We start from the raw sequence: 72,089 nt of genomic DNA on the forward strand, positions 1-72,089 counted from the left end.
TTGAGATCCGCAGTTTCCTTACTAGTTGATTCACCCTTGTTTTTAGGAACATACAGAAGCTTGGCAATTTTAGTTGGAGGACTTGGAGTATTCTTTACGGAAGAAAAAGCGGTTCCCAAGTTGGTAATGATACCCTCAAGTTTATCGATTCTAGTGGAATCTTAATTTATTCTTTCATCAACTATGGGTTCCTTCTCCTTAATATTTTTCAAAGTGACTCCTACTTTAGATCCATATTGGGTAATTTGGTTGTGGATCTTTTTATCCAGATTTTCAATTAACTCTACGGTAGCAACTTTATTTTCAATAATTTCAAGTCTTTGCATTACATGCTCCAAAGTTAACATAGTTCCATTAACCAAAAGAGGTGGTGAGCCAAACAAATCTATCATAGCATTATAAGAATCAAAAGTATGGCTACCCAAGAAATTCCCTCCGGTAATGGTATCAAGGATATACCTGTACCAAGGAGTAGCGCCTACATAAAAATTGCAAAGAAGAACGGAAGTAGATTGCTTCCTGGTAGATCTATTTTGAACATTGCAAATTCTATACCAAGCGTCTTTTAGATTTTCTCCCTCCCTTTGCTTAAAATTTAGAACTTCATTCTTGGGAGCCAACGGAGAAGATAGAGGACTAGCCATAACGACAAGCAAACGGAAAAGAGGCAAACGAAAAAGAGAGGGCGAATAAAACGGCAAGGGTGAAGTGGGGGAGAGGAAAACGAGAGGCAAGTGGCAAATAATGTAATGCGGGAGATAAGGGTTTGTGATGGGTACTTGGTATGTTGACTTTTGCGTAGACTCCCCGGCAACGGCGCCAGAAATCTTTCTTGCTACCTCTTGAGCACTGCGTTGGTTTTCCCTTGAAGAGGAAAGGGTGATGCAGCAAAGTAGCGTAAGTATTTCCCTCAGTTTTTGAGAACCAAGGTATCAATCCAGTAGGAGGCCACGCATGAGTCCCTCGCACCTACACAAACAAATAAATCCTCGCAACCAACGTGATAAGGGGTTGTCAATCCCTACACGGTCACTTACGAGAGTGAGATCTGATAGATATGATAAGATAATATTTTTGGTATTTTTATGATAAAGATGCAAAGTAAAGAAAGTAAAATAAAAACGGCGCCAGAAATAGCTTGTTGTCGGGAGATTAATATAATGGAAAATAGACCCCGGGGCCATAGGTTTCACCAGTGGCTTCTCCCAAGAGCATAAGTATTACGATGGGTGAACAAATTACTGTTGAGCAATTGCAGAATTGAGCATAGTTATGAGAATATCTAGGTATGATCATGTATATAGGCATCACGTCCGAGACAAGTAGACCGACTCCTGCCTGCATCTACTACTATTACTCCACACATCGACCGCTATCCAGCATGCATCTAGAGTATTAAGTTCATAAGAACAGAGTAACGCTTTAAGCAAGATGACATGACGTAGAGGGATAAGCTCATGCAATATGATATAAACCCCATCTTGTTATCCTCGATGCCAACAATACAATACGTGCCTTGCTGCCCCTACTGTCACTGGGAAAGGACACCGCAAGATTGAACCCAAAGCTAAGCACTTCTCCCATTGCAAGAAAGATCACTTTAGTAGGCCAAACCAAACTGATAATTCGAAGAGACTTGCAAAGATAACCAATCATGCATAAAAGAATTCAGAGAAGATTCAAATATTGTTCATAGATAAACTTGATCATAAACCCACAATTCATCGGTCTCAACAAACACACCGCAAAAGAAGATTACATCGAATAGATCTCCACAAGAGAGGGGGAGAACATTGTATTGAGATCCAAAAAGAGAGAAGAAGCCATCTAGCTAATAACTATGGACCCAAAGGTCTGAGGTAAACTACTCACACATCATCGGAGAGGCTATGGTGTTGATGTAGAAGCCCTCCGTGATCGATGCCCCCTCCGGCGGAGCTCCGGAACAGGCCCCAAGATGGGATCTCACGGGTATAGAAGGTTGCGGCAGTGGAATTAGGTTTTTGGCTCCGTATCTGGTAGTTTGGGGGTACGTAGGTATATATAGGAGGAAGGAGTATGTCGGTGGAGCAACAGGGGGCCAACGATGGTGGAGGGCGCGCCCAGGGGGGTAGGCGCGCCCCCCCTACCTCGTGCCCTCCTGGTTGATGTCTTGACGTAGGGTCCAAGTCCTCTGGATCACGTTCGTTCCGAAAATCACGTTCCCGAAGGTTTCATTCCGTTTGGACTCCATTTGATATTCTTTTTCTGCGAAACTCTGAAATAGGCAAAAAAACAGCAATTTTGCAGGACGAGGGTGGGGGGTGCGCCCTACCCCCTAGGCGCGCCCCCTGCCTCGTGGGCCCCCTGGCAGGCCTCCGGTGCCCATCTTTGGCTATATGGTGTCTTCTACCCTGGAAAAATTCATAAGCATCCTTGCAGGACGAAACACCGCCGCCACGAAGTGGAACCTTGGCGGAACCAATCTAGGGCTCCGGCAGAGCTGTTCTGCCGGGGAAACTTCCCTCCGGGAGGGGGAAATCATCGCCATCATCATCACCAATGATCCTCTCATCGGGAGGGGGTCAATATCCATCAACATCTTCACCAGCACCATCTCCTCTAAAACCCTAGTTCATCTCTTGTATCCAATCTTTGTATCCAACCCTCAGATTGGTACATGTGGGTTACTAGTAGTGTTGATTACTCCTTGTAGTTGATGCTAGTTGGTTTATTTGGTGGAAGATCATATGTTCAGATCCATTATGCATATTAAGACCCCTCTGATTATGAACATGAATATGATTTGTGAGTAGTTACGTTTGTTCCTGAGGACATGGCAGAAGTCTTGCTATAAGTAGTCATGTGAATTTGGTATTCGTTCGATATTTTGATGAGATGTATGTTGTCTTTCCTCTAGTGGTGTTATGGGAACGTCGACTACATGACACTTCACCATTGTTTGGGCCTAGAGGAAGGCATTGGGAAGTAATAAGTAGATGATGGGTTGCTAGAGTGACAGAAGCTTAAACCCTAGTTTATGTGTTGCTTCGTAAGGGGCTGATTTGGATCCATATGTTTCATGCTATGGTTAGGTTTACCTTAGTACTTCTTTTGTAGTTGCAGATGCTTACAATAAGGGTTAATCATAAGTGGGATGCTTGTCCAAGTAAGGGCAGCGCCCAAGCACCGGTCCACCCACATATCAAATTATCAAAGTAACGAACGCGAATCATATGGGCGTGATGAAAACTAGCTTGACGATAATTCTCATGTGTCCTTGGGAGCATTTTCCTTCATATAAGAGTTTGTCCAGGCTTGTCCTTTGCTACAAAAAGGATTGGGCCATCTTGCTGCACCTTATTTACTTTCATTATTTGTTACCCGTTACAAATTACCTTATCACAAAACTATCTGTTACCGATAATTTCAGTGCTTGTAGAGAATACCTTACTGAAAACCGCTTGTCATTTCCTTCTGCTCCTCGTTGGGTTCGACACTCTTACTTATTGAAAGTACTACGGTAGATCCCCTATACTTGTGGGTCATCACCCAGCAAAAGCTACTTTAAGAGTCTTGCTCCACAAGAGGGCCACGGTATCAATATCAAAGAAAGTGGCAAAGCCCATGAGGGCAAGTTGACGAACGGAAAGTAAGTTGTATGTAAGGGACTCAACAAGCATGACTTTCTCGATCGTGAGATCATGAGAAATGACAACCTTGCCAAGACTCAATACCTTAGAAGATGAGGCATCACCCCACTCGACATTGGTGGGCATAGATGAAACCTTGTGCACGTCCACCACCAAGTCCTTGCTTCCGGTCCTATGATTTGTGGCTCCACTATCGAGCAACCATGATCCCCCACCGAAAGCAAACACCTACAAGAGATCAATGCTTGGTTTTAGGTACCCATTTTGTAATGGGTCCTTTGATGTTAGAAACAAGGGTCTTAGGAACCCAAATAGACCATTCAATATACTCATAAGAAGAACCAACAAATTTGGCATAAACATGCCCATCACTAGCACGACATAACACATAAGAAGGGTTAAAGTCACCGTCTTTGTTGGAAGGAGTGGCATTGCCCTTCTTGACACCGCCACCCTTCGCATTATTCTTCTTCTCCTTAGGAGTACCCTCTCCCTCCTTCACAAACGTTTGCTTGAGAGGAGGAGGTTGTTTGGTCTTGTCATTCTTCTTATTATTCTTGGACTTGGGTGCAAACCCAATCCCCTCCTTGGCCACAACTTTCTTTTGATTGCTCAAAAGGTCATTGAGGTTCTTCTCTCCTTGTATGCAAGATACAAGGCCTTTCTCAAGGTGCTGCTTCAACTTGGCATTCTTCTCCACAAGATGCACATGCTCACAACACGGGTTAGTAGCATTTGCATTATCAATTAAAACCATATGAGGAAAGGTGGCTTTTTCCTTGGTTAGCTTCACTTGCAGTTGATCATGAGACTCTTTAAGGCTATCATGAGCACTCTTCAAAGCCTTGTGAGCCTTGTCAAGTAGATCAAACTCCTCCTTGAGTCTAACATGGTCAACCCCAAGTTTGGCCTTCTCGGATTTGAGCACACGAGAGCCAACAAGAGCATGATCAAGATCTTTCTTTAATTTAGCATGATCATCATTGTGTGACTCCTCAAGAGCCAAACGATGACCACGCTCTTCCTCAAGCGCGTTAGAGAGATCTGATTTCTCATCGGCATAGTCACGACTATGCCCTTCCATCTTAGAGATGGTCTCTTCGTGAGGCTCGATCATGTCATTGGCTTCACCAAGTTGTTCCTAGAGAGCAGTGAAGTGCTTCTTGGTTTTACCTTTGAGCTTACTCATGAAAGACTCAAATTCATTTTCCTCCTCCTTCGCTCCCTCACTTTCATCAATGCAATCCATCAAGGAAGGATTAGTAGTGATGGTAGTCTTGATGTTGGGGGTTACCTTGTTGGTGGCTTTAGCCATGAGGCACTTGGCGGTGATGTTCTCGTTGGGTGAATCGAAAGGGATACCCGTGGAGTTGTTGCAATGGCGATGGAGGCCATGGCACCCGTCTTACTGTCTTCATCATCATCATCATCCTCATTGTACTCTTCTTGTGCCACCAATCCCTTGGGAGGAGTCTTCTTGGTGAAGTTGTTCTTATTCGGGAAAGACTTGGCCTTGTCTTTTCGGATGAGCTTACCACCATTGTATTCCCTATTCTCGTAAGGGCAATCCACAACAAAGTGACTCACATTGCCACAATTATAGCATGTCCTCACATGTTGCTTGCCCTTGGTGCCACTTGAGTTGTTCTTGTTGAAGTTGGGCCTTGCGTTCTTCTTGTTGCCCCAAAATTGTTGTTAAGCAAGAGCCATATGCTCATGATAGGCATATTTGGTTTCTTCGGGGCAACACTCCTCCTCTTCCTCTTCATCCTCTTCTTACGCACTAGCCTTGGCCTTCAAAGCAAGGTTGGGCTTGTTTGATCGCTGAGAACGCAACACCGCATTATCGGCGGTCTTGTCCAAGATCCTTATTCCAACAAACTCATCCAACACCGCATTGAGGACAAGGCGTGGAAGTCCGGCCTTTGACGGATGACGGAGGACATGGCCTTATGGTAAGGCATCACGGCCTTGAGAAACTTGCGCTTAATCCAATTGTCATCTGTATCCTTGCTCCCATGATCTCGGAGTGAGACCGCGAGAGTAGTTAATCTTTGATAAAGCTCTCGAGGTTCTTCATCTTCAATCATGGCAAACTCATCAGCTTCATCTTGCACCACTTCAAAGTTGGAGCGTTGAATGCTTGCGCTTCCTTTGTACAAGGAAACAACATGCTCCCATGCTTCCTTGGCCACGGTGGAAGGTCGGAGGTGCGCAATATCTTCGGGAGGAATGGCTTCTTGGAGAATGAAGAAAGCGGAATCGTTGAATTGATGATCCGCGGCTTCTCTAGGAGTGAAGTTGCTTGGGTCGTGCGGGTAGAAACCTTGCTCAATAATTCTCCAAAGATTAGTAGAACTATGATTTAAATGACGTTTAAAGCGATACACCCGAGAGGAAAAATCCTCATTTTTCACAAGCTTAGGAGGAGGACCAACATGATTCATATGTGTGGAGGGAACCGGTCCTCCATAGGTAAGGGGTGGTTCAACATGGGCAAAGATGTCGCTCCCACTTCTACCACTAGGCAAAGGAACTTTATCACTACTAGCTTCCCCCTTCTTGGAGTTAGCATCCGCCACCTTGTTAGCGGGATCAACCACTTCCAACGGTGCGGTGGATAATTTGAGGCCTTCAAGAAACTCCTTAAACATGCCTTTATCCTCGGTCATCATGGAGGTTTTCAATGTGTCCAAAGCCGCATTGAACTCCTCATGAGAGACCGAGGATCCCCATCGGCCGTAGATAAGGATGGACTCACACCGGGGTGCTCCTCCCCCTCGTCTATGGTGTCACCCATACTCTTCGGACGGTAAAGTCCTTAATAAAGAGACGAGGCTCTGATACCAATTGAAAGTATTGATATGGTTGACTAGAGGGGGTGAATAGGCAACTAACAATTTTTAGCTTTACCAAATTAAACTTAGCATCAAAATAGGTTGTCTAGATGTGCAACTAGGTGAGCAACCTAAATGATGCAACAACAACAACAAGCACACAAGCAAGCAAGGGATACATCACAATATAAGCTTGCACAAGTAAAGGTAAGAGATAACCAAGAGTGGAGCCGGTGGAGACGAGGATGTGTTACCGAAGTTCCTTCCCTTTGAGAGGAAGTACGTCTCTGTTGGAGCGGTGTGGAGGCACAATGCTCCCCAAGAAGCCACTAGGGCCACCGTATTCTCCTCACGCCCTCACACAATGGGAGATGCCGTGATTCCACTATTGATGCCCTTGAAGGCGGCGACCGAACCTTTACAAACAAGGTTGGGGCTATCTCCACAACTTAATTGGAGGCTCCCAACGACACCACGAAGCTTCACCACAATGGAATATGGCTCCGCGGTAACCTCAACCGTCTAGGGTGCTCAAACACCCAAGAGTAACAAGATCCGCAAGGGATTAGTGGGGGGGGGATCAAATTTCTCTTGGTGGAAGTGTAGATCGGGGCCTTCTCAACCAATCCCTATAAAATCAACAAGTTTGATTGGCTAGGGACAGAGATCGGGCGATAATGGAGCTTTGAGAAACAATGGAGCTTAGGGAGGGAAGAGGTGGTCTTCTTGGGAAGAAGACCCCCTTTATATAGTGGGGGAAAAGATCCAACCGTTATCCCCTAACTCAGCCTGCATGGTGCGGTACTACTGCACAAAGCTGCGGTACTACCGCAAAGGGTTGTGGTACTACCACTGCAGGGTGCGGTACTACCGCTTGCGCGGTAGTGACCAGACGAGGGCATGTTGCACAGGGCAACGAGCGGTAGAAATGCCGGAGTGGTACTACCGCGCGCCCCTACGGTACTACCGTAAGGCAGGGCTCAACTGGCGCCGGAAATGCACGGAATAAATAAATTACTTCCGTAACTACTTCCGCTGAGTTTGGAGCTGTGCAAAAATCTGGCATGGTACTACCGCTCACAGGGAGCGCTACTACCGCGTAGGAGCGGAAGTAAAAAATTTCATCCGCGCCTACTTCCGCATGCGTCAGCGTCAGGGCTGGAGGCAGCCGTACTACCGCTCACCAGGAGCGATACTACCGCTGGGCCCTGCGGTACTACCGCTCCCTTGAGCGGTACTACCGCAAGCCCCTGCGGTACTACTGCTCCCTTGAGCAGTACTACCGCATGCCACAGACACTTTAGCATTTGGCAGTCTTCATTTCGCAGAGACAAGGATAAACGGACGATGCTCCATCGAAGCGAAGGAAAGGTGGTGCAATGGAATAGATGTGTACGTGTTGATTCCACCCTAACCTTTCCGAAGCAGACCCCCTCTTAATAGTACGGCTTTCCTATGACTCAAATCCACCGAAAAGAAACATAGAGAACCGCCATCTTCGATAGGCTCCGAGGGGCACCGAATCGTCTTGTGCCTAGACATGAGATATCTGAAATGCTCGATGCACACGATTAGTCCGCAAAAGCACTGTCATCAATCACCAAAACCACTTAGGGAGAAATATGCCCTTACAATCTCTCCTTTTTTGGTGGATTAATGACAATACGGGTTTTGCACATAGAGATATAAAATGATCATAAGCAAACCCAAAATCTATAAAATATAGACAGGCTCCCCCTAGATGTGTGCATTCTATAGATATGCTTTGGACTGCACAACACACACACTAGGATCAACACTCCCCCTATATTTTATAGACAAGGCAATCCTTGCAACAATATAAGTGACAATAAGCATGGAAGCAAGGTATAGCAAGTGAGCATGATGATAAGGGCACAAGACAGAATAAACTCACAAGCTACTAATCATACTAGACAATAAAAGGATAAGAGTGAAGGCATATATCTTACACCACATGATAGAGTAAGTCCTGGTCTCACACGCAAATAACACAAACCAAAGCAACGAAGGTTCAACGAAACGAAAGCACGGAGCACGGAGACAAATTCGCAAATCCTACACTCTCTCCCCCTTTGGCATCAAGACACCAAAAAGGCAGAGAGGACACCTAAGACACAGGTGGTAGCTCCCAGTGAAGTGATCACCCATCAACCTCCTCATCCGAAGCAGCAGGAATGGACTCCTCATCTGACTCGGCCCACTGATAGCCTTGCTTCATCATCCAAGCAGCCTCAGGTGTGATGTTCTTCTCAGACCCGCTCGAGACGTGCTCGTCAAGCTTCCTCAAAATCCGCTTGTCGCGCTGGCGACTCTCCTTCTGAGCAACGTGAGTCTGGTATTGCCCCTTGGCCTGCATGCAGAACAGAGCCTTCACCTTGGCCTTGAGCTTCTTAGCCCAAGAGGGCTCAGCAGAGGGAGGTGCATACCCCTCAGAACTGTCCTCCGCCTCCTCCTCCTCAATCTCATCATCATCAACATCCATGCAGGCGGCTTCTGCCTCAGCCTGGGTAGTGGTGTTAGCCCACTTGTTCTTCTGGCGCAGCTTAATGGGCTCATGGTGAATCCAGTTGGGAGCATGAAACTCTTCACCCGGAAAGAGCTTCTCCCAAGTCTTCGAAATCAAGAGGTGCAAATAAGGTCCATAGATGGGAACCTTGCGATGGAACACCGCAAACTGAAGCTCACACCACATGATATGAGAGACATCAAGTGGTCCAGGTTGTTGAAGACGCGCTTCCTCACAAATAAGCATCATGTCCACAAGATAGGAATGCACCTTGTCCTTGTCACCTATGCGAGGAAAAAGAGAGTTGCGGACGATCCGGTGCATGATGTCAAGAAACGGGTTCACCACATAAGACTTCTTGCCATTGGGTAAAGACTTCTCAACAAGGTCGGGTTGAAACTTGTTCTTGGAAGCAGGACTCTGGGTTGGATGCGGGCGGACACCAACGGGCACATCTAGCCCCTCATCACGAACGTGCAACAGATCCACGAACTCCTTCCACTCAGCAGACATCCTCTTTCCATTTGTCATCCAAGTCATGGTCCGCTTCTCATCCATGTGGAAGTGGACAGAAGCAAAAAACTGAGCCACAATCTCTGGGTCATGGTCAAGGTGGAATGTGAGGATCTTCTCAATACCAAATTGCATGGAATAAATAAATTACTTCCGATACACGGTGTGACAAATCCTAATCTCGATCCATGCCAACTCAACAGACACCTTCGGAGATACCTGTAGAGCATCTTTATGATTACCCAGTTACGTTGTGATGTTTGATAGCACACAAGGTATTTCTCCGGTATTCGGGAGTTGCATGATCTCATAGTCGAAGGAATATGTATTTGACATTAAGAAAGCAATAGCAATAAACTGAACGATCATATGCTAAGCTAACGGATGGGTCTTGTCCATCACATCATTCTCCTAATGATGTGATCCCGTCATCAAGTGACAACTCAGGTCTATGGTTAGGAAATCTTAACCATCTTTGATCAATGAGCTAGTCTAGTAGAGGCTCGCTAGGGACACGGTATTTGTTTATGTATCGACACATGTATTTAAGTGTCTGGTCAATACAATTCTAGCATGAAAAATAAACCTTTATCATGATTAAGGAAATATATTAATAATTATTTTATTATTGCCTCTAGGGCTCTAGGGCATATTTCCATCACGTAACATGGTCATCTCCGACAACGCCCGACTCAGCTTAGACCGACTCGTCGAGAAGATTAAATGGAAGGCTAGACAATCGGCCTTAGCAGGCACAAGTAGGTTTATAAATTTTCTTTTGGAAGCGAGCACATCCTCGATCGACGTAGGCGCTCGTGGTGCCTTAAGAGCAACCCTAGTAGATCCACTAAAATCTCGCCGCCCCTTATAATTCCGGGCGTTTTACAGGTTTTGCACATTTTCAGGCCCGAACAGATCTGCTAAAAATGGCCGGCCCATAAAAAATATACATGAGTCTCGTTAAAATCCTCCTCCGCCGCTATATTTCCCGCGCAGCGGCCAAAGTGCATCTGGAGTTCCCATCCTCCATATTCGGCGATGCTCTTTGGCCACACACCAAGAGGTGCCGCAAGGCGGAGGAGGGGCTCCTCGCTGACGAGCGAGCGGTGGCGGCCGGAGAAGAAGGCGCCGACGAGGGTCTCGCCGCCGCCAAGGAAGAGCACGCATACGCCAATGCTCTTTGGAGGTCGGCGGAGGAGTTCTACCTCGGCGGCAAGCCATGAGCCGGCCATCCCTAGGTCTAGATTAGTTTGATCTATGTTTTTATGTATGAATGCACGATGAACTCCGGTGGTGAACTTTGTTTTAAATTTGCAGTATCGTTTTTGAGCGGAACTATTCTGCCGTGCCGTGCGCGACAGTGCAAATTCGTTTTAGAGGATCCCTCAAACGAACTTTACGGTACAGAGTTTTAGCTAGAGTGGCTCTAAGCTGGAACCCTGGCGTGTCGGCCTCACCCCCACACGGCGCTGCCGCTGCTGCGCCTATCACCACCTCGCCAGGGCTCCTCCTATATATCCATCCCACTGCCCCCATCGTCGTCTCACTCTCACCAGGCAGCAGATCGAGCCCTGCCCTGCGCAGCGAGGGAAAGAGACACACACAGCACAGCGTCACCAGGCAACTAATAAAAGGCAAAAGCACGGCACATTAAAAGAGAGGCCGGACCGGACCGGAGCCAAGCAGCAGCAGCAGCCGCAGCCGCAGCCGCAGCCGCAGCAGAGGAGAGAGAGAGAGCGGCATATATGGCGATGCCCTTTGCCTCCCTGTCGCCGGCAGCCGACCACCACCGCTCCTCCCCCATCTTCCCCTTCTGCCGCTCCTCCCCTCTCTACTCGTAAGCCCGCCGGCCAACTCCCCTCTTCTTTCTTTATATATCAACTTCTCTCTTAGCTAGAGGTGCTAACTAATGCGGTGACCGGCTCCGGCGTGTTTTTGTGTGTGTGTGTGTGCAGGGCAGGGGAGGAGGCGGCGCAGCAGCAGCAGCAGCACGCGATGAGCGGCGCGAGGTGGGCGGCGATGAGGCCGGCGACCTTCACGGCGGCGCAGTACCAGGAGCTGGAGCAGCAGGCGCTCATCTACAAGTACCTCGTCGCCGGCGTGCCCGTCCCGCCGGATCTCCTCCTCCCCATCCGCCGCGACTTCGACTCCCTCGCCTCGCGCTTCTACCACCACCACGCCCGTACGTTCCCCTACCTCGGCAGAGTATTTCTTCTACAATCCACACGCACGCTTTTGCATTCCCCTGTGCGATTTGCTCGGGTTGTTTATTGGGATCGAGAGATTCAGGTGTACTCGACCTCCTAGCTCGTCTCTTTGTTAATTGCTCCGGTCATTTGTTAATCCTCTCCCGGATTTGGCCGCGCAAAGGTCTCATTATTCTAATCCAAGAAGCCCCGTGCCCTGTTCAAGATTTGCTCCTACCACCTACTACATCTACTAGTAGCATCTCCTGTCTTCTTGGTGGGTCTTTTTATTCATTTGTTTGGATTCAAGAAGCCTCATGTGGTAGGATTTGATTAGGCGAGTCTTTGCTTGGCCCGGCCTAAAAACGAAGCGAAAAGTAGAGTAGAGAGGTGGGTCGGGTTAGTAGTTTATTGGTCCTTCCTTGTCATGGGGGTTATTCCTGTCTGGTTGTTGGGAGCCTTACCCACGCATTCACTCGCTCGCTGCCGTCCTGCGTCGCATCACATGGGCCAACGAGAAAAAAGATCAATAATCAACCTCTGCTCTGTAGTAGTAGATGCGCACAGTTCCTCCTTTCCCCCGGAAATAATCTCGCATTCCTCGTTCCTTCCTGCGGGGTAAATGAATGATTGGTTGGTTGGGCGGACAGACAGATAGATCCAGGACGACCGACCGACCGGCTCTCGTCTCCGGCCGGCCGGCGGCATGACTGACTGCCACGGCCTGAGACTTGACGCGTTATTCTTCCATCTTGCGTCTCCTCCTGATTTGATTTGTACCCGTCGCATCATTGTTGACCTGGGTTTTCTTAAATTTGGTTGCAGTTGGGTACGGGTCCTACTTCGGGAAGAAGCTGGATCCGGAGCCGGGGCGGTGCCGGCGGACGGACGGCAAGAAGTGGCGGTGCTCCAAGGAGGCCGCCCAGGACTCCAAGTACTGCGAGCGCCACATGCACCGCGGCCGCAACCGTTCAAGAAAGCCTGTGGAAACGCAGCTCGTCGCCACGCCCCACTCCCACTCCCACTCCCAGCAGCTGCAGCAGCACGCCCCCGCCGCCACCGCCGCCGCGTTCCACAGCCACTCGCCGTACCCGGCGATCGCCACTGGCGGCGGCGGCGGCGCGGCCGGCTCCTTCGGCCTGGGGTCTGCTCAGCTGCACATGGACAATGCTGCTGCGCCTTACGCGACCGCTGGTGCGGCCGGAAACAAGGATTTCAGGTGATCTCCATTAACCTTCTCTGCATACTCTGCTGCCGTGCTAATTAGTTTTTCTTTACCTAGTCGTTGGTGTCAGGGGCGATGAAGTGGCCCATAACATGTGATGTTCCCATTTTTGTGCTTGATTGCATCAGTAGACAAGCAGGGCCTGCGTTGATCAGACTAGCACCAGTGCTCTTCTGACACCGTTAGTAGTAGAGTATGATCTGTGCTTGCTTAGGTAATTGCTTTGCAGTATCTGGCCATGCTTTCTGGGGCCAGATTTTAACCTGAGAAGATTGCAAAACAGAGTGGTGCTCTGCTCTGCTCTGATGCAAGTTCAGAGCAGAGCGTTCTTCTAAACTAGATTCACACGCATACTCTGCCTGCAAGAGATGAAACTGTATCTTGGTTTTATGTTCAGAGCAGAGTGCTCCCTGCTCCTGCTCCATCTTAGACCTGGCATTTATTTTGCTGCCTTTCTTCCTCTGCTGACCCATGTTTGTTTTTCATGTTTGGGTCTGGGCTACTCCCTCCGTTCCTAAATATAAGTCTTTTTAAACATCTCAAATGGACTACAACATACGGATGTATGTAGACATATTTTAGAATATATATTCACTTATTTTGCTCCGTACGAGTCACTTGTTGAAATCTCTAAAAAGACTTATATTTTGGAACGGAGGGAATAGAAAATAATGTCAGTTCTGCTGCAGCAAAACTTACCAGTTTCTGCCTTCCCTGCACCTGAAACCATCTGAAAAGGCTAGCATGATTATGGAAGCCCATGACCTTTCGCCCATCCATCCATCCTCGAGCTTTTATTTCTGGGGTTTGCTTCATCAGAACTTTGTGATGAGTTACCAGCAGTGTCCCTTTACCGAAGCCCTGTCATTGTAGTAGGGTTGCTTGCGGGGCAGTCAGCACATGCTGCATTGCTGCGTTGCTGCCAATCATGCTTGCTTAGATGTCTGGCTTCCTACTTTTGTATTGTATTGTTTTGTTTTGTTTTACTCCTGTCACGAGCTGCTGCTTTAAAGTGTGCAGCAACAATGGCTATGTCCCTTTTGTTTTGTCTAGTAGCCAAGAAACGTGAAGCCTACTGTATACATATCCTAGATCATTGCTGTCCAATAAGTTTCAGCTATAGAACTTCAGTACAGTGAGGAGAACACCATTATGGTCCATGCAAATGTTTGCATTTGTCAAATCTGACTTGTGCAATTCAGGTATTCTGCCTATGGGTTTAGGACTTCGGCGCTGGAGGAGCACAACCAGTTCATCAGCGCGGCCATGGACACCGCCATGGACAACTACTCATGGCGCCTGATGCCGGCCCAGAACTCGGCGTTCTCACTCTCGAGCTACCCCATGCTGGGCACCCTGGGCGACCTGGACCAGAGCGCGATCTGCTCGCTGGCCAAGACGGAGAGGGAGCCGCTGTCCTTCGGCGGCGGCGGCGGCTTCGAGGACGACGAGTCGGCGGTGAAGCAGGAGAACCAGACGCTGCGGCCCTTCTTCGACGAGTGGCCCAAGGACAGGGACTCGTGGCCGGAGCTGCAGGACCATGACTCCAACCACAACAGCAACGCCTTCTCGGCCACCAAGCTGTCCATCTCCATCCCGGTGACCAGCTCCGACTTCTCCACCACCGCCGGCTCCCGCTCGCCCCACGGTATATACTCCCGGTGAAGGTGAAGGGGGTCGGCCGGTCTGATCTCTGCTGATTTGCCGAAGTCACGACGGGCGTCCTCAAATCATCACAGATGAGTGAACCGACCGAATGCGTGCTTGCTCATTTTGTATGGAATGCTGCCTTAACTATCACCGCCGTGCAGCACGAACAAGGCCCTACTTGTTTATTTTTCTTCCCGTGATTTCACAGCGCTTTGCTTAATTTTCTTTCTTGGTTTTGCCGTGTGTCGGCCGGAACTGTACGAAGTTTTCTGTAGCCTCGATGGTCTAACTGTTTCCCGCGCAATTACTGTCGAAATAATCTTCCCTTTTTTGGCCATCATATATTTCAATCTTCCCTTTTTTGGCCATCATATAAGTAAATGTATGCGATGCTCTTTTACTTGATGTGTTAATCCGTCACATGGCCGGGTAGAGTTGAGAGCAGCGTCCCGCGTGTTTTTGCTTTGAGGTGGGGCGGCGGCGAGCCCCGATCCGGGCATAGCTTCCGGCGCAATCCTCCTCCGGCGAGCAGCATCCTCCTTTTGATGATGGGCAGGTTATGGGAGCATTCGGGGCGGGGGTAGCCATTCCAGTTTCCTCTTTTCGACTTGCTTTGGCGTGTTGAGACGAGACGCAAGGGGGCACGGTTCGCCTCCCCTGGTCAAGAATCAAGATGCATGGGCGCCGATGATTTGCTTAAGGAGGAGGAGAAAGTGCGATGATGCGAGACGCTGTATCTGCCCGCGCAAAGGCAAAGCTTCCCGAGTTGGTGGAGGAACAGGCTGTAAACCCCTTGAGCGTGGGGCCGTGGCTGCACTTCCGTCCGTGTTGCCGGTCTGGGAAGCACGCGACGCGGCGGTACCCGGTGCCCCGGTACTGCTTTAAGTCTGTCATGGTGCAGGGTACCTGAAGAGTACGTCGGTAGTGTACCGGTAACTCTGGCGTGTGGTTTGGCACGCAGATGGACCGGGATTCAGGATGTGTGTGCTCTCTTTTCTTTGCTTCTGGTGTAGGACGAGTGGAGGAGACGACGGGACGAGGGCGCATCATGCGACGGAAAGCGAAGGCTTGCATTGCATGGTACTACACCTCGTCACCTCGCGATCGGATAGCTATAGCTTGGGCCATTGGGTTTGGGTGGATGGATCATGGACGACGACGGGGGACGTAGGCGTGGTACCGACCGGCGGCATGTGTACGTCCTGACAGGTCGGTGGGCACGGCCGTGCGTTGTGCGTGGTGCAAGCGGTTTCGCAACGCCCGGCAGGGCCGACGACGGGCATGTGCGCCCAGGCGAGTGCGTGCCGCGATCACGCAAACGCTTCCTCATGCGATCGAGTTAGGTCGTCGTAGGAGTAGGACGGACGTGGTAATCCTTGCGAGTTGCGTTGGTCCCCCGGCCCCGATGGACCGGACGGGGCGTTCTGTGCTATCCATCCATGTGTCCATCTAGTAGTGTCTAGCTAGTGCCCTGTGCTATGTGCTGCTGCCGGCCGGGAGTCGGGTACGTGGACTGCGGTGGAGGCATGAGAATGGTCGTCCCGTCGCGTTCAGTGGCACAACGGCATGGGCGCATCGCATGGCCACGCTCACAGGGACGGTGGAGGACTGGACTAGAGATTAGAGGGAGCCCTGGGGTGGCCCTGGCGCGGAGGCATGCTACTGACCACAAACGAGCCTTGCACGTGAAGCTCCTCCATGGGCTCGGGGCTGGCTTTACGACGGGTCGACGCACCACGCGAAAGCCTATCATGTTGGAGAGCATAGGGCGCGTCTGCGTCGGCCTTGGCCCTTTTTTCTCCTTTGATTCTCTTTGGTTTTCACTAGTTTTCCTTGTTTTCTCAGTTTCTTTTCCCTTTTTGTAAATACACTCCTTATTTTTCATACACATTGTACTTTTTTTTGTACATCCGAATTTTCATTTTTCTATTTATTAAAATTCTAAAAATGCATGATTATAATTTCTCAAATATATGTTTTAATTTTTTGTATACACCTCAACTATTTTTATATGTGTTTAATATTTTTAAATAGATGATTAGCGTGTTTGGAAATACTTGTTTGTTGAAAAAAAATTCAAATATGTGTTAAGCATTTTCAAATACATGCTGAAACTATTTTTTACTATGAAAACATTTTTATACATTGGATAATTAGTCTACCAAAGGTGTTAAAAACTTTTGTTGAAATGGGTGAACTTTTATCAAAATGTAACGTACACTTTTTTGAATTTTACGAAACATTTAGTTGGATTACACAAACATTTTTCTACATTGTATAACATTTCGAAAAAATGTCAGGAACATTTTTTTCTATTTACTAAAATTCTAAAAACGCTCTGATATTATGGGACCAAGGGAGTAGTAAATGCATGCAATGCTCTTTTACTTGATGTGTTAATCCGTCACATGGCTGGAATGGATAGAGTTTAGAGCAGCGTCTCGCGTGTTTTTGCATTGAGGTGGGGTGGCGGCAATCCTTCCCCGATCCGGGCATAGCTTCCGGCGCAATCCTCCTCCAATGAGTAGCATCTTTTGATGGGCAAGTTACGGGAGCATTCGGGGCATAGATGGCCATTCCTCTTTGCCCTTTCGATTTGCTTTGGCGTGGTGAGACGCAAGGCGACACGGTTCGCCTCTCCTGGTCATGCTGAAGCTCATGCATGGGCTTATTACTTGAGGGAGAGGAGAAAGTGCAATGATCTGCCCGCGCAAAGGCAAAGCTTCCGGAGTTGGTGGAGGAACAGGCTGTGATGTAGAACCCTTCCTTCCTTCCTCGCGCGTGGGTCCGTGACTGCACTTGCGTCTTGCTGCCTCGGAAGCACGCTATGCGGCCGGCGCTACCGTACAGTTCCAAGTCCGTCATGTCCTGGCGCAGTGCAGGGTAGCAGCTACGTCAGTAATGTAGTACTAGTAGTATCTCGTGTTTGGTTGTTTGGCACGAAAATGGCAGGCAAAGGCACGGATGGATGAGGATTCAGGCGGGGGTCATTCTTTGTTTCTGGTCCAGGGACGAGGGGACGGGGCTAGGGTAGGGTGCATCTGCATCCTGCGACGAAAAGCCAAGGCTTGCATGGTGCTACGGCTCGTCAGCTCGCATCGCATCCGATAGCTTGGGGTTGGGCTTGCTTATCCATCCATGGGTACGTAGTAGAGATGGAACCGGGTGGATGGATACGGGGACGGGGCACGTACGCGCGGTACCAACCGGCGGGCGCCGCCATGTGCCCGGACTCCAGACCGGTTGGTGGGCGCGGCCGTACGTGTGTGGTGCGGCGGTTTCGCAACTCCCGGCAGGACCGACGACGGGCATGTGCGCGCACTCGCGATCACGCAAACTCTTCTACTCTCTCGCGCTTGAGTCAGGACGCCGTAGTAATCCTTGCGCCGGTCCCCGGATGGGTCGGACGGAGCGTGCTATCCAACCATGTGTCAATGTTCCTTTTGTAGATCAGTGCATGTAATCGCTGAGTGCTACTATATGCTTGAATCGCTATACAACTAGTGCGAGTGACCTAGTGTGCTAGCACTACACACAAGCAGTACATCTCTTATCTCTAGTGTTGTTAGTTAGAAAAATTCTCATTTGATTTGCTAACAACGCTGAGTGCAAGCATGTGCTACAGTGGTAGCACACTTTTTATCCTCGTCCTCCTTCGCCTCCTCGTTTGTGGTTGGCAGCCCCCACCTCAACACAAAATCAAGTACTGTAGTACTATTGCAACATCGAATCAAACAAAAATATTTGAGAAAACCTGACAACAAAAAAATCAAGTAAGCATCCCCGAAATAAAAACTAAAACAAAATCAAATTGCAAAACAAATTACAAATTGAATACTTGCACACAACTACAACATCAAACCTCTGTCGCATGTACTATACCTAAAAAGGCTTTCGCCCCGCTTTACATATAAAGCCATGATCATAAACACAACGGTACATACGCACACACCCAAGGCAGTATATATAGGCGTTGGGCGCAGCAACACCACCCCTATCTACGAAGAGATGAAGCCGCATACAACGAACCGTGGACTCCAAGGCGGCGCCTTTAGGAAGGATACGACACCGGAGTGTCGCCACCGCCCGACCCGAGGGTCAGAGTTTCCCGTGGAGTAACACAACGGGCAATGAGAGCCGCGACGACGCCTTCAAGAAGGGAACGAGCTTCGCCGCCGCCGCTCTGTCCGAGGATAGAACAGGTTTTCACCCCGGCCAGCACTCACCGCCACCGAACGGCACACCCCGGCCACCATGCCGCCCACACGGCCATGGCAGCCGGGCAGCACCAAGCCACGGGCTCTGGCCATGAGCACCTAGCTACCACCACCAGGGCCGCCGCCCCGGCATCCAAGACCAAGACAACACCTCACCCGAGACCCGTCGCTACCCCAGCCAAAGAGACGAGCAGAAAGGCCCGGCCTTTCGCACCCCTGAGCGCCCCCCAGCGCCGAGACCCAATAGGCCAGCCAAAACTGGCCACCATCGCCCCGTCCTGCAGCACCGGGCGCGAGATGAGCTCGATCCTGTCGCCGGGCGCGAGATGAGCTCAGTCCTGCTGCCGTGCACGAGACGAGCGAAAAGGCCCAGCCTTTCGCACCCCTGAGCGCCGAGACCCAATAGGCCAGCCAAAACTGGCCACCATCGCCCTGTCCTGCAGCATCGGGCGCGAGATGAGCTCGATCCTGTCGCCGGGCGCGAGACGAGCTTAGTCTTGCTGCCGTGCACGAGACGAGCTCGGTCCTGAGGCATTGGGCGCGAGACGAGCGATGGACCGCAACTGGGAGCGGGCTAACCCTTCGATGCAAGTAGAGCCCGGACGACGAGGAAATGAAGGGAAGGTCAAAACGGCCCGACCGCAGACGAGCCGACACCGGAGAAGCCGACCGCCGCCGCGGGCAGAGACAACGGCCACCGTGTAGCCGCCGCTACCGGGAGGCCACCACCCCCGGACCTCCCCGCGCCGCCTCCCATGGCCGGAGCAACAACCACGCCCGGTCGCTGCCCACCCCGCGCCGCCTGGCGGGAAAGTCGCGTCAGATCCGGCCGGCACGCCCCCATCTCCACCAACTCCAGCCCACCTCCGGCACCGACCGAGAGGAAAGGGAGGCCGAGCTGTAGCCCGTAGAGAAGGGGTCCACCGAAACCCGCCCGCTGCAGCCCGTGGCCGGATTTGGACCGCCGCCGCCACCACGGGCATGTAGCCGCCGCGTCGCCGCCGAGAGCCACCGCCGCCGCACCGCCGAGCCCCACGCACGCCCGACGCCACTGCAAGGACAGGCCGCCCCGCACCAGCCACCCCCGAGCGACGGAGAGAGAGGCCCCGGCAGCTGTGGCCGACGGCGGGGGCGGGGAGGGCGGGTGGGGGAGGAGAGGAGGGGGATGGCCGTGCCACCGCTCGAGTCGCCCACGCGGGGGACGACGCGGGGGCTAGGAGGAGGGGAGGAGTCCACGAGGTAGAATTTGACAATTGGGTTGAAGGAGCATGTACTATATAAGAGAAAGTGCAATGGCTAAAAGAAAAAAGAAATGAACTAATACAAAAAAATAAAGGAAGAAACAATCATGTCAGACACTATTTCCTTACAGTACTAAATAAATAAATATACAAAAACAAAGAAAAAAGGCGTAGCTATTTGACGAATTTTTTGGGCGTTCGGTGAAATATTTGTCTATCATCCGATCTTGATCCAATGGCCGAATTAGCTACTTCCACCACCCTTCTTCTCCCCCTATACAAAAACTAAAATTGAACAAAAAAATCTATGTAAGAATGAATTAGTGGCAACGATATTACCCTTAAAGAAGAAAGGACATGAAAAAAATTAAAACTTGTGAATAATTTGCACATAAACTACATTTTCAATATAAAAAGAATAAGCCAATAATAGTGCAATTTGCGCACTCTAATATAATTGCATTTTTTGCGCTCTAAAAAACAAAACCAAAAAATGACAAGTTTGCACACAATTTACACATAAATTGTGCATTTTTATAATAGACAAGAATAAGCGTATAATAGTGACTTCTAGCAAAAAAAGAGGTCTTCTAAGTAGGAATAAAGTAGTGGCATTGATATTACTCTAAAGAAGGAAGAATACAAAATAAGTTAAAGCATAACCAAATCCTAATAATGAAGTTTTCTAGGGAAGAATGAATTAGTGGTTGTGGAATTACCCTTTAAGAATAAAGAAGAAGAAGAAATTATGCATAGAGCTTACACATAAATTACGCTTTTTATAATATGCAGGAATAAGAATATAATAGTACAATTTTGGCAAAAATAACTTTCCTAAAAAATGAATTGGTGCCATTGGTGCTGCCCTTTAAATAAGTAAGAAAATGAAATAAAAATAAGGGACAATTCCATTTCTCCCCCTAACTTGAGCCACCACCTGGCATTTGCCCCTAATTTTCATGTATGCTCAAAAATACCCCTCTTCCGTCAATTCACCTTATAGAAATGCCCTTGCCATCCGGTCAAAGGGCTTTGACCGTCTGGTGAATAGTAACATGGTGAAGAGTAAATTCGAAAAAAATAGCAAAAAAAAATCAAAAAAATCAGAAATTTTGTGGGATCGAAGATACTCAAGGCCGCAAGGTGCGTGCAAATTTTCGTGCTATTTGGACATTCCAGGAACTCGTGGCAAAGGAAAAAATATAAATCTACACGCTGTGAACAGTAAATTCAAAAAAATAGCAAGAAATTTTTAAAAAATATGAATTTTTTTGTCATCAAAGAGGCTTGGGTGCGCAAGGTGCTTGCAAATTTTTGTGATCAAATGACATGCGAGGTGCTCTAACAAAAAAACAAAATAGTGCATTTTTTCAAAGTTTTTTTCTGCGCCAACTTTTGTTTTTTTCTCCACGAGCTCCTACAGTGTCGAAACACAGCAAAAATTTGCACGCACCTTGCGCACCCCAGCCTCTTTGATGCCAAAAAATTTCATATTTTTTTGAATTTTCTTGCTATTTTCTTTTAATTTACTGTTCACAACGTACATTTTAAAGTTTTTCCTTTGACACGAGCTGCTGGAATGTCCAAACTACGCAAAGATTTGCATGCACCTTGATCCCTTGAGTATCTTCGATCCCACAAGATTTCAGATTTTTTTTGATTTTTTGCTATTTTTTCGAATTTACTGTTCACCATGTTACTATTCACCAGACGATCAACCCCCTTTGACCGGACGGTAACGACACAGAAGGGCATTTATGTAAGGTGACTTGACGGAAGAGGGGTATTTTTGAGCATACCTGAAAATTAGGGGTAAATGCCAGGTGGTGGCTCAAGTTAGGGGAAGAAATGGAATTGTCCCTAAAAATAAATAAATAATAAAAATAGTGAAGTTTTCTAGCGAATATAGAATCAGTGGCATTGGTATAGGGAGAAGGAAAATGGAGAACAAATAAAAATAATGATGATAAAGTATGCACATAATTTATACAGAAATTACGCTTGTTTACAATACGCAAGAATAAGCATATAGTAGTGGGATTTCGCAAAAATTAAGTTTCCTGAGAAGGAATGAATTAGTGGTGGCTTACTCGATCCTGTGTGTTTGCATTGATTCAGGTGTGACCGTGTGAGGTGCAGAATAATGCTTGGCGCGAGGTAATTCTCCTCTTTAAGCTTGACAGAGATGCATAGTAGAAATGAACAACAACGAACATCAATGATGCGGAGTGAGACGTATGCACACTTTCGGTTTTATCCATAAAGAAGAAAGAAAATTAAATAAAAACTAAAGAAAAATCAAAATAATAAAGTTTTCTAAGGAAAAATGAATTAGTGGCATTGGTATTACATCTATTACCTTTTTAGAAAAAAAAATCAAAATCAAAATTATGGAGTTTTCTAAGAATGAATGAATTAGTGGCATCAATATTACCCTTTCATAAGAAATAATATATGAAAAACTAAACTAAAATCAAGATAATGAAGTTGTTTTAATAAAAAGTAAATTAATGACGTTGGTATTACCATTTTAGATGAAAAAAATTGCACAGAACTTTGCACAGAAAATTGTATTATTTTAATATGCAAAGAATAATCTCTTATCTACCACTTAAAAAGAATGTAAGGTTCCATGTTTCACTTTTTTCCCACCAACTCTTCGTCCAACCTTTCTCGTATGATAATGAATCACCTTAATTTACATATCTTTTAAAACAATTCCACTTTAATTTACTGACCAAACTTCTCATCAAAATATAAGGTAAATCATAGGCAGGATTTTATAAAATTTATTCAGACAATCGCATTAATTTGAGCAGGTAAATCACGAGCTAATGTACTAGAATATTTATACTCCGTTGCAACGCATGGGCATTGTCCTACTAAGTATATAATAGTGCAATTTTCACACACTACTGTAATTCAAACACATAATGATAGTTATTGCATTTGCATGTACGCATTTTTACTCTTTCTAGTATGCCAAAAATACCATATAGGAAAAGGAAAAATTGACTAAGAAATTAAAAGTAAAGTAAAAGAAAAATACACATAGAAACAAAAAAACATGCAATGTGTAAGAGGCTTTATAACCCTATAGGAAAATTGACTCTACCCAACATGGCAAGTCAAAATTACCGGCTAAGAAAAAATTAACTTACCCCAACATGGGTAAGTCAGAATATCAGTTTAAGAGGCGAACTGAGTGTAGCTCAGATGGTTAGCTTCCTTGTGATGGGACCAACTCACGAGGGTTAAAGTCCTATACTTGGCATTGGTGGTGGCATTTTCCTGGATTATGGTTAGGCCTTCCTACTATGCGCATTAGTTGATCAAGGGCGGGAACCACCCCTCCCGTGGTTTACAATAATTCTACCGATCGCTAGGATCCGATAGGTACAAGGATGGACAGATAGTTTTATTATAGGGAAAGTATACTTTTCGCCCCTCAACTTTATCATAGTCTAGAAATGGTCCCTCAACTTCAAAACCAGAAAAATCTAGTCCCTCAATTGTTGAAACCAGATATGTTTCGTCCCTCAAACTGCTTCAAGTGATTTTTTTACTAACATGGCATGGTTTTGACCACTGACCTCACCACATCATCGTCCACCTCATCTTTATCTTCTTCCTCTCTCTTCTCTCAGTCACGCTCTCTTCCACCCTCTGAGCTCGTGCAGCCGGCCAGATAAAAATCTGATGCCACGTAGTTGCCATGGGCTCGTGGCTTCAAGGCGCTCCACACATGAGAGGTGGCTACTGCTGCTCGCACACTGCGTTAACGACATGTTTAGCTGCGCGGAGGATAGAGTAGTGCACGGTGGGCCACACCCTCGGATGCTAGCATTGGCGCATGTTGGAAATATGCCCTAGAGGCAATAATAAAATAGTTATTAATATATTTCCTTGTTTATGATAATTGTCTATTGTTCATGCTATAATTGTTTTAACCGGAAACCCTAATACATGCGTGAATGCATAGAACACAACATGTCCCTAGTGAGCCTCTAGTTGACTAGCTCGTTGATCAATAGATGGTTGTGGTTTCCTGACCATGGACATTGGATGTCGTTGATAACGGGATCATATCATTAGGAGAATGATGTGATGGACAAGACCCAATCTTAAGCATAGCACAAGATCACGTAGTTCATTTGCTAGAGCTTTTCTAATGTCAAGTATCATTTCCTTAGACCATGAGATTGTGCAACTCCCGGATACTGTAGGAATGCTTTGGGTGTATCAAACGTCACAACGTAACTAGGTGGCTATAAAGGTGCACTACAGGTATCTCCGAAAGTGTATGTTGGGTTGACACGAATCGAGACTGGGATTTGTCACTCCATATGACGGAGAGGTATCTCTGGGTCCACTCGGTAATGCATCATCATAATGAGCTCAATGTGACTAAGGAACTAGCCACAGGATCATGCGTTACGGAACGAGTAAAGAGACTTGCCGGTAACGAGATTGAACAAGGTATAGGGATACCGACGATCGAATCTCAGGCAAGTAACATACCGATGGACAAAGGGAATTATATATGGGATTGATTGAATCCCCGACATCGTGGTTCATCCGATGAGATCATCGTGGAACCTGCGGGAGCCAATATGGGTATCCAGATCCCGCTATTGGTTATTGGCCGGAGAGGCATCTTGGTCATGTCTGCATGGTTCCCGAACCCGTAGGGTCTACACACTTAAGGTTCGGTGACGCTAAAGTTGTGATGGGAATTGTATGTGGTTACCGAAAGTTGTTCGGAGTCTCGGATGAGATCCCATACGTCACGAGGAGTTTCGGAGGTAAAGATTTATATATGGGATGTCCTATATTGGCCACCGGAAAATGTGGAGTGGGGCCCACCTGCATGGGGGGTGAAGGAAATATGCCCTAGAGGCAATAATAAAGTTGTTATTCATATTTCCTTATATCATGATAAATGTTTATTATTCATGCTAGAATTGTATTAACCGGAAACTTAGTACATGTGTGAATACATAGACAAAACAGAGTGTCCCTAGTATGCCTCTACTTGACTAGCTCATTAATCAAAGATGGTTAAGTTTCCTGACCATATACATGTGTTGTCATTTGATGAATGGGATCACATCATTAGAAGAATGATGTGATGGAGAAGACCCATCTGTTAGCTTAGCATGTTGATCGTTCAGTTTTATTGCTATTGCTTTCTTCATGACTTATACATATTCCTTTGACTATGAGATTATGCAACTCCCGAATACGGGAGGAACACCTTGTGTGCTATCAAACGTCACACCGTAACTGGGTGATTATAAAGATGCTCTATAGGTGTCTCCGAAGGTGTTTGTTGGGTTGGCATAGATCAAGATTAGGATTTGTCGCTCCATGTATGGCAGAGGTATCTCTGGGCCCTCTCGGTAATGCACATCACTATAAGCCTTGCAAGCAATGTGACTAATGAGTTAGTTGCGGGATGATGCATTACGGAACGAGTAAAGAGACTTGCCGGCAATGAGATTGAACTAGGTATGATGATACCGACGATCGAATCTCGGGCAAGTAACATACCGATGACAAAGGGAATAACGTATGTTGTTATGCGGTTTGACCGATAAAGATTCTCGTAGAATATGTAGGATCCAATATGAGCATCTAGGTTCCGCTATTGGTTGTTGACCGGAGATGTGTCTCGGTCATGTCTACATAGTTCTCGAACCCGTAGGGTCCGCACGCTTAACGTTCGATGACGATTTGTATTATGAGTTCTGTGTTTTGGTGACCGAAGTTTGTTCGGAGTCCCGGATGAGATGACGGACATGACGAGAAGTCTCTAAATGGTCGAGACGTAAAGATTTATATATTGGAAGGTTGTATTCAGACATCGGAATGGTTCCGAGTGATTCAGGTATTTTACCGGAGTACCGAGGGGTTACCGGAACCCCCCGGGGGAATATTGGGCCTACATGGGCCATAGGGGAGAGGGAGGCCGCGCCCTCATGTCTACTACACAACTTTATTTTTGTAGACACGTGTTGGGACTCCAAGCGCAGAGTTTTGTAGGACAGTAGCAATTTTCCCTCAAGTTGATGACCTAAGGTTTATCAATCCGTGAGAGGTGTAGGATGAAGGTGGCCTCTCTCAAACGACCCTGCAACCAAATACAATAAATCTCTTGTGTCCCCAACACACCCAATACAATGGAAAATTGTATAGGTGCACTAGTTCGGCGAAGAGATGGTGATAAAAGTGTAATATTGATGGTAGAAATATATTTTATAATCTGAATAAATAAAAACAGCAAGGTAGCAAATAGTAAATGAGCACAAAAACGGTATTGCAATGCTTGAAAACAAGGCCTAGGGTCCGTACTTTTGCTAGTGCAATCTCTCAACAGTGCTAACATAGTTGGATCATATGATTATCCCCCAAAGTGCAATAAAGAATCACTCCCGAGTTCCTATTAGCGGAGAACAAAAGATATAAATCGTTTGTAGGGTATCAAACCACCTCAAAGCTATTCTTTCCGATCGATCTATCCTAGAGTTCGTACTAAAATAACGCAAGCTATTCTTTCCGATCGATCTAATAAAGAGTTCGTACTAAAATTAACACCAAAGCAAATTCATATTCATAATACTCAATCCACACAAAGAACTACACAGAGACCCCAAAGTTTCTATCGGAGAAAAGATAATAAAAACGTGCATCAACCCCTATGCATAGATTACCTGAATGTCACCTCAGGAATCCGTGATTTGAGTGCCAAAACATATATCAAGTGAATCAATACGATACCCCATTGTCACCTCAAGTATTCATACCGCAATACATACATCATGTGTTCTCATATCTGAATATTCAATCCGACAAGACAAAACTTCAAAGGGTAAAGATTCAATTCATCACAACAAGAGTATAGAGGGGAGAAACATCATATGATCCATCTATATTAACAAGATCACGAGATTAAACACATAGCTACTGGTACAAACCCTCAGCCCTGAGGGTGGACTACTCCCTCCTCATTGTGGTGGCCGCCGGGATGATGAAGATGGCCACCAGTGATGATTCCCCCCTCCGGCAAGGTGCCAGAAAGGGTCTAGATTGGTTTTCGGTGGCTACATAGTCTTGCGGCGGTGGAACTTCTGATCTAGGTTAACCCCCGAAGGGTTTCGGAATATTTGGGAATTTATAGTGCAAAGAAGGGGTGCGGGAGGCCACCGAGGTGGGCACAACCCACCTGGGCGCGCCTGGCCCCCAGGCACGCCCTAGTGGGTTGTGCCCCCCTCGGGGCACCCCCAGGTGCTTCTTTGGCCCACTGTTGGTCTTCTGGTCCATAAATAATCTCCATGAAGTTTCGTTGCATTTGGACTCCGTTTGGTATTGATTTCTTGCGATGTAAAAATAAGCAAAAAACAGCAACTGGCACTGGGCACTGGGCACTGGGTCAATAGGTTAGTCCCAAAAAACGATATAAAGTTTCTATAAAATGATTGTAAACAATCCAAGAATGATAAAATAACAGCACGAATACTTCATAAATTATAGATATGTTGGAGATGTATCAGCATCCCCAAGCTGAATTCCTACTTGTCCTCGAGTAGGTAAATGATAAAAGAAATAATTTATGAAGTGTGAATGCTGGCAAAGTGCATAAGTTTCATCAATGATAATTTCACTCACTTTTCGTAGCATCATAACAACAATTCTTTCTTATAAAACTTCTCATGTTATAGTGGCAACCAATTCACATGTTAAGGTTCAAACAATGAACTCTCTTGAAACTCAACAACCTATGTTCTTAGTCACCAAGCAATTGCAATTCAACTTATTCAACAGAGTTTAAGTAAGAGATCCACATACTCAACCATCATATAGTCTTCTATGATTGCTAACACTCACCGCATACACATGAGAAAAACGTTTCAACCGGACACATAGAAAGATAGGGGCTTATTGTTTTCCCTCCCAACGTATTCACCTCAAGGGTGATGTCAACAATAATAACTCATGCTACCCATATTCAACTGGACATATGTGCCTAGATCTTTCCTCACCACATGATGCTTGCCAAAAGAGAAAAATTAAAAGGAACAGAGAGAAAAACTTTGACTCTTTGCATAAAAATAAATACTGAAAAGTAAAAGATAGGCCCTTCGGAGAGGGAAGTAGAGGTTTCCATGCGCTTATTTCTTTGTATGCTCAACCTCTTAGTTCAAAAGAACGTCATGTTATATTGCCCCTTATGATAGCAACCTTTATTATGCAGTCCGTCGCTTTTATTGCTTTGCCATCATAAGTTCGTACAACGCTCAATTTTCTCTTACACTAAATGATCTAAAACTTTTAGAAGAAATTTTATTGCCTTATTGCACCGATGACAACTTACTTGAAGGATCGTGCTCAATCCTTAGGTAGGTATGGTGGACTCTTGAAAATAAGATTTGGGTTTAAGGGTTTTTAGGATGCACAAGTAGTATCTCTACTTAGTGCGGAATTTTTGGCTACCAAAGATGGGGGGCAAGCACCACATGTTGAAGATCTATGAAAATATAACTTCTTTGTGAATATGAACAAACTAAATCATTATGTTGTCTTCCTTGTCCAACGTCAACAATTTTGGCATATAATATTTTGATGGGGGCTCACAATCACAAAAGATTTTCAGGATAGTGTGTTTGCATGTGAAAGTTCTCTTCCTTATACTAATTATTCGTGAATTGCTTGTATGACCAAAATTGTGATTGTCAAGCCTCAAAAGATTTCACTTTCTAAACCCAATGTGAAGCTACCACTAGGCATGATATGATATCAACTTCATGACATTCAATTTATTCAACAATTTACTCATAGGATAAAAGTGAAGCACAAGAGCAATTCCAAAGAAAAGAGCTTCGTTGACGGGATGTGAATGCCGCTTACTTAGCCTCCTTGGCAACTATTTGAGGACTCTATTTTATTTAAAAACTTTCAGATCTAAGTACTTTATTAAAACAGCAAGCAAAACAAAATAAAATGACAATCCAAGGATAGCACACATCAGGTGAAGAAGCGAAAACTTAGGCTCAACCGATACTAACCCATAATCGTTGAAGGAAAAGGTGGGATGCCTACCAGGGCATCCCCAAGCTTAGATGCTTGAGACTTCTTGAAATATTATCTTGGGATGCCTTGGGCATACCCAATCCTGAGCTCTTGTGTCTCCTTAATTCCTTTTATATCACGGTTTCCCTAAATCTTAATAACTTCATCCACACAAAACTCAACAAGAACTCGTGAGATAAGTTAGTATAAACTAATTCAAAAACCTTATCAATCTCTACTGTAGCAAATCACTAAAATTATAATTCAACTTTGCATACTAAATGCCTTTTCATATTTAATACTCCGATCCTCAAATAGATTCATTAAACAAGCAAGCATATGCAAACATAACAGCAATTTGCCAAAACAGTACAGTCTGTAAAGAATGCAAGAGTATCAATACTTATTCAACTCCAAACATTATGAAATTATACCACACTGTAGAAAATTTATCATAGCTTATTATGCAAAAAATTTCAACATTTTATCACATTCTGACTTTTCTAGGGAATTTTTGCAACATCGGTAAACTTTCTGTTTTCAAACAACAACATGTAGACTTGTAAAATAAGCATAGTAAAGGCTATCAATGCCAATTTAATTGAAATAAAAGATGCAAAACATTATTCTAAATAACTGCAAGCAAATACTAACAAAATAAATTGATGCTGCAAGCAAAACTCATATCATGTGATGAATGAAAACATAGCTCCGAGTGAGGTTACCAATAATGTTGGAGACGAAAGAGGGGATGCCTTCCGGGGCATCCCCAAGCTTAGTTGCTTGGATATTCCTTGGATATTAACTTGGGGTGCCTTGGGCATCCCCAAGCTTTGGGTCTTGTCACTCTTTGTTCTCCTCATATCAACATCTCACCCAAAACTTGAAAACTTCAATCACACAAAACTTAACGGAACTTTGTGAGATAGGTTAGTATGATAAAGAGCAAACCATTTCACTTTTGGTACTGTCAAAGAAAAGATGCATAATCGTTATCACACAATGTCTACTGTAGCATATGATTTCCACAATTTATATTGAGTAATATAATCCATAGAAACTAGAAAACAAGCAAACTATGCATTGAAAACAGAATCTGTCAAAAACAGAACAGTCTGTAGTAATCTGTACTCAAACCATACTTCTGCTACTCAAAAATTTATGAAAAACTTAGAACCACGTGAGCAATTTGTATATTAAACTTCTGCAAAAATAATCAACTCAAAAGCACTCTTCTTTTAAAAATTAGACTATATTCTCGTGAGCGCAAAAGTTTCTGTTTTTCAGCAGGGTCAAATCAACTATCACCCAACATTATCCCAAAGGCTTTACTTGGCACTTTATTGAAACAAAAGCAATAAAACATGATTACTACAGTAGCTTAATCATGTTATAACATAAAAACAGTAGGTAAAAGTGTTGGGTTGTCTCCCAACAAGCGCTTTTCTTTAATGCCTTTTAAGCTACGCATGATGGTTTCAATGATGGTCGCATAAAATGCTCTTACATATCTCAATAATATCAAGTTTCTTCTCTATGTGTTGATTGTTTTGAAGTTGCACTTGTTTTGCCTTCCTATGCTAGTTGATTCTTGTTCCCATAAGTTGTTTTCTCACAAAATCCCTATGCATAGGATGTGGGTTAGACCTAAATGTGCTAGTCATATGCTTCATGATGCTCTCTTTATGTTACAATTCTTATCTTAAGTTGTTTCCTCATAATAATTTTCAGAAACATCATGAATGGATTCAACAATATAACTATCACATACAGCACTCTTTTCATGATGCACAAGCATAGAAGATTTATCACTCTTTATGGCATACATGTCATCATAATAATCATCATAGATAGCAACTTTATTGTCATAGTCAATTGAAACCTCTTCCAAAATAGTGGATGTATCACTAAATAAAGTCATGACCTCTCCAAATCCACTTTCATCAATATTGTAATAAGATTAAACACCCTCCAAAATAGTGGGATCACTACTACCTAGAGTCGACACTCTTCCAAACCCACTTTTATCAATGTAATCATCATAAATAGGAGGCATGCTATCATCATAATAAATTTTCTTATCGAAAGTGGAAGGAATCAAAGGATCATATTAATTAAGCAAAGCATCCCCAAGCTTAGGACAAGCATTATTTCTAGCAAATAAATCTTCAAACATGTCATACTCATTAAACATAGCATCCCCAAGCTTGTGGTTTTGCATATCATCACAATCATTCTTATCAATAGCATGAACGGCACGAATAATATAGCAAACATTATTATCATATTCTTCCAAGCAAGTGATAAAAAGATTTTCAAGATCATAAGGGATATCATTATCTTCCCAATCATAATCATCACAACAAGCAATAGGCATAACAAAATCATCATCAAGTGCATCATCCTCCACAATTATTTTTGATTCATTTTCATGAGGCACAACAATAATAGGAGCAACACTATTTGGGAGAGATACCTTTTTACCTCTATTATTTCTTCTTTTCTTCTTCTTCACTACACCATGTGTGGGTTTAATTAATCTTTCAAGCTTCTTATTGATGAGATTGGTTGGATAGGAAGCTCCTCCTCGTTACCTGATTCATCATAATAAACACTAGGAAGGTATTGGGAAATATTTTCCCTTTCATTAGTACTCTCTTCATATTCTATTTGTTTTTTTGTATTTAGATAGTTGGCAATATAAGGATTCTCAATGCAATTTACCGCACAAAACAAATAAATTTCCTCTAGGTCAAAATCAAGAAATCTCTCCAGATTAAATTTTGGAATACCCTCAGTTATACGTTTCATTTCTTCATATCCCAAAAGAAGACTAAGCTCCTTATGATGCTCAAGGGTAATCAAGTTATCACAATTTTTGGACACGATTTGATCATGAAACAATTTGCATTGGAGATTTAAATGACCACGTTCATTGCAAAGTTCACAAGGATGGCGAAAAAAATAAATCTTTCAACACAATCATCTAGCCTCTCTTGCAACTTTTTCGTTTCTAAATATTTATGCTTCTTACAAAATCTATCTTCCCTTTTTGGTGTGCAAATGCACTCCCAATTCACTCCGCAAAAATTGACATGCTTATAAGAAACATTTTTCTCATGACTAGTGCAATAATCATTAGCATTTTGGATATTCGAAGAATTCATACTAACAACATTGCAATCATGCTCATCATTCAAATATTTTGTACAAATATTTTATTGACTTCTTTTTCTAACAATTGAGCACAATTTTCCGAACCATCATTCTCAAGAAAGATATTATAAAGATGATCAATAACATGATGCAACCTCAATTCCATTTTTTTGTAGTTTTCTTTTTATAAACAAAACTAATGATAAAACAAGAAACTAAAAGATTCAATTGCAAGATCTAAAGATATACCTTCAAGCACTTGATGTCTACTACGCAACCTTCTTCTTGTAGACGTTGTTAGGCCTCCAAGTGCAGAGGTTTGTAGGACAGTAGCAAATTTCCATCAAGTGGATGACCTAAGGTTTATCAATCCGTGGGAGGCGTAGGTTGAAGATGGTCTCTCTCAAACAACCCTGCAACCAAATAACAAAGAGTCTCTTGTGTCCCCAACACACCCAATACAATGGTAAATTGTATAGGTGCACTAGTTCGGCGAAGAGATGGCGATACAAGTGCAATATGGATGGTAGATATAGGTTTTTGTAATATGAAAATATAAAAACAGCAAGGTAACTAATGATAAAAGTGAGCACAAACGGTATTGCAATGCGTTGAAACAAGGCCTAGGGTTCATACTTTCACTAGTGCAAGTTCTGTCAACAATAATAACATAACTGGATCATATAACTATCCCTCAACATGCAACAAAGAGTTACTCCAAAGTCACTAATAGCGCAGAACAACCGAAGAGATTATGGTAGGGTACGAAACCACCTCAAAGTTATCCTTTCCGATCGATCTATTCAAGAGTCCGTAGTAAAATAACACGAAGCTATTCTTTCCGTTCGATCTATCATAGAGTTCGTACTAGAATAATACCTTAAGACACAAATCAACCAAAACCCTAATGTCACCTAGATACTCCAATGTCACCTCATGTATCCGTGGGTATGATTATACGATATGCATCACACAATCTCAGATTCATCTATTCAACCCACACATAGAACTCCAAAGACTGCCCCAAAGTTTGTACCGGAGAGTCAAGACGAAAAAGTGGGCCAACCCCTATGCATAAGTTCACAAGGACGGAACCCGCAAGTTGATCACCAAAACATACATCAAGTAGATCACGTGATATCCCATTGTCACCACAGATAAGCACATGCAAGACATACATCAAGTGCTCTCAAATCTTTAAAGACTCAATCCGATAAGATAACTTCAAAGGGAAAACTAAATCCATTACAAGAGAGTAGAGGGGGAGAAACATCATAAGATCCAACTATAATAGCAAAGCTCGCGATACATCAAGATCGTGCCAAATCAAGAACACGAGAGAGAGAGAGATCAAACACATAGCTACTGGTACATACCCTCAGCCCCGAGGGTGAACTACTCCCTCCTCGTCATGGAGAGCATCGGGATGATGAAGATGGCCATCGGAGAGGGATTCCCCCCTCCGGCAGGGTACCAGAACGGGTCTAGATTGGTTTTCGGTGGCTACAGAGGCTTGCGGCGGCGGAACTCCCTATCTAGGTTATGTTCTGGGGGTTTCTGTATATATAAGAGGTTTTGTCGTCGGGAACAAGTCAGGGGGGTCTCCAAGGCGGCCACGAGGTAGGGGGCGCGCCTAGGGGGGTAGGGCGCGCGCCCCACCCTCGTGGGTGCCTTGGGACTCTTTTGGCCCATCTCCGATACTCCGTGGGCTTCTTCTGGTCCAAAAATAATCTCCGTCAAATTTCGGGTCAACTGGACTCTGTTTGGTTTTCTTTTTCTGCGATACTCAAAAACAAAAAAAAACGGAAACTGGCACTGAGCTCTAGGTTAATAGGTTAGTCCCAAAAATCATATAAAATAGCATATAAATGCATATAAAACATCCAAGATTGATAATATAATAGCATGGAACAATAAAAAAGTATAGATATGTTGGAGACGTATCAGCATCCACAAGCTTAATTCCTGCTCGTCCTCGAGTAGGTAAATGATAAAAACAGAATTTTTGATGTGGAATGCTACCTGGCATAATTATCAATGTAATTTTCTTTATTGTGGCATGAATGTTCAGATCCTAAAGATTCAAGACAAATGTTTAATATTGACATGAAAACAATAATACTTCAAGCATACTAACCAAGCAATCATGTCTTCTCAAAATAACATGGCCAAAGCAAGTTATCCCTACAAAATCATATAGTCTGGCTATGCTCTATCTTCATCACACAAAATATTTAAATCATGCACAACCCCGATGACAAGCCAAGCAATTGTTTCATACTTTTGATGCTCTCAAACTTTTTCAATCTTCACGCAATACATGAGCGTGAGCCATGGACATAGCACTATATGTGGAATAGAATGGTGGTTGTGGAGAAGACAAAAAAGGAGAAGATAGTCTCACATCAACTAGGCGTATTAACGAGCTATGGAGATGCCCATCAATAGATATCAATGTGAGTGAGTAGGGATTGCCATGCAATGGATGCACTAGAGCTATAAGTGTATGAAAGCTCAAAAAGAAACTAAGTGGGTGTGCATCCAACTCGCTTGCTCACGAAGACCTAGGGCAATTTGAGGAAGCCCATCATTGGAATATACAAGACAAGTTCTATAATGAAAAATTCCCACTAGTATATGAAAGCGACAACATAGGAGACTCTCTATCATGAAGATCATGGTGCTACTTTGAAGCACAAGTGTGGTAAAAGGATAGTATCATTGCCCCTTCTCTCTTTTTCTCTCATTTTTTTGGGCCTTCTCTTTTTTTATGGCCTCTTTTTTCTTTTTTTTATTTGGGCTTCTTTGGCCTTATTTATTTATTTTTTTCGTCCGGAGTCTCATCCCGACTTGTGGGGGAATCATAGTCTCCATCATCCTTTCCTCACTGGGACAATGCTCTAATAATGATGATCATCACACTTTTATTTACTTACAACTCAAGAATTACAACTCAATACTTAGAACAAAATATGACTCTATGTGAATGCCTCCGGCGGTGTACCGGGATGTGCAATGAATCATGAGTGACATGGATGAAAGAATTATGAATGGTGGCTTTGCCACAAATACGATGTCAGCTACATGATCATGCAAAGCAATATGACAATGATGGAGCGTGTCATAATAAACGGAACGGTGGAAAGTTGCATGGAAATATATCTCGGAATGGCTATGGAAATGCCATAATAGGTAGGTATGGTGGCTGTTTTGAGGAAGGTATATGGTGGGTGTATGATACTGGCGAAAGGTGCACGGTATTAGAGAGGCTAGCAATGGTGGAAGGGTGAGAGTGTGTATAATCCATGGACTCAACATTAGTCATAAAGAACTCACATACTTATTGCAAAATCTATTAGTCATCGAAACGAAGTACTATGCGCATGCTCCTAGGGGGATAGATTGGTAGGAAAATACCATCGCTCGTCCCCGACCGCCACTCATAAGGAAGACAATAAATAAATAAATCATGCTCCGACTTCATCACATAACGGTTCACCCTACGTGCATGCTACGGGAATCACAAACTTTAACAAGTATTTCTCAAATTCACAACTACTCCACTAGCATGACTCTAATATCACCATCTTCATATCTCAAAACAATCATAAGGAATCAAACTTCTCATAGTATTCAATGCACTTTATATGAAAGTTTTTATTATATCCCTCTTGGATGGCCATCATATTAGGACTAAATTCATAACCAAAGCAAATTACCATGCTGTTTAAGACTCCCAAAATAATATAAGTGAAGCATGAGAGTTCATCTATTTCTATAAAATAAAACCACCACCGTGCACTAAGAAGATATAAGTGAAGCACTAGAGCAAATGACAAACTACTCCAAAAGATATAAGTGAAGATCAGTGAGTAGTTGAATAATTATGCAACTATGTGAAGACTCTCTAACATTTAAGAATTTCAGATCTTGGGATTTATTCAAACAGCAAGAAAAACAAAAGAAAATAAAATGATGCTCCAAGCAAAACACATATCATGTGGTGAATAAAAATATAGCTCCAAGTAAAGTTACCGATGAACGGAGACGAAAGAGGGGATGCCATACGGGGCATCCCCAAGCTTAGGATCTTGGTTGTCCTTTAATATTACCTTGGGGTGCCTTGGGCATCCCCAAGCTTAGGCTCTTGCCACTCCTTATTCCATAGTCCATCGAATCTTTACCCAAAACTTGAAAACTTCACAACACAAAACTCATAAGCTCCGTTAGTATAAGAAAAACAAAACCACCACTTATGTACTGTTATGAACTCATTCTAAATTCATATTGGTGTAATATATACTGTATTCCAACTTCTCTATGGTTCATACCCTCCGATACTACTCATAGATTCATCAAAATAAGCAAACAACACATAGAAAACAGAATCTGTCAAAAACAGAACAGTCTGTAGTAATCTGTATCAAACATATACTTTTGGAACTCCAAAAATTCGGAAATAAATTGGTGGACCTGAGGAATTTGTATATTAATCATCTGCTAAAAGAATCAACCTAAAAGCACTCTCCAGTAAAAATGGCAGCTAATCTCATGAGCGCTAAAGTTTCTGTTTTTTACAGCAAGGTCACAAAGACTTCACCCAAGTCTTCCCAAAGGTTCTACTTGGCACAAACACTAATTAAAACATAAAACCACATCTAGACATAGGCTAGATGAATTATTTATTACTAAACAGGAGCAAAAAGCAAAGAACAAAACTAAAGTTGGGCTGCTTCCCAACAAGCGCTAACGTTTAACGCCCCTAGCTAGGCATGATGATTTCAATGATGCTCACATAAAAGATAAGAATTGAAACATAAAGAGAGCATCATGAAGAATATGACTAGCACATTTAAGTCTAACCCGATTCCTATGCATAGGGATTTTGTGAGCAAATAACTTATGGGAACAATAATCAACTAGCATAGGAAGGCAAAACAAGCATAACTTTAAAAATTTAAGCACATAGAGAGGAAACATGATATTATTGCAATTCCTACAAGCATAAATTCCTCCCTCATAATAATTTTCAGTAGAATCATGAATGAATTCAACAATATAACCATCATCTAAAGCATTCTTTTCATGATCTACAAGCATAGAAATTTTATTACTCTCCACATAAGCAAAATTCTTCTCATTCGGAATAGTGGGAGTATCATAAGAGACTCGAATACTATAAATTGTTTCCACATTAAAAGAGTCAGAAAAAGGGTAATCATAATCATGACAAGTTTTATAAATATAATCATCACTACTTTTTATAGCATAAGTGTCATCACAATAATCATCATAAATTGGTGGCATGCTACCATCATAATAAATTTGCTCTTCAAAACTTGGGAGGCTAAAAATATCATCTTCATTAAACGTAGCATCCCCAAGCTTGGGACGAACATTAATTTCAGAAAATATATTCTCAAATGTGTCATCCTCATCAAACATAGCATCCCCAAGCTTGGGCCTTTTCATATCATAAGCATAACCACTCTCATTATTAATAGTATGGATAGCACCAATAGTATAGCAATTATCATCATCACAATGAGTAGTAGGAGCAACATCATTTGGGAGGGATACCTTTTTACCTTTGCTTCTCCATTTTTTCTTTTTCTTCTTCACATCATGTATGGGTTTATCCCTCTTTTTTGAGCTCCTTATTGATGAGATTGGTTGAATAGGAAGCTCCTCCTCGTTACCTGATTCATCATAAGAAATAATAGGAGGATACTGGGAAGTCTCTTCCCTTTCATTAGTATTCTCTTCATCTTCTATTTGTTTTCTTTTCTTTATGTAATTGGCAATATAAGGATTTTCAATGCAATTCACCGCACAATACATAAAAATTTCTTCTAGATCAAAATCAAGAACTCTATCAAGGACAAATTCTGGCATATCCTTAGTTATACGTTTCATTTCTTCATAACCCAAAATCAAACTAAGTTCATTATGATGTGCAAGGGAAATCAAGTCATCACAATTTTTGGACACGATACGATCATGAAACAATTTGCATTGGATATTTAAATGACCACGTTCATTGCAAAGTTCACAAGGATGGCTAAGAAAATTTGAATTTTCAGCACAAACATCTAGCCTTTCTTGCAACCATTTGGTTTCAAAGTACTTATGCCTCTTGCGAAATCTATCTTCCCTATTTGGTGTGTACTTGCAGACTCTATGTACTCCACAAAAGTTGACATGCTTATAAGAGACATTTTCATCATGACTAGTGCAATCATCATTAGTACTATGAATAGTCAAAGAGTTCATACTAACAACATTGCAATCATGCTCATCATTCAAAGATTTAGTGCCAAACATTTTAATGCATTCTTCTTCTAACACTTCGACACAATTATCAGAATTCTTATTTTCATGAAAGATATTAAAAAGATGAAGCATATGAGGCACCCTCAATTCTATTTTTGTAGTTTTCTTTTATAAACTAAACTAGTGATAAAACAAGAAACTAAAAGATTCGATTGCAAGATCTAAAGATATACCTTCAAGCACTCACCTCCCCGGCAACGGCTCTAGAAACTGCTTGATGTCTACTACGCAACCTTCTTCTTGTAGACGTTGTTGGGCCTCCAAGTGCAGAGGTTTGTAGGACAGTAACAAATTTCCCTCAAGTGGATGACCTAAGGTTTATGAATCCGTGGGAGGCGTAAGTTGAAGATGGTCTCTCTCAAACAACCCTGCAACCAAATAACAAAGAGTCTCTTGTGTCCCGAACACACCCAATACAATGGTAAATTGTATAGGTGCACTAGTTCGGCGAAGAGATGGTGATACAAGTGCAATATGGATGGTAGATATAGGTTTTTGTAATCTGAAAATATAAAAAAGCAAGGTAATTAATGATAAAAGTGAGCACAAACGGTATTGCAATCCGTTGAAACAAGGCCTAGGGTTCATACTTTCACTAGTGCAAGTTCTCTCAACAATAATAACATAACTGGATCATATAACTATCCCTCAACATGCAACAAAGAGTCACTCCAAAGTCACTAATAGCGGAGAACAAACGAAGAGATTATGGTAGGGTACGAAACCACCTCAAAGTTATCCTTTCTGATCGATCTATTCAAGAGTCCGTAGTAAAATAACACGAAGCTATTCTTTCCGTTCGATCTATCATAGAGTTCGTACTAGAATAACACCTTAAGACACAAATCAACCAAAACCCTAATGTCACCTAGATACTCCAATGTCACCTCAAGTATTCGTGGGTATGATTATACGATATGCATCACACAATCTCAGATTCATCTATTCAACCAACACATAGAACTCCAAAGAGTGCCCCAAAGTTTCTACCGGAGAGTCAAGACGAAAACGTGTGCCAATCCCTATGCATAAGTTCACAAGGACGGAACCTGCAAGTTGATCACCAAAACATACATCAAGTATATGACGTGATATCCCATTGTCACCACAGATAAGCACATGCAAGACATACATCAAATGTTCTCAAATCCTTAAAGACTCAATCCGATAAGATAACTTCAAAGGGAAAACTCAATCCATTACAAGAGAGTAGAGGGGGAGAAACATCATAAGATCCAACTATAATAGCAAAGCTCGCGATACATCAAGATCATGCCAAATCAAGAACACGAGAGAGAGAGAGAGAGAGAGAGAGAGAGAGAGAGAGATCAAACACATAGCTACTGGTACATACCCTCAGCCCCGAGGGTGAACTACTCCCTCCTCGTCATGGAGAGCGCAGGGATGATGGAGATGGCCACTGGAGAGGGATTCCCCCCTCCGGCAGGGTGCCGGAACGGGTTTAGATTGGTTTTCGGTGGCTGCAGAGGCTTGCGGGAGCGGAACTCCCTATCTAGGTTATATTCTGGGGGTTTCTGTATATATAAGAGAGTTTGGCGCGGGAACAAGTCAGGGGGGTCTCCGAGGCAGCCACGAGGTAGGGGGCGCGCCCCCCACCCTCGTGGGTGCCTCGGGACTCTTCTGGCCCATCTCCGATACTCCGTGGGCTTCTTCTGGTCCAAAAATAATCTCCGTCAAATTTCAGGTCAATTGGACTCCGTTTGGTTTTCCTTTTCTGCGATACTCAAAAATAAGGAAAAAACAGAAACTGGCACTGGGCTCTAGGTTAATAGGTTAGTCCCAAAAATCATATAAAATAGCATATAAATGCATATAAAACATCCTAGATTGACAATATAATAGCATGGAACAATAAAAAATTATAGACACATTGGAGACGTATCAGCACTCACCTCCCCGGCAACGGCGCTAGAAAAGAGCTTGATGTCTACTACGAAACTTTATTCTTGTACACACGTGTTGGGCCTCCAAGCGTAGAGTTTTGTAGGACATTAGCAATTTTCCCTCAAGTGGATGACCTAAGGTTTATGAATCCGTGAGAGGTATAGGATGAAGGTGGTCTCTCTCAAACGACCCTGCAACCTAATACAAGAAATCTCTTGTGTCCCCAAGACACCCAATACAATGGAAAATTGTATAGGTGCACTAGTTCGGCGAAGAGATGGTGATAAAAGTGTAATATTGATGGTAGAAATATATTTTTATAATCTGAATAAATAAAAACAGCAAGGTGGCAAATAGTAAACGGGCACAAAACGGTATTGCAATGCTTGAAAACAAGGCCTAGGGTCCGTACTTTCGCTAGTGCAATTTCTCAACAATGCTAACTTAGTTGGATCATATGATTATCCCTCAAAGTGCAATAAAGAATCACTCCCGAGTTCCTATTAGTGGAGAACAAAAGATAGAAATTGTTTGTAGGGTACGAAACCACCTCAAAGCTATTCTTTCCGATCGATCTATCCTAGAGTTTGTCCTAAAATAACGCAAGCTATTCTTTTCGATCGATCTAATCAAGAGTACATACTAAATAACACCAAAGCAAATTCATATTCATAATACTCAATCCACACAAAGAACTACAGAGAGACCCCAAAGTTTCTACCGGAGAAAAGATAATAAAAACGTGCATCAACCCCTATGCATAGATTACCCCAATGTCACCTCGGGAATCCGCGAGTTGAGTGCCAAAACATACATCAAGTGAATCAATACGATACCCCATTATCACCTCAAGTATTCATACAGCAAGACATACATCATGTGTTCTCATATCTGAATATTCAATCCGACAAGACAAAACTTCAAAGGGTAAAGATTCAATTCATCACAACAAGAGTATAGAGGGGAGAAACATCATATGATCCATCTATATTAACAAATCCCATGATATAGATCACGAGAAAGAGAGATTAAACACATAGCTACTGGTACAAACCCTCAGGCCCGAGGGTGGACTACTGCCTCCTCATTGTGGTGGCTGCCGGGATGATAAATATGGCCACCGGTGATGATTACCCCCTCCGGCAGGGTGTCGGAAAGGGTCTAGATTGGGTTTCGATGGCTACAGAGCCTTGCGGCGGCGAACTTCTGATCTAGGTTAACCCCCGAATGGTTTCGAAATATTTGGGAATTTATAGTGCAAAGAAGGGGTGCAGGAGGCCACCGAGGTGGGCACAACCCACATGGGCATGCCTGGGCCCCCAGGCGCGCCTGGTGGCTTGTGCCCCCCTCGGGGCACCCCGCAGGTGCTTCTTTGGCCCACTATTGGTCTTCTGGTCCATAAAATTCTCCGTGAAGTTTCGTTGCAATTGGAATCTGTTTGGTATTGATTTCCTGTGATGTAAAAAAAGAAGCAAAAAACAGTAACTGGCACTGGGCACTGGGTCAATAGGTTAGTCCCAAAAATGATATAAAGTTGCTATAAAATGACTGTAAAACATCCAAGAATGATAAAATAACAGCATGAATACTTCATAAATTATAGATACGTTGGAGATGTATCAGCATCCGCAAGCTGAATTCCTACTCGTCCTCGAGTAGGTAAATGATAAAAGAAATAATTTATGAAGTGTGAATGCTAGCAAAGTGCATAAGTTTGCTCAATGATAATTTCAATCACTTTTCCTAGCATCATAACAACAATTCTTTCTTATAAAACTTCTCATGTTATAGTGGCAACCAATTCACATGTTAAGGTTCAAACAACGAACTCTCTTGAAACTCAACAACCTATGTTCTTAGTCACCAAGCAATTGCAATTCAACTTATTCAACAGAGTTTAAGTAAGAGCTCCACATACTCAACCATCATATAGTCTTCTATGATTGCTAACACTCACCGCATACACATGAGCAAAATGTTTCAACCGGACACATAGAAAGATAGGGGCTTACTGTTTTGCCTCCCAACATATTCACCTCAAGGGTGATGTAAACAATAATAACTCATGCTACCCATATTCAACTGGACATATGTGCCTAGATCTTTCCTCACCAAATGATGCTTTCCAAAAGAGAAAAATAAAAAGGAATAGAGAGAAAAACTTTGACTCTTTGCATAAAAATAAATACTGAAAAGTAAAAGATAAGCCCTTCATAGAGGGAAGCAGAGGTTTCCATGCGCTTATTTGTTCGTATGCTCAACCCCTTAGTGCAAAAGAACGTCATGCTATATTTCCCCTTATGAGAGCAACCTTTATTATCTAGTACGTCGCTTTTATTGCTTTGCCATCACAAGTTCGTACAACGCTCAATTTTCTCTTACACTAAATGATCTAATACTTTTAGAAGCAATTTTTATTGCCTTATTGCACCGATGACAACTTACTTGAAGGATCTTGCTCAATCCTTAGGTAGGTATGGTGGACTCTTGGAAATAAGATTTGGGTTTAAGGGTATTTTGGATGCACAAGTAGTATCTCTACTTAGTGCGGAATTTTTGGCTAGCAAAGATGGGGGGCAAGCACCACATGTTGAAGGATCTATGACAATATAACTTTTATGTGAATATGAACAAACATAAATCATTACTTTGTCTTCCTTGTCCAACGTCAACAATTTTGGCATATAATATTTTGATGGGGGCTCACAATCACAAAAGATTTATAGGATACTGTATTTGCATGTGAAAGTTCTCTTCCTTATACTAATTATTCGTGAATTGCTTGTATGACCAAAATTGTGATTGTCAAGCCTCAAAAGATTTCACTTTCTAAACCCAATGTGAAGCTACCACTAGGCACGATATGATATCAATTTCATGATATTCAATTTATTCAACAACTTACTCATAGGATAAAAGTGAAGCACAAGAGCAATTCCAAAGAAAAGAGCTTTGTTGACGGGATGTGAATGCCGCTTACTTAGCCTCCTAGGCAACTATTTGAGGACTCTATTTTATTTAAAAACTTTCAGATCTAAGTACTTTATTAAAAATCAAGCAAAATAAAATAAAATGACATTACAAGGATAGCACACATCATGTGAAGAAGCGAAAACTTAGGCTCAACCGATACTAATCGATAATTGTTGAAGGAAAAAGGTGGGATGCCTACCGGGGCATCCCCAAGCTTAGATGCTTGAGACTTCTTGAAATATTATATTGGGATGCCTTGGGCATCCCCAAGCTTAAGCTCTTGTGTCTCCTTAATTCCTTTTATATCATAGTTTCCCTAAATCTTAATAACTTCATCCACACAAAACTCAACAAGAACTCGTGAGATAAGTTAGTATAAACTAATGCAAAAGCCTTATCAATCTCTACTGTAGCAAATCACTAAAATTATTATACAACATTGCATACTAAATGCCTTTGCACATTTAATACTCCTATCCTAAATAGATTCATTAAACAAGCAAGCATATGCAAACAATGCAAACATAACAGCAATCTGCCAAAACAGTACAGTCTGTAAAGAATGCAAGAGTATCAATACTTATTCAACTCCAAACATTATGAAATTCTACCACACTGTAGAAAATTTATCAGATCTTATTATGCAAAAGTTTCAACATTTTATAACATTCTGACTTTTCTAGGGAATTTTTGCAAAAAAACATCGGTAAACTTTCTGTTTTCAAACAGCAACATGTAGACTTGTAAAATCAGCATAGTAAAGGCTATCAATGCCACTTTAATTGAAATAAAAGATGCAAAACATTATTCTAAATAACTGCAAGCAAATACTAACAAAATAAATTGATGCTGCAAGCAAAACTCATATCATGTGATGAATGAAAACATAGCTCCGAGTGAGGTTACCAATAATGTTGGAGACGAAAGAGGGGATGCCTTCCGGGGCATCCCCAAGCTTAGTTGCTTGGATATTCCTTGGATATTAACTTGGGGTGCCTTGGGCATCCCCAAGCTTAGGCTATTGTCACTCTTTGTTCTCCTCATATCAACATCTCACCCAAAACTTGAAAACTTCAATCACTCAAAACTTAACGGAACTTTGTGAGATAGATTAGTATGACAAAGAGCAAACCATTTCACTTTTGGTACTGTCAAAGACAAGATACATAATCATTATCACATAATGCCTACTATAGCATATCATTTCCATAATTTATATTGAGTAATATAAGCAATAGAAACTAGAAAACAAGCAAACTATGCATTGAAAACAGAATCTCTCAAAAACAGAACAGTATGTAGTAATCTGTACTCAAACCATACATCTTATACTCAAACAATTATGAAAAAAATTAGAACCACGTGAGAAATTTGTATATTAAACTTCTGCAAAAAGAATCAACTCAAAAGCACTCTTCTTTTAAAAATTAGACTTATTTTCGTGAGCGCAAAGTTTTCTGTTTTTCAGCTGGGTCAAATTAACTATCACCCAACATGATCCCAAAGGCTTTACTTGGCACTATATTGAAACAAAAGCAATAAAACGTGATTACTAAAGTAGCTTAATCATGTTAACACATAAAAACAGTAGGTAAAAGTGTTGGGTTGTCTCCCAACAAGCGCTTTTCTTTAATGCCTTTTAAGCTAGGCATGATGGTTTCAATGATGCTCGCATAAAAGATAAGAATTGAAACATAAAGAGAGCATCATGAAGCATATGACTAGCACATTTAGGTCTAACCCACTTCCTATGTATAGGGATTTTGTGAGCAAACAACTTATGGGAACAAGAATCAACTAACATAGGAAGGCAAAACAAGTGCAACTTCAAAACAATTAACACATAGAGAAGAAACTTGATATTATTGAGATATGTAAGAGCATAGGTTCTTTCCTCACAATAATTTTCAAAAACATCATGAATGGATTCAACAATATAACTATCACATACATCACTCTTTTCATGATGCACAAGCATAGAAGATTTATCACTCTTTATGGCATACATGTCATCATAATAATCATCATAGATAGCAACTTTATTGTCATAGTCAATTGAAACCTCTTCCAAAATAGTGGATGTATCACTAAATAAAGTCATGACCTCTCCAAATCCACTTTGATCAATATTGTAATAAGATTCAACACCCTCCAAAATAGTGGGATCCCTACTGTTGGGTAACATAGCAATAATTCAAAATTTTCCTACGTGTCACCAAGATCAATCTAGGAGATGCTAGCAATGAGAGAGAGGAAGTGCATCTTCATACCCTTGAAGACCGCTAAGCGGAAGCGTTACAAGAACGCGGTTGATGGAGTCGTACTCGCGGCGATTCAAATCGCGGAAGATCCGATCTAACACGGGAAACTTGCCCCCCCAAGCCGGGAGGGGTGGCTGCCCTAGGGGAGGCGCCCCCACCTCTCCACGTTACGTGAGAGGGGTTGGGAGGGGCGCACAGCCCCTTAGTGGGCTGGTGTGCCCCCTCCCCTTGGCCCATAAGGCCCCGCAATGCTTGTCGGGGCCTCCAAAACACCTTTCGGTCACGCTGGTCGTCACCCGGTACTCCCAGAACAATTCGGACTCCAATACCCTTTGTCCAATATATCGATCTTCACCTCCGGACCACTCCGGAGTTCCTCGTCATGTCCGGGATCTCATCCGGGACTCCGAACAACCTTCGGTAACCACATACTATTTCCCATAACAACTCTAGCGTCATCGAACCTTAAGTGTGTAGACCCTACAGGTTCGGGAACCATGCAGACATGACCGAGACACCTCTCCGGCCAATAACCAATAGCGGGATCTGGATACCCATATTGGCTCCCACATGTTCCACGATGATCTCATCGGATGAACCACGATGTTGGGGATTCAATCAATCCCGTATACAATTCCCGTTGTCTATCGGTATGTTACTTGCCCGAGATTCGATCGTCGGTATCCCAATACCTCGTTCAATCTCGTTACCGGCAAGTCTCTTTACTCGTTATCGTAACGCATGATCCCGTGGCTAACTCCTTAGTCACATTGAGCTCATTATGATGATGCATTACCAAGTGGGCCCAGAGATACCTCTCCGTCATACGGAGTGACAAATCCCAGTCTCGATTCGTGCCAACCCAACAGACACTTTCGGAGATACCTGTAATGCACCTTTATAGCCACCCAGTTACGTTGTGACGTTTGGTACACCCAAAGCATTCCTACGGTATCCGGGAGTTGCACAATCTCATGGTCTAAGGAAATGATACTTGACATTAGAAAAGCTCTTAGCAAACGAACTACACGATCTTGTGCTATGCTTAGGATTGGGTCTTGTCCATCACATCATTCTCCTAATGATGTGATCCCGTTATCAATGACATCCAATGTCCATGGTCAGGAAACCATAACCATCTATTGATCAACGAGCTAGTCAACTAGAGGCTTACTAGGGACATGTTGTGGTCTATATGTATTCACAAATGTATTACGGTTTCCAGTTAATACAATTATAGCATGAACAATAGACAATTATCATGAACAAGGAAATACAATAATAACCATTTTATTATTGCCTCTAGGTCATATTTCCAACAGTCTCCCACTTGCACTAGAGTCAATAATCTAGTTCACATCACTATGTGATTGTAATGAATCCAACACCCATGGGGTTTGTTCATATCTTGCTTGTGAGAGAGGTTATTAGTCAACGGGTCTGAACCTTCCAGATCCGTGTGTGCTTTACAAATCTCTATGTCATCTTGTAGATGCAGCTACCACGCGCTACTTGGAGCTATTCCAAATAACTGCTCTACTATACGAATCCGGTTTACTACTCAGAGTCATCTGGATTAGTGTCAAAGTTTGCATCGACGTAACCCTTTACGACGAACTCTTTTTCCACCTCCATAATCGAGAAAATTCCTTAGTCCACTAGATACTAAGGATAAGTTCGACCGCTGTCATGTGATCCATTCCTGGATCACTCTTGTACCCGTTGACTGACTCATGGCAAGGCACACTTCAGGTGCGGTACACAACATAGCATACTGTAGAGCCTACGTCTAAAGCATAGGGGGCAACCTTCGTCCTTTCTCTCTCTTCTGCCGTGGTCATGTTTTGAGTCTTACTCAATACTCACACCTTGTAACACAGCCAAGAACTCCTTCTTTGCTGATCTATTTTGAACTCCTTCAAAATCTTGTCACGGTATGTATTCATTTGAAAGTACTATTAAGCGTTTTTGATCTACCCTTATAGATTTTGATGCTCAATGTTCAAGTAGCTTAATCCAGGTTTTCCATTGAAAAACACTTTTCAAATAACCCTGTATGCTTTCCAGAAATTCTACATCATTTCTGATCAACAATATGTTAACGACATATACTCATCAAAAATTCTATAGTGCTCCCGCTCACTTCTTTGGAATTACAAGTTTCTCATAAACTTTGTATAAACCCAAAATCTTTGATCATCTCATCAAAGCGTACATTCCAACTCCGAGATGCTTACTCCAGTCCTTAGAAGGATTGCTGGAGCTTTGCATACTTGTTAGCATCTTTCAGGATTGACAAAACCTTCTGGTTGTATCACATACAACCTTTCCTCAAGAAAATCGTCGAGGAAACAATATTTTGACATCCTATCTGCAAGATTTCATAAATAATGCAGTACCTCCTAATATAATTCCAACAGACTCTTAGCATCGCTACGAGTGAGAAAGTCTCATCGTAGTCAACTCCTTGAACTTGTCGGAAATCATCTTAACGACAAGTCGAGCTTTCTTAATGGTGACACTTACCATCATTGTCCGTCTTCCTTTTAAAATCCATCTGCACCCAACAGCCTTACGACCATCAAGTAGTTCTTCCAAAGTCTATACTTTGTTTTTATACATGGATCCTCTCTCGGATTTTATGGCTTCGAGCCATTCGTCGGAATCTGGGCCCACCATCGCTTCTCCATAGCTCGTAGGTTCATTGTTGTCTAGCAACATGACTTCCAAGACAGGATTACGTACCACTCTGAAGTAGTACGCATCCTTGTCGACCTACGAAGTTTGGTAGTGACTTGATCCGAAGTTTCATGATGACTATCATAAGCTTCCACTTCAATTGGTGTAGGTGCCACAGGAACAACTTCCTGTGCCCTGCTACACACAAGTTGAAGTGACGGTTCAATAACCTCATCAAGTCTCCACCATCCTCCCACTCAATTCTTTTGAGAGAAACTTTTCCTCGACAAAGGACCCGTTTCTAAAAACAATCACTTTTGCTTCCGGATCTGAAATAGGAGGTATACCCAACTGTTTTGGGTATTCTATTAAGATGCATTTATCCGCTTTGGGTTCGAGCTTATCAACCTGAAACCTTTTCACATAAGCGTCGCAGCCCCAAACTTTTAAGAAATGACAGCTTAGGTTTCTCTAAACCATAGTTCATACGATGTCGTCTCAACGGAATTGCGTGGTGCCTTTTTAAAGTGAATGCGGTTGTCTCTAATGCCTAACCCATAAACGATAGTGGTAATTCGATGAGAGACATCATGGTATGCACCATATCCAATAGGGTGCAGTTATGATGTTCGGACACACCATCACACTATGGTGTTCCAGGCGGTATTAGTTGTGAAACAATTTCCACAATGTCTTAATTGTGTGCCAAACTCGTAACTCAGATATTCATCTCTATGATCATATCATAGACATTTTATCCTCTTGTCACGACGATCTTTAACTTCACTCTGAAATTACATAAACCTTTCAATAATTCAGACTTGTGTTTCGTCAAGTAAATATACTTAGCATCTACTCAAATCATCTGTGAAGTAAGAACATAACGATATCCACTGCGTGCCTCAACACTCATTGGACTGCACACATCAAAATGTATTACTTCCAACAAGTTGCTTTCTTGTTCCATCTTACTGAAAACGAGGCCTTTCAGTCATCTTGCCCATGTGGTATGATTTGCATGTCTCAAGTGATTCAAAATCAAGTGAGTCCAAACGATCCATATGTATGGAGTTTCTTCATGCATATATACCAATAGACATGGTTCGCATGTCTTAATCTTTTCAAAAACAAGTGAGTCCAAAGACCAATCGACATGGAGCTTCTTCATGCATTTTATACCAATATGACTCAAATGGCAGTGCTAGAAGTATGTGGTACTATCATTACTATTTTATATCTTTTGGCATGAACATGTGTATCACTACGATCGAGATTCAATAAACCATTCATTTTAGGTGCAAGACCATTGAAGGTATTATTCAAATAAACAGAGTAACCATTATTCTCCTTAAATGAATAACCGTATTGCGATAAACATAATCCAATCATGTCTATGCTCAACGCAAACACTAAATAACAATTATTTAGGTTTAATACCAATCCCGATGGTAGAGGGAGCGTACGATGTTTGATTACATCAACCTTGGAAACACTTCCAACACATATCGTCATCTCACCTTTAGCTAGTCTCCGTTTATTCCGTAGCCTTTTATTTCGAGTTACCAACACTTAGCAACCGAACCGGTATCTAATACCCTAGTGCTACTAGGAGTACTAGTAAAGTACACATTAATATAATGTATATCCAATATACTTCTGTCGACCTTGCCTGCCTTCTCATCTACCAAGTATCTAGGGTAGTTCTGCTTTAGTGACCGTTCCCCTCATTACAGAAGCACTTAGTCTCGGGTTTGGGTTCAACCTTGGGTTTCTTCACTAGAGCAGCAACTGATTTGCCGTTTCATGAAGTATCCCTTCTTTCCCTTGCCCTTCTTGAAACTAGTGGTTTTACTAACCATCAACAATTGATGCTCCTACTTGATTTCTACTTTCGCGGTGTCAAACATCGTGAGTTGCTCAAGGATCATCATGTCTATCCCTGATATGTTATAGTTCATCACGAAGCTCTAATAGCTTGGTGGCAGTGACTATGGAGAACCATCACTATCTCTTCTGGAAGATTAACTCCCACTCGATTCAAGCGATTGTAGTACTCAAACAATCTAAGCACATGCTCAACGATTGAGCTTTTCTCCCTTAGTTTGCAGGCTTAAGAAACTTGTCAGAGGTCTCATACCTCTTGACGTGGGCACTAGTCTGAAATCCCAATTTTAGTCTTTGGAACATCTCATATGTTCTGCGACGTTTCAAAACCGTCTTTGGTGCCACAATTTTAAACCGTTAGCATTACGCACTGAACTATCACGTAGTCATCAAAACGTGTATGTCTAATGTTTCGCAACATCTACAGATGACGCTCGAGGTTCAGCACACCGAGCGGTGCATTAAGGACATAAGCCTTCTGCGCAGCAATGAGGATAATCCTCGGTTTACAGACCCAGTCCGCATATTTTCTACTATCAACTAAATTTTCTCTAGGAACATATCTTAAATAGTAGAACTCAAGCGTAAGCTATGACATAATTTGCAAAGACCTTTTGACTATGTTCATGATAATTAAGTTCATCTGATTATTTAATGAACTCCCACTTAGATAGACATCCCTCTAGTCATCTAAGTGATACATGATCCGAATCGACTAGACCGTGTCCGATCATCACATGGGACGGACTAGTCATCAACGGTGAACATCTCCATGTTGATCGTATCTACTATACGACTCATGTTCGACCTTTCGGTCTCTTGTGTTCCGAGGCCATGTCTGTACATGCTAGGCTCGTCAAGTCAACCTAAGTGTTTCGCATGTGTAAATCTGGCTTAGACCCGTTGTATGCGAACATTAGAATCTATCACACCCGATCATCACGTGGTGCTTCGAAACAACGAACCTTCGCAACGGTGCATAGTTAGGGGGAACACATCTCTTGAAATTTTAGTGATGGATCATCTTATTTATGCTACCGTCGTTCTAAGCAAATAAGATGTAAACATGACAAACATCACATGCAAATCATAAAGTGACATGATATGGCCAATATCATCATGCGCCTTTGATCTCCATCTTCGAGGCGCGGCATGATCACCTTCGTCACCGGCATGACACCATGATCTCCATCATCGTGTCTTCATGAAGTTGTCTCGCCAACTATTACTCCTACTACTATGGCTAACGGTTAGTAATAAAGTAAAGTAATTACATGACGTTTTTCATTGACACGCAGGTCATACAATAAATTAAGACAACTCCTATGGCTCCTGCCGGTTGTCATACTCATCGACATGCAAGTCGTGATTCCTATTACAAGAACATGATCATTCTCATACATCACATATATATAATTCATCACATCCTTTTGGCCATATCACATCACATAGCATACCCTGCAAAAACAAGTTAGACGTCCTCTAATTGTTGTTGCATGTTTTACGTGGCTGCTATGGGTTTCTAGCAAGAACGTTTCTTACCTACGCAAAAGCCACAACGGTGATATGCCAATTGCTATTTACCCTTCATAAGGACCCTCTTCATCGAATCCGATCCGACTAAAGTGGGAGAGACAGACACCCGCTAGCCACCTTATGCATCAAGTGCATGTCAGTCGGTGGAACCTGTCTCACGTAAGAGTACGTGTAAGGTCGGTCCGGGCCGGTTCATCCCACAATGCCGCCGAATCAAGATAAGACTAGTAACGGTAAGCAAATTGAACAAATCATCGCCCACAACTACTTTGTGTTCTACTCGTGCATAGAATATACGCATAGACCTAGCTCATGATGCCACTGTTGGGTAACGTAGCAATAATTCAAAATTTTCCTACGTGTCACCAAGATCAATCTAGGAGATGCTAGCAAGGAGAGAGAGGGAGTGCATCTTCATACCCTTGAAGATCGCTAAGCGGAAGCGTTACAAGAACGCGGTTGATGGAGTCGTACTCGCGGCGATTCAAATCGCGGAAGATCTGATCTAGCGCCGAATGGACGGCGCCTCTGCGTTCAACACACGTACAGCACGGGGACGTCTCCTCCTTCTTGATCCAGCAAGGGGAGAGGAGAAGTTGAGGGAGAACTCCAGCAGCACGACGGCGTGGTGGCAATGGAGCTCGTGGTTCTCCGGCAGAGCTTCGCTAAGCACTACGGAGGAGGTGGTGGAGTTGGAGGAGGAGAGGGCTGCGCTAGGCCAGGGGTGCGGCTGCCCTCTCTCTCCCTCACTATATATAGGGGGAAGGGGGGTGGAGGAGGCGCCCTAGGGTTCCCTAGGGGAGGGGCGGCGGCCACAGGGGAAACCCTAGATGGGTTTGGGCGCCCCCACCCCTGGGAAACTTGCCCCCCAAGCCGGGAGGGGATGCTGCCCTAGTGAAGGCGCCCCCACCTCTCCATGTTACGTGAGAGGGGTTGGGAGGGGCGCACAACCCCTTAGTGGGCTGGTGTGCCCCCTCCCCTTGGCCCATAAGGCCCCCCAACGCTTGCCGGGGCCTCCGAAACACCTTTCGGTCACGCTGGTCGTCACCCGGTCCTCCCAGAACAATTCCGGACTCCAATACCCTTCGTCCAATATACCGATCTTCACCTCCGGACCACTCCGGAGTTCCTCGTCATGTCCAGGATCTCATCCGGGACTCCGAACAACCTTTGGTAACCACATACTATTTCCCATAACAACTCTAGCGTCACCGAACCTTAAGTGTGTAGACCCTACGGGTTCGGGAACCATGCAGACATGACCGAGACACCTCTCCGGCCAATAACCAATAGCGGGATCTGGATACCCATATTGGCTCCCACATGTTCCACGATGATCTCATCAGATGAACCACGATGTCGGGGATTCAATCAATCCCGTATACAATTCCCTTTGTCTATTGGTATGTTACTTGCCCGAGATTCGATCGTCGGTATCCCAATACCTCGTTCAATCTCGTTACCGGCAAGTCTCTTTACTCATTACTGTAACGCATGATCCCGTGGCTAACTCCTTAGTCACATTGAGCTCATTATGATGATACATTACCGAGTGGGCCCAGAGATACCTCTCCGTCATACGGAGTGACAAATCCCAGTCTCGATTCGTGCCAACCCAACAGGTACTTTCGGAGATACCTGTCATGCACCTTTATAGCCACCCAGTTACGTTGTGACGTTTGGTACACCCAAAGCATTCCTACGGTATCCGGGAGTTGCACAATCTCATGGTCTAAGGAAATGATACTTGACATTAGAAAAGCACTTAGCAAACGAACTACACGATCTTGTGCTATGCTTAGGATTGGGTCTTGTCCATCACATCATTCTCCTAATGATGTGATCCCGTTATCAATGACATCCAATGTCCATGGTCAGGAAACCATAACCATCTATTGATCAACGAGCTAGTCAACTAGAGGCTTACTAGGGACATGTTGTGGTCTACGTATTCACACATGTATTACGGTTTCCAGTTAATACAATTATAGCATGAACAATAGACAATTATAATGAACAAGGAAATACAATAATAACCATTTTATTATTGCCTCTAGGGCATATTTCCAACACCTACTACCTAGAGTTGACACTCTTCCAAACCCACTTTTATCAATGTAATGATCATAAATAGGAGGCATGCTATCATCATAATAAACTTTCTTATCAAAAGTGGAAGGATCAAAGGATCATATTCATTAAGCAAAGCATCCCCAAGCTCAGGACAAGCATTATTTGCAGCAAATAAATCTTCAAACATGTCATAATCATTAAACATAGCATCCCCAAGCTTGTGGTTTTGCATATCATCACAATCATTCTTATCAATAGCATGAATGGCACCAACAGTATAGCAAACATTATTATCATGTTCTTCCAAGCAAGTGCTAAAAATATTTTCAAGATCATAAGGGATATCATTATGTTCCCAATCATAATCATCACAACAAGCAATAGGCATAACAAAATCATCATCAAGTGCATCATCCTCCACAATTATTTTTGATTCATTTTCATGAGGCACAACAATAATAGGAGCAATACTATTTGGGAGAGATACCTTTTTACCTATATTATTTCTTCTTTTCTTCTTCTTCACCACACCATGTGTGGGTTTAATTAATCTTTTCAAGCTTCTTATTGATGAGATTGGTTGGATAGGAAGCTCCTCCTCGTTACCTGATTCATCATAATAGACACTAGGAGGGTATTGGGAAATATTTTCCCTTTCATTAGTACTCTCTTCATATTCTATTTGTTTTCATGTCTGTAGATAGTTGGCAATATAAGGATTCTCAATGCAATTTACCGCACAAAACACATAAATTTCCTCTAGATCAAAATCAAGAAATCTCTCGAGATTAAATTTTGGAATACCCTCAGTTATACGTTTCATTTCTTCATATCCCAAAAGAAGACTAAGCTCCTAATGATGCTCAAGGGTAATCAAGTTATCACAATTTTTGGACATGATTCGATCATGAAACAATTTGCATTGGAGATTTAAATGACCACCTTCATTGCAAAGTTCACAAGGATGGCGAAAAAAATTAAATCTTTCAGCACAATCATCTAGCCTCTCTTGCAACTTTTTCGTTTCTAAATATTTATGCTTCTTACAAAATCTATCTTCCCTTTTTGGTGTGCAAATGCACTCCCAATTCACTCCACAAAAATTGACATGCTTATAAGAAACATTTTTCTCACGACTAGTGCAATAATCATTAGCATTTTGGATATTCAAAGAATTCATACTAACAACATTGCAATCATGCTCATCATTCAAATATTTTGTGCCAAACATTTTATTGACTTCTTCTTCGAACAATTGAGCACAATTTTCTGAACCATCATTTTCAAGAAATATATTATAAAGATGATCAATAACATGATGCAACCTCAATTCCATTTTTTCGTAGTTTTCTTTTTATAAACCAAACTAGTGATAAAACAAGAAACTAAAAGATTCAATTGCAAGATCTAAAGATATACCTTCAAGCACTCACCTCCCCGGCCACAGCGCCAGAAAAGAGCTTGATGTCTACTACGCAACTTTATTCTTGTACACATGTGTTGGGCCTCGAAGCGCAGAGTATTGTAGGACAGTAGATATTTTCCCTCAAGTGGATGACCTAAGGTTTATCAATCCGTGACAGGTGTAGATGAAGGTGGTCTCTCTCAGACGACCGTGCAACCAAATACAAGAAATCTCTTGTGTCCCCAACACACCCAATACAATGGAAAATTGTATAGGTACACTAGTTCGGCGAAGAGATGGTGATAAAAGTGTAATATTGATGGTAGAAATATATTTTTATAATCTGAATAAATAAAAACAGCAAGGTAGCAAATAGTAAACGGGCACAAAAGCGGTATTGCGATGCTTGAAAACAAGGCCTAGGGTCCGTACTTTCGGTAGTGCAATCTCTCTCAACAGTGCTAACATAGTTGGATCATATGATTATCCCTCAATGTGCAATAAAGAATCACTCCCGAGTTCCTATTAGCGGAGAACAAAAGATAGAAATCATTTGTAGGGTATCAAACCACCTCAAAGCTATTCTTTCCGATCGATCTATCCTAGAGTTCGTACTAAAATAACGCAAGCTATTCTTTCCGATCGATCTAATAAAGAGTTCGTACTAAAATTAACACCAAAGCAAATTCATATTCATAATACTCAATCCACACAAAGAACTACACAGAGACCCCAAAGTTTCTATCGGAGAAAAGATAATAAAAACATGCATCAACCCCTATGCATAGATTACCTGAATGTCACCTCGGGAATCCGCGAGTTGAGTGCCAAAACATATATCAAGTGAATCAATACGATACCCCATTGTCACCTCAAGTATTCAGACCGCAAGACATACATCATGTGTTCTCATATCTGAATATTCAATCCGACAAGACAAAACTTCAAAGGGTAAAGATTCAATTCATCACAACAAGAGTATAGAGGGGAGAAACATCATATGATCCATCTATATTAACAAAGCCCATGATATAGATCACGAGAAAGAGAGATTAAACACATAGCTACTGGTACAAACACTCAGCCCCGAGGGTGGACTACTCCCTCCTCATTGTGGTGGCCGCCGGGATGATGAAGATGGCCACCGGTGATGATTCCCCCCTCCGGCAGGGTGCCGGAAAGGGTCTAGATTGGTTTTCGGTGGCTACAGAGCCGTGCGGCGGCGGAACTTCCGATCTAGGTTAACCCCCGAAGGGTTTTAGAATATTTGGGAATTTATAGTGCAAAGAAGGGGTGCGGGAGGCCACCGAGGTGGGCACAACCCACCTGGGCGCGCCCTGGTGGGTTGTGCCCCCCTCGGGGCACCCCCTAGGTGCTTCTTTGGCCCACTGTTGGTCTTCTGGTCCATAAAAAATCTCCGTGAAGTTTCGTTGCATTTGGACTTCATTTGGTATTGATTTCCTGCGATTTAGAAAACAAACAAAGAACAACAAGTGGCACTGGGCACTGGGTCAATAGGTTAGTCCCAAAAAATGATATAAAGTTGCTATAAAATGATTGGAAAACATCCAAGAATGATAAAATAACAGCATGAATACTTCATAAATTATAGATACGTTGGAGACGTATCAGCATCCCCAAGCTGAATTCCTACTCGTCCTCGAGTAGGTAAATGATAAAAGAAATAATTTATGAAGTTTGAATGCTAGCAAGTGCATAAGTTTGATCAATGATAATTTCAATCACTTTTCCTAGCATCATAACAACAATTCTTTCTTATAAAACTTCTCATGTTATAGTGGCAACTAATTCACTTGTTAAGGTTCAAACAATGAACTCTCTTGAAATTCAACAACCTATGTTCTTAGTCACCAAGTAATTGCAATTCAACTTACTCAACAGAGTTTAAGTAAGAGCTCCACATAGTCAACCATCATATAGTCTTCTATGATTGCTAACACTCACCTCATACACATGACCAAAACGTTTCAACCGGACACGTAGAAAGATAGGGGCTTATTGTTTTGCCACCCAACGTATTCACCTCAAGGGTGATGTCAACAATAATAACTCATGCTACCCATATTCAACTGGACATATGTGCCTAGATCTTTCCTCACCACATGATGCTTGCCAAAAGAGAAAAATAAAAAGGAATAGAGAGAAAAAGTTTGACTCTTTGCGTAAAAATAAATACTGAAAAGTAAAAGATAGGCCCTTCACAGAGGGAAGCAGAGGTTTCCATGCGCTTATTTGTTTGTATGCTCAAGCCCTTAGTGCAAAAGAATGTCACGTTATATTGCCCCTTATGATAGCAACCTTTATTATGCAGTCCGTCGCTTTTATTGCTTTCCCATCACAAGTTCATACAACGCTCAATTTTCTCTTACACTAAATGATCTAACACTTTTAGAAGCAATTTTTATTGCCTTATTGCACCGATGACAACTTACTTGAAGGATCTTGCTCAATCCTTAGGTAGGTGATGACCCACAAGTGTAGGGGGTCTATCGTAGTCCTTTCGATAAGTAAGAGTGTCGAACCCAACAAGGAGCAGAAGGAAATGACAAGCGGTTTTCAGTAAGGTATTCTCTGCCAGCACTGAAATTATCGATAACAGATAGTTTTGTGATAAGGTAATTTGTAACGAGTAACAAGTAATGAAAGTAAATAAGGTGCAGCAAGATGGCCCAATCCTTTTTGTAGAAAAGGACAAGCCTGGACAAACTCTTATACAAAGGAAAGCGCTCCCGAGGACACAAGAGAATTATCGTCAAGCTAGTTTTCATCACGCTCATATGATTCATGTTCGTTACTTTGATAATTTGGTATGTGGTTGGACCGGTGCTTGGGTGCTGTCCTTTCGTGGACAAGCATCCCACTTATCACTACTAGGGAAAACCTTATACACAGAAACTTACCAGTAGCGCGGGACAAAAAGAAGCGCTACTACAATTTACCACTAGCGCATGTTATCCAAACGCGCTGCAGCTAAGATCATAGCAGTAGCGCGTTAACTATAGAGGCGCTACTACTACAATTCCCCTTACTATTCTCGCCAGGCTACCTATAGTAGTAGCATGCCTAAGGAAAGTGCGCTGCTGCTAAGATTGTTGTAGCAGCGTGTTTCGCGCAAGAAGCGCTACTGCTAAGGAAAGGAAAATAAAATGAAAAACATATAGAAAAGTAAATGAAAATGAAAGAAATAGAAAAAGGGGAAGGAAAAAAAGAAAATGTGAATTAAAATAAATGAAAAAGAAAAATAAAGGAGAAATGCGTAGCAGCAGCGGGCTTTATGGACAGGCGCTATAGCTAATGTAGCAGTAGCACTTTCCGTGGAACGCGCTGCTGCTACTTTCCACTTAACCAACCGTTCTTCTTCCCCAGCGCCCACTTCCCCCAAATCCAACACGCGTGCGCGCGTCTACTGTCGCCGCCGTCATCGCCCGGCCGCCGCGCGCTCTCCCATCGCCCTCCGCACGCTGTCGACGCCGCCCCCGACCCCGACCTCGACGCCCCCTTACATCGCCGCCCTTCGCCGTGCACCCGCCGCCCCGACCCCGACCCCGTCCCCGACCTCGATGCCGTGTGCCCCTCTCCCTAACTCCGCCGGCGCCCGAGGTGAGCATGCCCCCTCCCCCTCCCCTACCTCTGCCTAGCTAGGGTTCTTAGGGTTAAATTTCAGAGTTCATCTAATTAGTTAGGGTTCGTCAAATTAGATGCTAATTATGGCAGTAGTTGTTAAATAGAATTAGTTTTAGAGTTCATCAAATTAGTTAGGGTTAAATTTTAAAGTTCATCAAATTAGTTAGGGTTAAATTTTAGAGTTCATCAAATTAGTTAGGGTTCATTAAATTTTAGAGTTCATCAAATTAGTTAGGATTAAATTTTAGACTTCATCTAACTAGTTTCTTTATTGTTTTTTAGTAAGTGTTTAATAGAATTAGTAAGAAAATTAATATAACTAGTTGAACTAGTTTATTTTAGTAAAAACTAGTTTATTCTTATTTATAGTAAGTGCTTAATTGAACTAGTTGAGCTAATACAACTATTTTATTTTTAGTACGAAAATTAATAGAACTAGTTTACTTTTTTAGTTAAAGCAATTGTTCCCGCATCGACGTCGACGATGCCTATCCCGCATCCTCGTCGTCGAGTCGGCGGAGGATACCTGCGTCACCAGATGGGCCATCTCCGGGACTGGGCTCCGTCGGGGTGGTACTGGGAGGCGCTACCTACCAGGGGGCGCAGGTTGGTGAGGAGTCAGCCCGTCGTTGACCCGAACCTTCTTTGGTGGCGGTCGCGTGGGCCAGTGATGGTCCAGAGGCTCGAGGACCCCGCGGAGGTGGTGCGTCACCGTGTCAGTGAGGAGGACACGCACGTCCGTCGCTACTTGTTTGCGTTGGAGCACAGGTTCTCCAATACCTGGCAGGTTCTTCAGGGATCACACTGGAGCTATGATCCTGTGATGGTTCCTTCTCTGTGGGTGTCCACCGGCCGCGCCGATACCCGTCGTGCGCTAGGGTTTTAGTTGTATTAGTGATGTTATATGTATGATACTATTCGAGATGTATTAGTGATAATATTCGACGATGTACGGACGCATGAGATGATTTACTTTTGCTTATTGAATGCATGCTAATTTGAATACTTATTTATTTTACGATTTGGTTTTTCTTATCGAATGCTCATGTCAATATGAGTCCTATAAGATATTTTGAAATGTATATCTTGTGTTGCTCAAATAGGATATGTGCTTGCCCAAGTGGCCGGTCATGTTTGCAGGTTACACCTCCGAGTGGCCTATGTTTTTCCGGAGTGTTGATTCATTTTCGTTCCGGCAAATTTCAGGCGCTCGATATGTCCTATTTTAGCAAAGGTCATGCCGGATTTTTCTGTGAATTTTGGCATGACTTGTGCCAGAATATGTAGGAAATATCGAGTGCCCCGGATTTGTGTGTTGAGTATCCTGGTAGTTGCCTTCGATCGATTTTCAATTAATGTTTCAACTATGAACATAGGAAATGTCTGACGACGAAAAGGATTTCGGTATTTGCGATTACTTCAAAGACGAGCGCGGCCTGTGCGACATAATCTTCCTAGATGATGATAGGCGCTTCAGCATCAAGCTGGACGAGAACTTCGAATTGGATACAGTAAGTCACAACGACAAGTCTTTTTTCGTAATTAAGCATGACATCTGCTTCATTTGCTTCAACTTATAATTTAAATGTGTTACTATTCTACTAGCATATCCCCTGCCATGCAAGAGTTTTTGTCTTGGATAAGATAGGTTTTAGTCCTATGCAAACTACTACAGAGGTAAAGAGAGTTAACTTGAAGACCAAGCATGGTTATACTTTCCACGCAAAATTATACAACGCAGACACCTACACCTATTTTGAATGCAAAACTTGGCAAGCACTATGCATGGCTTATGCATTTGAGCCTGATATGTTTATCACCTTTGATATTCGTCCCGAAGATGATATTGAAGGTAATAGAGACATTTGGGTCGATGTGCAGACCCTTCCAGTTATACCATTATGTGAGTTTCTCAACCAAATTTATGTCTTCGATATTGTTTATTCAAAACTAGTTGACAACTAATTTCTATTGACAGCTTATTTCCATTCAAGCAAACATGTCCGGCGCTTGGTAGACATGACCGTCCACTATCCCGGGGCTGAACTAAACTGCGAGGAGATAGGTCATTATGTTTCATGGCTTGAGGATCTTCATACTGTCAAAACAAATTATTTTTCTGGACTTAAAAATCTTAGTACTCAAAACGTGCGACCAATAGTGTTCGTACTGAACTACGGTAACATCTATTTAGGGAAGATGGTAAGATTTTTACTATTTGTCCTTAGTGCATCTTTTGCATACATTATTTTTTAAGCTAAACTTCATTGCTAAGTATGTTACTATACGATGTTCGTCAACAGGGACTCCCCATGAATGTGCCTCATTGGATCGAGACTAAAGGTCGCATGAGAATTGTTAGCTTACGGCCAAGATATCCTACAATGCACTTTAGTGCATACATGATTTCTAATAGCGAGGAATGCTTAATAGTGAAAGACTGGAGCAAAATTGTGAACGATCGCTGTAAGTGCATCTAGTGCCCCTTAGTGATTTTGGTGTATTGAAGACTTATAGGTTAAGGGAGTAATGTGTTTATGAGTGTACACAGGACTATAAGTCTATGAGGAGTTTGATATTTACAGAGAAAGTCGACCCCTAAAAATGAAGTTCTTCGACTGAAGACTTTGGATTTCTGAAGACTTTCTGAAGACTTTGAAAGTGAAGAAATTGGTGTGACCTTGAAGACTTGGTATTCATTCGAGGAACATGGAGCGTGAAGACTTTTGTTTTCGTAGTTTCATTTTCTCTTTCTTGAGTCATAGGAAACACCGTACTGTTAAAGGGGGTCGAGGAAATACTAAGGAAAAATTTCCATGTGATGCTCAACTCAAAATCCTACACCTACCAATCCCTTCGAGTGAAGCCATTGGAAATCTCATACAGTTCAGTCATATTCTTCAGTGACAGAGACGAAGTTCTTCTGGTCTCTGAGGAATTTGTTCTGAATGAGGAGTTAGGAATTCGCCAGTGCGGATTGCCTACACAGTGAGGAACATGATAGCCCTGAGGAATTGAGCCTCAAATTTCCGACCATTGCTGTGCCTTGTGCCAGCTGTCCCAAAATATCTACCCACCTAACGGTCATATTATTGAAGGGCATTTATGTCTTATCATGTCGGGCTGCTCCCTAGGCTATAAATAGCCACCCCCTACAACCACTAGCTGGTTGGCTGCTCCGAGAGAAACTGACACTTGTCATTTGAGAGCATCCCATCCTCCGAGGACTTTGAGCGAAAATCATCGAGTGAGGAAAACCCAAACCTAAACACCTACAAACCCAAAGTTATTGAGCATCACTGAAGAGATTGATCCTGCGTGGATCCGACGCTTGTTACCTTTGAAGACTGTGCTTCTTCCAGACGGTTGCGTCATGGTCTAGAGCATCCAAGAGGAATTGTGGATCGCCGAGTGACCGAGTTTGTGAAGGTTCGGAAGTCACCTGAAGACTTACCACGAGTGATTGGGCGAGGTCTGTGTGACATTAGCTCAAGGAGAATAAAGTGAGGACTGTGTGTCCTCGGGTTTAAATACCTAGCCGCTCCAACCAGATGTACAACTGAGACAGCAGTTGGAACTGGTCTACCAAATCATTGTCTTCACCAAGCTTACTGGTTCTATTTCCTCAACTCTTTCATTTCCTCATTACAGTTGTTGCGTGCTTGTTCATATCTGTTTGAAGACTTTGACTGAAGACTTTCTCAATTTCCTCAGTTCAATTTCTTCAGTCTGTTTGTCTTCATCCTGTGTTATCCTGTGATTACGCTTTCTGTACTCTGTGCTTGTCTTCATTTCATCATGATGACCATGCTTGTGTTCTGTTATGTTTACTTTTGAGTACTTATTCCGCTGCTAGTAGTTCTTCGCTAAGGAATTTCCCCACCTGCAAATTCCTCAGTGAAGAATTCATAAAAATCGCCTATTCAACCCCTCTAGTCGATATAACGCACTTCCAATTGGTATCAGAGCAAGGTACTCCCTTGTTCTGTGTGATTTTGGTTTAACCGCCTGGAGTTTTAGTTATGTCGACCACAGGAATGAAGACTGTGTCGTGCCCCATCTTTGACGGTCACGAGTATCCCAAGTGGAAGGCCATGATGAAGAAGCGTCTCATGGCGATGAACAGCGAGCTGTGGACCGTCACTGAGATCGGTCTGACTGATCTGTGCAAGATGGCAGAAGCTGATGACATTCGCAAGTTCACCCTTCTCAACCTCACGGCGAAGGACGTCATCTGCTCCTGTCTGTCTCAAAATCAGTTCAGGAACATCATGCATCTCGATCATGTGGAGCTTATCTGGGACCGTCTCTCTGAGGTCTATGAAGGTCATCGAACCCGTCATGATCCTTGGTTTGAGGACTTCAACGAATCTCTCAAAGCGATGACATTCGAACCAAAATCATCATCTTCTACACCATGCCTTATGGCAAAAGATGCAAAGGTAACTGAATGCTATCTATCTGAATCCAGTGATGATGAATCTGGTGATGAATTTGGACCCAGCTATGTCAAGCTTGCTTCCCTTGCCACTAAACAACAAAGAGCTTTGGAAAAAGTTCAATACATGCTAAATAAGAGCGATGATATGTTGGGTGAAGAAATGAATCAGTCGAAAGCTTTGGCTGAAAGTCTTTAGAGACTTCAGACTAGGTTTGACAACCTTCAAGGTCATCATAACACTCTCTTATCTGATCATGAGAAGCTTTCTTATGAATTTCTTCAGAGAAAGCAAGATCTTGAAAAGCTAAGAGTGAGTTATGAAGATCTTCAGAAGGAGCGCGATTCATTACTTGCTCAACAAATCAGCGCTTCTCAGGAAGAATTTGTTCCACCATGCTTGAAATGCATCTAATGCTACAAATTCTTCAACTATCTCTGCTATCACTAATTCCTCATCTGAGGACATTGCTAGTATCACTGATGACGCAGGGCTGAAGGAATTGTACATGACAGGCATGTACAAAAGCCTCAAAGGGCATCAGACTCTTTGTGATGTGCTTAAAAAGCGGATCCTCAACAGGAACCCTAGGAAAGAGGGTATTGCCTTTGAGAGGAAACTCAATGCTGATGGTACATATTGGAAGCCTGAGTAGTACCCCAAAACCTCATGGGTTGCTGCAAAGGGACCTCCAGTTGATCCATCTAATTTATCTGGCTTTACATGTGAATCTCCTCATTCTTCTGATGAGTCATTTGACTCCAACTATAAACTGGTCAAAAATCAGAATGGTGAAGTATTTGCTAGATATGTTGGCACTAACTGCAGGAACGGTTCCCCTATGAAGAAAATCTGGGTTCCCAAGAGGTGCCTTGAAAGTCTTCATGTGAATGTCCTCATGACACCACCTGTGAAGAATAGGAACCCCAGATCAAATTCTTGATATGGACCAAATTCTTCATATGGATCCAAGTCCTCATACGGACCAAATTCCTCACATGGATCAAATTCCTCAAAAGGATCAAAGTCCTCATATGAATATCATCGTGCTAACAACTCTTTTTCGTAGGGAAGACCTAAGGGCTATGAATATGAGCATTATTCTTCTAACCATTATGTTCATAAGTCCTCGAAGAATTTCTCTGCTTATTCACATGCTTATCCTAGCTCCTCTTATGTGAAACGAAATGGACTGGCTTCTATGCCACCTTTCTCGTATGGAGCTCGCAGAGTGATGAACTTTTTGCCACCCCTTCAGATGTGCGTGGTGAAGAAAAAGAACTAATCTCTTCTGCAGGGTCAGGTCTCCAGACATGCTCAAACGTCTGAAGAATTTGCTAGAGACCTGAAAAGTGCCTGATAGGACGCAGGCTAATCATGAAGAAATGAACTCTCATTTATCACGTCCTCATCCTGCTTTATCTGTTCTATTACTTGATGAAATTGATCTGATGAATTGATGTCATCTTCTTCATTGATGAAGTATATGAGTTCGTAAGCTGCACTAATTCACACTACAAAAAAATACACTTCCGTGATGATATGTGTTTGTCACAGTAGGTCGCGTTTTTTGTCATGCATGTACATCCATGACAAATTTATGACAGAATCAAGATAGTCATACCTGTGCTGTCGTAGAAGTGTTCCATGACATTACCAAAATTATCATCACGGAAGTGTCCACTTCCATGACGATAAATCGCGCGTCACAGAAGTGCTTTCATCAAGGGTGACCGACACGTGGCATCCACCGTAACGGAACGCCGCTAAGCTATCGGGTCGGGTTTTGGATCCGATAACCCGTTAACAGCCCCGACCAATGGGGATTTTCCACGTGTAAAATCATCATTGGCCGGAGGAGACACGTGTCAGGTCCGCGTTGGCACAGGTGTCACTCATCCAATGGGCGAGACGCGCCTATGATATGTTGACACGTGGACCGGCCCATCAAGTTTAAATGGGCTGGCCCAACTAAAGGTCCAGAAGATTTTGCGGACCATAATGGGCTGGCCCAGCTAAAGGCCCACGAGATTTTGCGGACCATAATGGGCTGGCCCAGCTAAAGGCCCACAAGATTTTGCGGGCCATAATGGGCCGGCCCAGGTAAAGGCCCACAAGATTCTTGCGGATCATAATGGGCCGGCCCAGCTAAAGGCCCACGAGATTTCGCCGACATTAATGGGCCGGCCCAGCTGTAGGCCCACAAGATTTTGAGGACCCTAGTAGGCCGGCCCAATAACTGGTTGCCATGTTTTGGGCCAAATGCCGGCCCATATTTGATCCGGTCCATTAATGGCCTGCCACGCTCCGGGCCTAATAGTGGCCCATATGAGATCCGGCCCGTTAAAAGCCTACCATGTTCTGGGCCAAATTACGGCCCAGATCAGGTCCGGCCCTTTAAGAGGCTTTGGGCTCAATTATGGCCCATACCAGATTCGGCCCGTCAACTGGACACTACGCTTTTGGGCCCACTTGCTAAAGGCCCACTTAGTAATTCGGCCTGATATTAGTTTTGGCCTGTTAAGGGCCCGTTTAACATTTCGGCCCTATATTTGTTTCGGCCTGTTAAAAGCCTGTCATATAGTTGGGCCTAACTACGGCCCGGTTTGCATCTGGCCTGCTCGCAGCCGAAATCTGATTGGGCCAAACAAGGACCGAGACAATTTTGGCCTGTTAAAAGCCCGTGATTTGATTCGCACAATCATGGGCCGGGGTTCATTTCGGGCTGCTGCCGGCCCGTGAGCTGTTCGGCACGTTTCAGGCCCAACCTACATCGTGATTGCATGACGGCCCGATTATGTACCATAATTTTACTGTTTGGCCGGTTTACGGTGAAGACAGGATATATATACAGTAAAATAACTGCACCATCATGAATAAGGAAAAACCTAGACTATACAATAAAGAAATTGCGGCATATTACATCCACTGGGCATCAAAGTTTGCCACTATGATAATAAAGCACAAGCAGACAGCAGATTACATACACTGGGCATCAAAGATCGCCACCAGTGCAAATAAACACGCCGACAAAATAATATACAAAACCGATAGCACTTCAATAGAGTTCGAGAAAGGTTAGCCCTACTGGGGAGCTGCAGCGCAAGCAGCTGAGCAAGATGATGAGACTGCGCTTGTTCAACACTTATATCTTCCTCACTCTGAAAGATAAACAAGCAGACACATGACAGGTTTTGCACATAAAAGTATCAGTGCTGACAATTCATCACATTTCTTACTGACGAATAAAGTGACACAGTTTAAAATTGCAATAACACAATATGGTATTGTTCAGGTCAAGACATGGCAAGAAATGACATTGTGAAGGAGTTGGCAGCTTCACGACACCACTGGATTACAGATCAAGAACTCATAAGTATCAATGGTTAGTGTGCTGTCAATTTATACCATTTCAGATTGGCAAATAAAGAGACAGTTGAAATAATAGTAGAATGATATGACATTGTTCATAGTTAAGACATTGCAGAATATGACACTGTGCTGTAGTGGGTAGGTTCACCACACCACTGGATTACGGATGAAGACAGAAGCATACATGCAGTGCAAAAGAAGATCACTTGCTCTGTATAGTTTAATTTACATGGTATGAAGAAGGAACTTGGTTGTACAACTGAAAACTTAAACTGAGAAAGGACAAACTTTTGTTTATGAACTACATAATAAACTTTAAACAAGCAATTTGATGCAAACACCAAAAATAAACATCTGTTGCAGTCATGCCTAACCAAATATATACAACAAAGTTTGAAGGCTTGAGATGGACAAACTTACATTATTGGTGAAGACAGGCTCTATAAAGGCCTTGTCCATGCTGATGGGGGGGCAATTCAAGAAGTTTACCACATAATCTTCTTTAAAAGCATTGCCTTTATTCTACATTTTGTTAAGAGTAAATATAGATGTGATAATATACGAAAAAATGGAGAATATTTAAGATAAGATGAAGAGTGATGCTACATAACCAAGTAGCTATAAATGTAAGTGCAGCGATACAGGCAAAAGGTACAGCCAAGAGCAATGCACAGCTAAACTTCTTCTGTACCAACCTTATGGTAAGAGTAAATATAGATCTGATGTGTAGAAAATGGAGGGTAAAGGAAAATAAGCTGCAGAGTGATGGTACATGAACAACTACCTGTCATTATAAGTACACTGATAAAGGACAGCATGTACTTACAAGAACAATGCAGAGCTAAAAAACATTGGCATCGGATATATTCTACACTGATGTAACCATTCATACAGATCAGATAATTTGGAGCGAACAATTGATAAGCAAGCTATCAAGCATACTGCTGTCACATAATGAACCAGGTATGTATGCAAGTACAGTGATACAGGACAACAGACACTAACAAGAGCAAAGCAGCGGGCAGCATATTTGCGATATCCTTTCGTTCTTGTCAAACCGAAATTCTTCTTCGAGCAGATTTCCTGCAAAAAAGATCTGTAAGGCACATGCGGAAAAGTAGAAGTTCAAATTGTCATGTGATTTCATAGACAGTACCTCATCCTGGGAACGAGACCAGTGCATAACAGGTTTTTCCATTCAATGTCTTCTAAATTTAGCACAGGAGACTTCACCGGAAATTCGTTTATAGACTTGCCATCAAAGTGTGATTTCCTCAGGTAACACCGATACTGCTGCAATGCTTCCTTGAAAAGCACAAGCAAGCTTTGCTCGTCATGACTATCCAGATTGACCCTCGCCTAGTTACAACAATGTAATGTAAATCATTGATGTGTTCAATCAGCAGAAAACAGGAAAATAATAACCATGAATAATAGCACTTACACGTAAGTTGGACAGGAAGATGTGAAAATGGTGTTTGTCTTCACAATAATCTTCCCATGATGGGAATATATGCACGTAGTCCATAACAAAATTGAAAGCATTGCCTTTTAAACTGGGAATAAATGGAATGGGGTTCCAATCTGCAGGAATTGGCCGTCTTTGCAGTTGGGATAGGTCTTCGGCCGGTGGACTTGCTGTACTTTTTTGCTGGAGTGGGATTTTTCTGTGGTACAGCTGGTGCTATGGCAAATGAAATCGGTATACCTTTTGCTGGAGTGCAGGTCTTGTATGGTGGGGCTAGTGGTGTGGCCAGTGAAGTATGGGTACAGTCTGCTGGAGTCGGTCCTACGTTTTGTGTCACTGGTTGTACATCCAATATAAGTGGGGTGCTGTCTGATTTCTCCGGCACCACCACGTTTTTCAAGGACTTTGCTGGTGCTCCTTCAGGTTCGGCAATCACCCACTTCCTTTTTGATGTCTGATGCACAAGAACAACATTTGGGTGAAAAAACATGGTATGATGATAGATGGAATATGTATTGATAATGGATGGGCATAGCATCTCGACATATATGATGAGTAAACTAAGCAGATGGCGGTGCAACAAAGTAGAAGAAATGCAAGACAACATATGCAAGATACCCGCAATCAATAAAACATTGCCAAATTAGAACAGGCACCTTGATGGGTGAACAGGACAGGCCATCTGCCTTTGACTCCTCGAGGTTAGAATAGTCATTAGGATCATATTCTGAACAAGAATCAACAGGTGGGGAGCGTATGAGTTTCATTGCATCCAGAATGGCACTCAATGCCTTGGTGCCAATTTTGTAAGTCATTGCAGTGTTTAGCTTCAAGAGTGGACTGCTGCTAGTGCGACACAAAGCAGCTACACAGATCATAGTGTAGATATAACGGGAAAACCTTAAGAATCAGAGTAAAATCAGCAAAGTGGAACTTGCTGGAATATATGTGCTAGTATTGCCGGTACAGCTATAAAGGCTTCGGATACCAGCTCTCTTCAAGTGAAGGTGCGGTACTGTTAATATCAGTGTAACTCTCAAAGGTGACACAGCTCCCCGCATTTCCTTGCTATTCTTATAGGATTCAAGTGGGCAGGCCACTACAAATCCTATTCCTATGTTTACAAGATCCTACGAATCAAAGAGGCTCAAAGTGTCCATCACAACCGACCGTATAGACCTCTACACTGCAAATGTCCCTGCTCATCTTTAGTACAAGGAACATACTGTACGACTATCATACTTCCTCCGTTCCAAAATATAAGTCTTGGTAGAGATTTCCACTATGGATCACATACAGATGTATCCAAATACATTTTAGAGTGTAGATTCACTCATTTTGCTCCATATGTAGTCCATGGTGGAATCTATACAAAGACTTGTATTTAGGAACGGAGAGAGTACATATTAAAGAAGAACGGAAGAGGAACATGGTAAAGAAGAGCAAGCAGATTTTGGATAATAAAATGTTAGTTGCGCAGTGCCCACACATGATGAACCAGAGCGCATTAAGAATGCAACTCCCAGCTGTCTCTTGACCATTTCAGGCGGTTGGATGAAGATCCTACGTCTCCTAACCCTTCTTCTTCCTCGTCTCCGATTCTTCCCATACAGAACACCGCACGGGCCGCCGGCCGGACCACTGGCCCCCACCGCCTGCGTTCCTCCGCCACCCCCGCCCCAACCCCCACCCGCATCAAGTTTTCTTCGTTCGGCGAGGCCCCACAACCACCCGAGCCCCTTCGATCGCACCGGCGAACTCCGGCGAGCTCTGAAAAATCGACTGACCCAATTTTGAAATTTAGTCTACTGTGATTTAACTAGTGTGGAAAATAAAAGGGGAAAACCATAAGCATTGGGAGTATAGTGTTGAGCGTGCCATGGCGGATCTGAAGGTGCAAACCGGACAAAGGCAACTTCGCAACCAAGACAAGAAATCAGAGTAAAGCAGTGGCGATCTATTTTCTTGCTGCGATAAATAAGTTGAGCAGATACGAAAGAGTACTGCCTCTGGTGCGGCGCCGTGTATGCATCTGCTGAGAATTTGACGGTGCTGTAGTAGCGATGGCTGTCGGCGGCGTGGAAGCAGATCTATGAGGGTAGACGGTGGCGGCAGGGCGCGATGGACGCGACGGTCATAGGAGCGGCGCCGGCAAGGTGGACGACGGCGGGGATGAAGCGAGAGGACGGGATGCAAGGATCCCGGTCCGAAGCCATGGATGAGAGAGGTCGATCTCTTGTAATGGATGGCGGCGTCGGGGTATCAACTCCGGCATGGTGGAGGAGGACGGCGGTGGATGGGGTCGCGGATGGCGGCGGACGGAGGAGGGTGGGGTGGAGAGGGTGTTTTGGCGCCCACGGAGTACGAATGGGGAAAAGGGAGGTAGAGAGGAAGGGGGGAACCATGTATTCAGGGCGCGCTTGTCTCAAATGCAAGGAAATTTACAAACTTAGCCCCCGTTTCAAATTTCTACTACATCACAGCAACATTAGTCGGTTGGAGCTAGGATGGTAATCTCGCATACACCGAATATTTGCCGACGAGAGTTTGTTTTTGGCGCCCACCGTGTATGAATATGAATCGGGGAGGGAGTCGATTTCGGCCGAGGACACACTGTGTTTTGGCGCCCACCGTGTATGAATCCGGGTGAGAGGCGGCTACGTCACGTTTGGGTGAAATTACAAACCTACCCCTATCGAAACCTATAGAAATCCTGCAGTTAGGCTTGGCGTGGCAGGGATAGGCAGTAGTGATTTCCATCTCGCTGATTTTGGTTTCGGGCGGTTACTGCGACTTTCCCGGCTTCGTTCAAATTTTGCACAGTGCACGTTTACTGTGCCAACTCAATTCGAATCCCGTTTGTATTCTATTTTTTTCGGGCGGGATACATTTTCAATTGGAATTACATTCTATATACATAATTTTTTATATATACTTTTAAAAGCACAACAAAGAATTCTGCTCCTTTATATGTATAATATGATTTACAAATACAACGATCTCGAAATCTTAAGGTTGAATTCGAAAAAATTTAACCAAATTATGTTCTACTAAAATGTATGGATCAGTAATATCTACATATTAAATAACATAGATGTGCGTGAATTCATATGAGTATGCATGTTTGATAGATCAATTTTGGTTCGAGTATTGATTACATGTATCATCATCTCGAATTCAAATATTTGAATCCCTTTTTTGTTCACTCCTTTCACGCCCATCTCTCTCGCATGCATGCTCCTTCAGGTAGCTATCACTCTCTTTTCTCCAGCTCACCCGCACGCTCACTTCATGTTTCTTCTATCCTCGCAAACATGGTCTCTCGATGTCTCCCTTGAGAAGTGTCACACTCTCCCTATCATTATACATTACACGGTTTTCATTATCTCTCACGTCTCTACTGTTCTCTGGTATCACTCGCTACCTAAGCTTTCTTTTTCACCGCCACACACACAGTCTCCACTCGTATTTCACTTTGTCTTTCTCTCTATGGGATTCTCTCACACACCCTATATGTCTCTACATATGACTCATACCACTAAAATTACTCTCTCTCTCTCTCCTGTAGACACAACATTTGTTGCGGTCTCCTTTTCGTCTCCATCCCAGACTGACATTATTCATTTGTTTACCGATTAGACAACCCCGACTACCGGCTCCTCTCTCTCTCTCTCACAGACACACACACACACAACTCCTGCTTCCACTCCCCTTCCCGACTACCGTCTCTCTCTCACACACACAAAACTCTCGCTTTCGCATCCCGACTCGTATTTCTCTCACAAACATTTATCGACTAGCTAGCCTCTAGATAGGTTTATACACCTGCACACTCGTGCTTCCACCATCGCATACATGTCTCT

General features: G+C 43.1%; 1 protein-coding gene across 1 annotated transcript; it reads left to right on the top strand.

Annotated features, from left to right (window-relative positions):
* The first annotated feature begins 11,044 nt into the window (after positions 1–11,044).
* Positions 11,045–14,907, top strand: LOC123054413 (growth-regulating factor 3). The gene is made up of 4 exons (XM_044478186.1): positions 11,045–11,346; positions 11,465–11,691; positions 12,521–12,914; positions 14,123–14,907. Exons 1-4 carry the CDS (start codon positions 11,255–11,257, stop codon positions 14,583–14,585), a joined length of 1,176 nt encoding a protein of 391 aa, XP_044334121.1. The 5' UTR covers positions 11,045–11,254; the 3' UTR covers positions 14,586–14,907.
* Positions 14,908–72,089: the final 57,182 nt, after the last annotated feature.

This window comes from Triticum aestivum, chromosome 2D, assembly GCF_018294505.1.
Source record: "Triticum aestivum cultivar Chinese Spring chromosome 2D, IWGSC CS RefSeq v2.1, whole genome shotgun sequence".
NCBI lineage: Eukaryota > Viridiplantae > Streptophyta > Magnoliopsida > Poales > Poaceae > Triticum > Triticum aestivum.

Excerpts from the sequence above, each read along its gene's own strand:
- LOC123054413 (XM_044478186.1), top strand. The coding sequence starts at position 11,255 with ATGGCGATGCCCTTTGCCTCCCTGTCGCCGGCAGCCGACCACCACCGC. Across the intron at positions 11,347-11,464 it reads CGCTCCTCCCCTCTCTACTC|GGCAGGGGAGGAGGCGGCGC; the intron begins GTAAGCCCGCCG and ends GTGTGTGTGCAG. Across the intron at positions 11,692-12,520 it reads CTTCTACCACCACCACGCCC|TTGGGTACGGGTCCTACTTC; the intron begins GTACGTTCCCCT and ends ATTTGGTTGCAG.